This window comes from Ixodes scapularis, unplaced genomic scaffold (genome assembly GCF_016920785.2).
Source record: "Ixodes scapularis isolate PalLabHiFi unplaced genomic scaffold, ASM1692078v2 ptg001164l_1__unscaffolded, whole genome shotgun sequence".
Taxonomy (NCBI): Eukaryota; Metazoa; Arthropoda; class Arachnida; order Ixodida; family Ixodidae; genus Ixodes; species Ixodes scapularis.
In genome coordinates, this window is record NW_024610111.1 from 1,043,502 (window position 1) to 1,115,590 (window position 72,089).

The window sequence follows — 72,089 nt, forward strand, 5'->3', positions numbered from 1 at the left end:
TCAGCCAGCGTGCAAACAGTCGGAAAGATGGCTGCTCCGGCGTGCTGCACACAGAAGTTTGCGACACATGGTTTGGATCTTGCATACGTCGGGTCGTTCGGGTGGCTCCGCCCAGTTCAGGCAGATACGAAGAAAACTAAAATTTTTTTACGTTTAAGCTCTTGCTGGAATACGAAGCTTTTGTAGCGTTCTCCGAAAGACGTCAAATACCTTGTGCTCAAATGCCGGAACCATGCATTGTGTCTAGCTTTTATAGATAATTATTTTGCTCTCAAGAGTCGTTACTTGTGGCTCCTTTGGGCGAAAACTGCGCTGCGGTTCAATGAGACGAGGGTTGCTTAGAGTCGTTGTAGATTTGTTTGTAATTTCCAAGTGCTTTTTGAGCAAAGATCTAGCTTCGAACACGAACAAAGCCTTCAGTGACAAACTGGATGAAGCTCGGGAGTGTGTTGTTTATTTGGTGAACAAACCCTTTATTCCGTAATGGGAGCAACCAAAGCTAAGAAAGCCGTGAATGAGCCGGTACAATTTTTTTTCAATCAGCATTTGACAGTTCTTAAGGTATCAATGTAATCGCAACATGGCTGAAATGATGGTATCCAAACATCGTAAATTAATCATGTTCGAGCACCGCGTACAAACCACCGATTGCACCACTGGTGGGCTCCCTCGACCTTGCTGTTCACAGGAGGAGAAATGGGAGGAAAGTGTCTCGGGGCTTTTTCCTCCCATTTCTGACCATTTGAAGCATGCAATCGTCGATTTATCTCGCGTTTCTTAGTATTTTCTGCCACAGCCACAGACGTGGCGAAATATGTTTGTTTGACGTAAATCTGTATGAGTGACTTTATACGTGGAACCGAAATATGCCGACGCCTTCAGGCTAAACTGTGCTTCTAATGTAGAAAGAAGTGCACAATGAGATTAGCTACTCATGCAGTGTGCTGGTACGGAGATTGCAGCTATGGATACTGTTTCACAGGAAAGTATGTTTTGTTTTGCTGCAGTTTGTGTCATCAGACATTGCAGCGCATCATACCTACGACAGACGATGGTGCCTGCCGTGTGTTGAGACCTTCCAAGGTGACCTGGGCAGTTACCGTACGTGTGAGCATGGGTGCTTCCACAACCTTGCCAAGGTAACCTCTAGACTTGGGCAAGTATCGCCTCATATGCAATGCCAAAACTTCCCTTTGCGAGGAAGGTCATAACCAAGCTGCACCAGAGCCTGCCTGGCTACCCCTAGCGTGACATATAGCAGCATCACTATAAGCGGCATTCCGTGTTTCCAGAATTAATCCTTTGTCGGTCATAATGTAGAAAACCCGAGACTGATAAAAGCAGGGAAACAATGTCGGAGAAGAAAGACAGGGGAAAAGAATGTAATCCTTTGTGGCATTCGAGGGTGTTTTCTGGAGTTTACCTTTGTGGAAAATTTGATGTTTCTCGAAGCTTGTTTTGATTAAATTCTCAGTTTTTCAGAATAATTTAGATATTAAATTTGCTTGCTGAGTTTCCCGATTCTCAGAAAGTCAAAAGAAACAAAAAATAACCAGACACAAGTGTATTAATTAATTTATAGTCTCAATGATTGCGGAAGGAGTTGCCTGTGCCTAGACGAGGTTTCTTGAGCTGAATATGGCGGTGTGACTCTAGATCCTCTACAACTCGCAGTGCACCCCAGTTAATACCAACTCTCCCACGACAAAACTTGCAAACCAGGGTTACTTATCCTACCTAGTTTGGCGCAGTATGGCCGTCGGAGCTCTTGCACCATAAAACCCGTAAACAACAACAACAACTGGGTTACTTATCCAGGTGTCGGTACATTAAGCTATCAGTCTCCTCGATTCGGTCACTGAAAAACTTTGTTTTACCCACCTTTTTAAAGGCTCCCTGACATACTTGCTACTAACAGCCGTAGGTGCCACGGGAACGTGCCGCGCTGCATGGCTGTGCGGGGTGAAGTGTGAAATCTAGTTCCGCCGCCTTCGCTCGTCCCATAAAATCTGCCGGCTAATGGCTTCCTTCATGATAGAAACTGTACCCCTCTTCACGTTACGAAGCCCAAATGGTTTGTTCGAAACTCTTGTTTGTTTGGAGCATGGCTAGCACAACCACATCAGAGAACAGAATGGAACATATTTCTTTCGTGCTGCTGAGCTATTGTTGGGGTTGCGCAGGCTTTATTTGTTGCCATCGAAATTCTTCTAATCAGTTGGAAACAAGTTCTGCTGCCAAAACCCAACCCCTCCCCACCTCGACGTCACAAATACTGATGTCACATAGACAAGGGGAACACGACTACAACATAAACAGAATCACTTCTCGACACTAAGGCATACATTGCCAAGATTGCAGATGTCAAGCAGAACTAAAATCATTGCCCCGTAATAAGTAAAAATAATAATCAACTAATTAGGGAAGTTATTGAAGCTGAAAAGATTTCAAGGTTAGAAGAAAACTGTGTCACTAAACCTTGTCCAGATTTATTACAAAAAATAATTAAATCATCTTGCATCCACATTAAACCAAAAATAACAAAAAAAAAAATCTTATTGTTTAAAAAGACAGGCGTAGGCAGAGAAGAAATAATACAAGTCTGAGTTGCAAGTCAGAGCTTCATGAATGTCTTTTCCTTTTGTGTGTGCCTGTGCTTGGTTGCGAATTTTTCGCGCTGTGGAAAAGTATGCAACAGCAGCTTGCCCGAGCCTCCATATTTTTAATACTGCCAGTAGAAACTTTCACTTTGAAAATATGATGAGGACCGAATTTGAAAATTCAATGTCGCCAAACAATTTTTTGCGGACGTAAGGTTTTGGTTACGAGGTCAGTCATAGCTACTGGTGTGTTTAGCCAATTTTGAGTCAAATTTGTGACCTTGAAAAAAATTACAGGTATACTGTTACATTCTCCTTAGCCTCCTGAAGATGTAAATCACTGGATTGAGCCCCTACCATATTGTTTTGTCTCATAACTGATGCAGGTATCTTCTTTTTTTCTTCAACTCAGTTCGACGTAGGAGCAGCCAAGGCGTCCTGTCCCTTTCACGTGAGCAGTGGCCAGCACTGGAAGAAGCAACCTTTGGACTGCTGTAATCCATTCTTTGGGCAAGTGAATAAATTTCTTTGAAGCAGAGACCTGGTGTTTGCACAGCAACTCCACAGAACAAACAACACAAACACAAATGTTTCTGTGCCCAAAGCCTTCGTAGCTGCTTGAACTTATTGATCTGAGCTTGCATGTTGCAATGTTAAGGCAAGATGCAGATATAGTTAACGTCTCTCTAAAAAAATTGGGGGCACCTTATGCTTGGATGTCTAGCTCGATCAACATGGAACGTCCAGCCGAATTGAAACAAGGATCTAGCCGAATTGAAGCATGCAGCCGAATTGAAACTTGTAGCCGAACTGAAGATTTAGCCAAACTGAAGCGTCCAGCCGAATTGAAACTTCTAGCCGAATTGGAGATGTAGCCGAACTGGAACGTCCAACCGAATTGAAACTTCTAGCCGAATTGAGGCAATAGCCGAATTGAGGCTTCAGCCGGATTGGGACGTAACCGGATATATACAGCGCCCAACGAACAGGGAACAAAAGGCCGCAGTTTTTTTGAGGCACATGTTTTTTTTTAAATATTTTTCTCGCTTTGGCGCGAACCTTAGAGCAAATTTGTCGTAATTTTTAGGGGGTGATAGTACTACGGACACACCGCACCTACTAGCTATACTGGCATATACTTGAGCATATACTATAGTATATGCTCAAGAAGTTTAGATGCGATTGAAGTTAAAGATATTGAACGATAGTTTGAAAGCAAACAGCAACTTCCCAGCTTGAAGACTGGGACGATCCTGCCAACCTTCCAGTCAGAAGGGAGGGAGCTTTCAGATAGCGATTGGTCAAATATTAATTTTGAGAACTCACTCGAGATACTGGTAATATTTTTTAGAATTTTTGAATTAATGCTGTCAGAACCGGCGGACGATGAGAGTTTTAATTTGTCAATGAGATCTTGAATACCGACTGCGCTTACACTGATTAGAGGAATGGTTTCGTAAGGTTGCTCGGGGAGGCTGGGAACAGTGTTCAAACACTCGTTAGTGAAAATGGAAGAAACATATTCGTTAAACACTGTAGGAATGTCTCTTTCTGGAATGGGATCGCCGTTGTCGGTACGTAGTTGGATGGCGGAGTTGTTGTTCTTTGGTGAAACCAGATTCCAAAACTTCCTCGGGTTACTCCTCAAAATGGACAGTAAGTCATTTAAAAATAATTTATTCTTGGCTTGTTTTATGCTCCTGGTGTAGTTTTTTAGTGCAGAATTGTAGACTTCCCAAGACCGGCTGGTATCTAACCGTTTGGCATTTGCAAAAAGTTTTTTTTTTTTCTTGTTTCGCAAAGAGAGCAAGGTTTTTGTAAAACACGGATTACCTAAATCGGTGCGTACACGAACTATAGGAACAAACAGTTTTACTAGATCATTCATTTTAGTTTCAAATAATGTCCAGTTTTCTTCTACAGATCAAAGATGGAAATGAACGACGTAGTTGTCAAAGAAGAGTGCCAAATCTAGGTTTATCGAGATATAATCAGCTCTGTTATAATCGTGAATAGTTTTGGAAATGGGATGCTTGGTGAGAGTGGGGAGTGACAAATCAACATGCAGCAGCCTGTGATCACTGAGCCCGTCGCAGTACTGGATACACTTGACAAGATCCGGTGACGTAGTTGGTATTAAATCGAGAATATTTCCCGAACAAGTTGGTTTATGAACAAGCTGTGTAATGTTCAAAGTAAGACACATGTCTAGAAAATGTGCGGATGTGGCCGAGCCTAGGGATGATAGGTTTGACCAATCGATTTGTGAAAAATTTAAATCACCAAATAACAACATATCAGCCTTTGGAAACCGATCTCGTATATCAAGTAAGAGAGAGCATAGATCAGTATGAAATGATGAAGCACAATTTGGTGGCCTATAACATACGCCCACAATGGCCTTATTTGATGGCGTTCAAACACATATGCAAGTAAATTCCAAGTCATGGTTGGAAAAAGTTATATATCAAAAGAAGATATATAACTTTTTATTGCGATAACCACACCGCCACCCCTCTGGCCATGCCGGTCGTGGCGGAAGACTTTGTAATCTAAGTTTCGCGGAAAAAGCTTCTTATCTTCGATTTCAGGGTTTAACCAAGTTTCTGTCAAAATGACTGAATCTGATGAGCTGTCCTCCAGTACACTGTGAAACTCGTCGCGTTTTGGCATAAAGCTGCGACTATTAGTGAAAACAAGAGAAAGGCTTTTGTTTTTATCGCGCAAGGCGGCATAAGGGGATGACGGTAACGCTTTATTTTTGCCAGAAGCATGTAGCTATGAAAATTCAACAACTGTTTGAGATTCCGAGTTAAAAATAAAACGCTTGTTTTCCGGGTGCAGTTTGTTAAAACGCACTTTAAACGGTACGTTCATACTCCTACCGTACTCAAAAAGTTTGGCACAGGCAACTAGCACAGACGCAGAAAAATCTTCGCGTACAACGTAATGGGTGCCTTTCAGTTTGAACCCAGAGGCCAGGATGCTCTCTTTGTCTTTAAATCGGGCACTTGACTATTATTGGCCTAGCCTTCTGGGGCTCGAATTTCCCTAGGCGGTGGGATCTTTCTAGATTTGCGGGATCAAGCTGGATTCCCAGCTTGCTCGAACAAAACTCGATAATTTTTTGTTCCGATTGCCCCCATGTTTCGGTGCTGTTATCTAGGCAGCCAAAGAACAACAGATTTGACCTCCGAAGCCTATTTTCATTGTCATCGCACTGCTTCTGAATATTCGCTAGGTCATCAGGAAGATTTTCATCATGGGGGGTTAGAGATGCAAAGTTCCTATAAGCCAACTTCGTTTCAACAGCACTCATCTTTGAAAACAATTGTTGGACAGATATCTCGGTGCCTTTTGTCCGCTCTCTAATGACGAGACTGTTGCCAGCAAATTTGTCTGAGCAGCCTCTATACTCTGGACAGCTGCAAGAATACTTGTGATTTGCTCACTATCGGTTAGTGGTCCCCGGTTTGCCGCCACGTCTCCAGACATTAACGAAAGGAGCCGAGAAACATAACAAATGTACGAGTACTGCAAGCAGTAAAAACACAGCCACTTTCGCCAGAAAAGGTCGTTGGGGCACGACATCGCAATAAAATTCGGATTTCTACTTCGAGAACAAACTGCATTCGGAAGGTAACCAACCTGAAGAAGGGAGAGGTTTTGCATCAGCTGTTCGTCTGGCGACGTCGTGCCTAAACTGACCATCCATCCCTTTCCACCAACCCCTTCCCCCCTGCTCCTCAAGGGCTCTGCTTTAATTTTGCATTACAGATAATTGTAAACGTCTTTTATTTTTATGCATACCGGCTGTGTTATTTTCCTTCGAAATGTTATTTCTAAAGGAGGTGAAAGTTAGACGAGTGCCGTTTTCACCTCATATTTATCAGGCTCGGCGGACATTAGATGTGGGAATAATTGTTATGGTACTTTGACTAATTAACTAAAACTTGTTAATTAACGTTTTGATGATTGGCGCTGGAGTCATGTTGCCATTGCAGTATTGATGGCACATAAATTTAAAAACCAGACGAATCGAAGAAATTCGCTATAGTGTATAGGTTTTTGAAACATTCTTTGCTAAATTATCTCGTTTTCTTGACCGATTTAAAAATTGCGTGCGAAAAGCCCTCCGCAACCCCTGCCCACAATGACGCTTAGGCAAGTGACGTATGGTCGTTCCAATCTTACTGTCACTTGTCTTGTCTACGTACGCACCAGAGACACGCTGTTGAGATACTGACTAGATTATTGAAGCACCTACTTCAGTTTTCTAAGCGTCATGGTGGGCAGGGCATCAACTACCGATTTTCAAGTGCTCATTTAACAAATTAAAAAAAAAAAACCTATGATGATTTTTTTTTTCTTTTTGCTGTTCAAAGATTTTACGATTTTCAATTTTTATGGAAATATTTTTGGTTCAATGCCAGAAATACGAACAATAGCAGAACCCTATTTTTTGTAAAGTGGAGAGAGCGTTTCATTCTCTGCTAAAATGTTTAAACTGAAAACGTGATATTAAAATGCGTTAAAAATTTGCAGATAATGCGCTCATATAAAAGAGTTGCGCAAAAAGCCAAGTTTGTCATTTTATTTTTCTTGAAACATATGCTTCAATAAAAGTAATTTAGCTAATTCTAGAACCCAACTTTGCGTGCTTTATACATAAAAATGTCTACGGCGTACAAAAATGTATTTTTATTCGTATTGCATCAAAGTTGGCGCATTTAAGGAAGTCGTTGGTCAGCTTCCTCTCAAACGCGATTTTGTCTCCCCAAAACAAAAAAAGTATCTAAAAAAAAAAAGGTTCGTCCCGTTGTGTGGGCACGTTTTGCTTCCTTTATAACAATTTAATTGGAAACAAGAAAATCGACATGACACCCCTTTGACTATCCTTTTCTGAACAATCTTTTAAGACGATGTACAACAAGTGTTTAATTCGTTTATACCCTTTTCTCGCTATTCATGAGCTAATATCTGACACATTCTGAAATATCTGCTTCACTGAGATCCACGACCGCCTCGCAACTAAATAGTGCAAACAGCACACGTTTGGTGTCGGTGGTGACTGGGGCGATCCACCGACCTGCCGCGCCGCCAATAAAAGACGACGGTCACGGTACTCGTTTATACGAGCGCGGCGGCAATAGAGAACAAACAGAACGTTCTCCCTAAGCTCGGAGTGGGTCGCACCATAGCTTCCGTCCTCAACATCGAACGCTATACAGTGACAAAGGACACCAGGGGCTTCAATCACAGTTTGGTAGAAATAAGTAACACGTTCTGCCAATCAAATACATACCCCTGAAGGGATAAGAAAGATCAGATTGATTTTGGCGTCTTCCCAACAGCCTGCATGTCTTGACACATTGAATTTATCTTTTTCATTACGCATCTGTGTTTACTATGTCATGTGCTAAGAAATGGAGTAGAATAGCCAAGAAAAATAACGTGTGCCTTTTGGTTTAGAATACTAGATTTCATCCGAAAAAACATCCATCTTGCGTTGAACACGCAAAATGGGTGGGCTTTTTTTTTACTGTTACACGATTTTCTACGTATATTGTAATTTAAAATGGTTTCGTGTGTCTATTTGTGCACAAATCAATGCCAAGTCGATTGAGCTTTGTTTCCTAACATAGATTATTAAGCAGCATTCTTGAAGGGCAAATAAAATATAATACTGCTTTCAAGCCCTGCAAATATATATACTCAATAGTCTTAAAGTGTCACATGTTACATTAAGGTGTCATATTTGTGAGATGCAACACTCTTGACTTCGAGATAGGGATGAAAAACAAACGAAACGAAACTGCATTTGATTTCTAGCTTGATGTGCATATAGATAACGGCTCAGAATGTTGGCACGTGTGTGAGGTTTATAGCACTGCGTATATTGTCACTTATTTTTAATTAGTGCAATTTTGTTTTATTAAAATATATCATATAGTTGCGAAAACTAATATTCGTTAACATGTAACGTAGCTATTATCTGGGTAAAACACAAAACAAAATAAAACGTTCAAATAAAAATGTAGAGCGCTTCTTTGTGTATTTAGAAAGGTGACTTCTATATAAAAAAAAAAAAATAACAGAGCAGTCCACGGAGACACACAATAGAATGGCAGCAACTGAATACCACACTCCGAAGGTTTTTTTTGTATTGACGTGTTTACAAACTTGTTCTCCGTCTGCGTTTTATAACTGTCATAACACATCTTTGTGGCGATTTAATTTCTTAACTGGAGCTCCTGTGTGTGCTTTTTTTAGTTATCTGAAATAACTACATTTTTAAAATACCCAGAATTTACTCTTTCGGGCATACTATATATTATCTCAAAATTTCAATTAGCTATTAAGAAAACAGCAAATGAAGATTATGCCAAAACCAACATCAAAATCTTCCCGCTTTTTCAAGTATAGGTGACGTCCCCTATGAAACCTGAAGGTTCAGCAGGCACTCCAGAAAACAGTACGTCGCGCATTCGACTGTTTTCGTTCTGCTGAAGGAACCTGCCTCAGCATTCATTTCACAAAATCAACATTTTTTTACAGCGACAGCTTTTAGTTATGGCTAATTCGTCTCGGCCCACATCGCACCGGTGCAGTGCGGTTCGTGGTACACGGAAGTCTAGAGGGGAGAAGGAAGCTTCCTTCTCTCTCCGCCAGCCTTTCGTGTACTAAAGTGGAAAGTGTCTACTGCACTGGACGGGTGCGGTGTGCCGCAGACCAGTAGGCCATTAGAATATCTTAGGAAAATGGCATGGTAGTCCTTCGAGAAATGCCCATGTTGCATCATTATTCACACGCTCGCTCCGCTGATCTTATACGAAAACAAAAATTTCGGACTCTCGGGACGAATTTGAACCAGCGACCTATAAATTACAGCTATTGTTTGACATCAAGGGGAGCGAACCTTGAATCCCCATAGAGCAGGGGTCTCAACCCCACTGCCCGAGAAGCGCGCGCGGCTCGCGACTCTTTGGATAGCGGCCCGCAAGCATCCCGCTGCTGCGATCCCCCATTCCCAAGCCTCGAGCGCTCCATGCGCCATAAAAATTAATAATAATAATAATAATAGGTTTATTTACTATGTATAAGCATGGTCGGGGCTGAGGAAAAAAAGTGAAAGCCGTTTACAACTCCCTGCAACGCCGAATTGGAGCGCAGCTCTTGAGGAGGAGCAGGGAAGGGTACTGAGGGGAGGGTAGACCCCTCCTCCTACTCCTTCTCCTCCTCCTCCCCTCATTCTTTAATATGCTCCGGGGGGTCACCTGACCTCGGGGGAGAAGGTCACGTGACCTCGGGGGGTGCTCACGTGACTTCGGGGGGGGGGGTCACGTGACCTCGGGGAGGGGGTCACGTGACCTGGGGATCACGTGACCTTGGGGTGACCTTGGGGGATCACGTGGCGGTCACCTTAGAGGTCACGTGACCTTGAGGTGACCTTGTGAGGGGTCACGTGACCTCGGGGAGGGGGTCACGTGACCTGGAGAATCACGTGACCGGGGTCATGTGGTAGTCACCTTGGGGGTCGCGTGACCTTGAGGTGACCTTGGGAGGGGTCACGTGATCTTGGGGTGACCTTGGGGGGTCACGTGACCTCGGGGATCACATGACCTTGGGGGGGGTCACGTGACATCAGGGGTCACGTGACCTGGGGGATCACGTGACCTTAGGGTGACCTTGAAGGTCACGTGACCTTGGGGTGACCTTGGTTACGCCGACGGCGACGGCGACGCCGCTCAAGCCGGAAACGGGCGCCTAAGAGCTGCGCTCTAAAAAGCTGTCCAAGCAGCTTGACTGGTCCTCAGCCCCCTTCAGGTACATACAGTGGCGAGAAAGACATTTAAAAGAACACAAGAAATTATATAATACTACAAGGTACTTTCATCATAACAATGAACAACAGACAACTATCAGCAATATATCAAAAGAGAATACCACTGGCCTATAAAAGAAATCGAGAAGTTGTACACAAGAAAGAGAAAACTATCCAAAATAATCTAAGATGGTTCAACGCAATATATATATATATATATTTATATATATATTAATATATACATATACACATACACATACACACACATATACATACATACACATACATGCATACATACACATATATAAACACAGATATATATATATATGCGCATACACATGCATATACATAAAAACACACACACATATTATACACACGTACATACACATAACCATAGGCGCACATATATACACACATACACATAGACATACATATGTGTGTTTTTATGTTTCGTACATTGCGCGAAGTTCACTATATCTGCAAGTGTACAGATCAAAATGAACGTGGTGATAGTTGTTTAAAAGGTATGAGAAAAGATAACGGAGACATTCTTTTCCGGAGTTTAGTCGAGTTGTAGGGACTTCCCAGCTCTCTTTGTGTCTTGTACAGTAACTAGAGGTTTTTATTTGCAGTTGGGAAAGATTGCGTATATTACTTATATTTCTCTGTCTTTCTATTTTATAGCGAGCACTCAAACGATATCTGTATAGGTTGTGTGCACTGATAACGCGAGAACGACGAAAGAAAATTGAACTTGGTGTTCCATAAGGAGCGTTATAGATGTGGCGAACATATTTTTTTTTTTGTAATAAATGAATACACTGTAGGTTTGAAGTTGTAGTTGTCCCCCACACTAGTTGACAATAGTTTAAGTGTGAGTAAAACAGTGAATTATAAAGAAGCAATTTAACTTGTGCGGGAAGTAGCTATGGAATGCGTCCAATTCTGCCAGTAATTTGCGCTATTTTTTTAGCAAGTAGTTTACATGAGCGTCCTATAGCATGTCGGTGGAAAATACGATACCGAGACACCTGAAATTATCTACCTCTTCTATACGACGTGAATTAAGGAAGATTTCTGGATGTGTAGGATCGGGCTTGTTTTTGGGTCTGAATATAAGCGCCTTTGTTTTTCTTTCATTTACTTGCATATCATCAGCTGCCGACCAGTTTTCGGGTGTTTTCATTGTATTATTACATCGATCTTTAAGTTCATGAATGTCGTGGCCAGAGAAAAATATGCTGATGTCATCCGCATATACTATAAATTTGGCTGTGGGGCTAATATTTACAATATCGTTAAGATAAACGTTGAAGAGTAGTGGCCCTAATATGCTGCCCTGTGGCACACCACAAAGTACTGGTTGCGCCTTTGAGCGCATATTGTTTATCTGGACAACCTGTTTTCGATTAGATAAATAAGATTTTAGAAGCAATAAAACCCGTCCTCGGATACTGTAGCAGTTCAGCTTTTCAAGCAAAATGTCATGATTTACTAAGTCAAAAGCCTTTGAAAAATCTAGAAATACACCAAAAACGATGGCTTTGTTTTCAAATTGTGTGAGTATATATTATTTTTGTTCAAGTAATGCTAGTTCACTTGATTTGTTTTTACAAAAGCCGAATTGGTGTGGCGTCAACAAGTTATACTTATCAATAAATGCCGAAAGTCTCGAGTGCAAAAGTTTTTCAAAAACACCTTTGAAAAAACTGACAGGATGGAAATTGGCCTATATAATTTCCCAGATCATTTCTATCTCCCTTTTTGTAAAGTACTGTAATCTTTGCTTTTTGCATATTTGATGGGAAGACAGCTGTCTCTAAACAGGTGTTAAATATATCAGTGAGGATAGGCGCGATTATATCAGCTACATGCTTTACAGGCCGTGTCTGGAGTCCATCAATATCACAGCTACTGCTATTATTTAGACTTTTGATTGCTGATATCACCTCACGCGCGGTGACCGGTTGATTTGTCATTGATTTGTCATTTCGAATGCTCACATATTCGAGAGCAGCCGACGAGTTACCACGTGTAGTCAGGTTTGCGAAGAAATCATTAAAAGCGTCAGCTAATTCGGCTCCACAATTCCCTTCCATTCACTCGTAGTTTCGAGATAGGAGCATGCGGAGAACCACGATTTAATAGTTCGTTTAGTCAGGACCATAACACGTAATGGGGCGATCGTTTTTATCGCTTAAAGCAGAGGAGTGGTAATCTGTCCGCGCAGATCGCAGCTTCTTTGTCAATTTATTTCGGTACTGTTTAAACGCCTTCAAATCATCAGGTGCACGAGTATTCAGGAAGCATCTGTTTAGCTTGTCTCTAATTTTCATTTCCTTACGCAGCTCTGGCGTAATCCACGGCTTCCTTATTTTTGGACTGTGTTTACGATCTTTAATAGGGAAGTGGTTGGTATATAGCTTTTTGAAAATGTCAATAAACTTATCGTAAGCATCATTCGCCTCACTGAATGTATCTCTTCTGTTCCAATTTTCCCGCAGCAATGCAACGCGGAAAGAATCAAGGGCTTTCTACGTAATTGATTGGTATAGAATTTTAGGGCCTTTGTTAGCTGCTAGTTGAGTTCTTTTCAGACAAAGGAACACAGGGAGATGGTCACTAACGCTGCAGTTATAACTCCAGCCTTAGCGTACGAGTGCAATGAATTTGTAATAAACAGATCAAGGACGGATTGACATTCGGCTGTGACTCTAGTCGAAACATTAATCATGTTAACAAAACCATTAGATGTAATTGCAGTGTTAAAATTCCTGGCAGATTGGCTATTGTCACTCATGTCGATGTTAAAATCTCCTCCAGCAATTAAAGTCTTTTTTGTTTTCACCAACGAAGGCCAGAAATTTATCGTAGAATTTTAAAAATATCGAGATGTCTCCATTTGGTGGCCGGTAACAAACAGAGTATTCTGTCTTATTTGAAAACAAAGAGAGTATCTCATAGTCGGGCGTAATCAAATTGTAACAATCAAGTAACTGACATTCAGCATTCTCGCAGAGCAGTAACGCAATTCCACCACCTCGTCCATTGGATCGGTTTAAGTAGTAAGTCGTATAGTTTGGTAATCCGAGCACATCATGTTCACTCGTGCTCCAAGTCTCAGTTAACATAATGGCAGAAAGTTTAAATGGAAATTCAGTAAAGAATTCTTCCAAACAAATTACCTTGTTCGTTACAGACCTCGTATTTAAATGAATACATTTGAGAAAAGCAGGTGGGAGCCCAGACACAAGCTGGTCAACGTCACTTTGCAAATAATAGCACCGATCGTCGTTCATGGCACATTATTTCATAAAAAGTTCATCTGCAGCGTACTTGCGTTTTCTCCCCCCTACCACCCCCCCCCCCCCTCAAAAAAAAAAAAAGCGTTGCACACCTGAAAGGTTTGAGAGGTCGCATTGAGAGAAGATTACTACCTCAAAAAAACGGCGGCGCTAATCAGTCAAGGGCGCGCTGAAACGGCTCCCGGGATGCTCTCCTAATCCCGGTGCAGGGGGACGGCGTTCTCCGATGATTCAGCCCTTCCCCCGGGATGTGCATCTAGCGGGGGAAACTGCTCGGCCGCTTTCGGCTTTTGCCGCGCACTTTGGCGTGTGACCTTGCTTGTCCCCTTGGAGCTTGCCCCTTGTTCTGGTGGGCGTGTTTTCCCCGGAGCGGCTGCCAGCGCTGGCGGGTTGGTCAGCCGCTGCGGTGGGGCTGCGTCCTTTGGGGCGCGTGCAACGTCCATGGCCTGTTCTTCCTCTACGGGCTCCGATCCCTCTTCACTGCTTTCTTTTGGGTGTTGCCGCCTCCGTTTGGTTAGAGACGGGTGCATCCGCCTGACCCGCCTCGTCCGTGTCGTTCGATCCGCTTCCAGTACATTCCCCGTCATCCAGGAGGTCGCTTTCTAGCGGCATGCTCGCCTGGCACTTGTTCTTGGCGGCGTACGTGGGCACACACTCCGATTCCAAGTGGCCGTAACTTCTGCAATGACGGCACCAGGACGCCCGGCATTGCCTTCGCATGTGCCCCAGTTGGCCGCAGCGGAGACACATCGGCGGTCGGCCTGGGACATATAAAAGGACAGGATACCCAGCCACTTTCCACTGATGTGGTAGGTCTTCCTTTCCTTTTCCCTCATTCATCGTGACTGTGACAAACCTTGTCGACGTTTCGACTTCGTATTTTCCACTTGGAGACTTTCATTTTTCCCTGCAAATTTTCGTCACGTTTTCATATTCCACCAGGGCCTTGCACACCTCTTCATCGGTTACGAACGTGGGGAGCCAGTTGACTCGTACCACGGCTTCTTTTAAGTAGGGGTCAATGACAATGCATCGTTTTCCTTTCACCGTAATCTCCTTCAGAGCGACGAGGCGTTCCTTATTGTCAGTAGAGTCCTGCGTGCAGACCCACACGTGGTTGAACTGGAAAGCTCCCAGTCCAACCACGTGCTTCATGCCGACAGTTTCCTCAAGCGCTTCGGCGAAGTCCTGCGTGCGATAAGGCCTACCTTGAGGGTCCCCGTGTGGAAACACCGTCTCCGCCAGCCCCTTTCCACTCGATAGCATAAGCATGATCATACGGTAGTCCGCGGAGGCCTGGTCGGCCGCCGTGGCGAGGGCAGCCGCTCTGTCGAACATCGCTCCTGTCCCGGGGAAGACGGAAGGGCGCGTCCGTTCCCCGCACGCGCTGTAGGGCGTGTCAGTTTCATATCGTTTCGCATTTAGTTGTTTTTTTTTAGTTTCATATCATCGATATATTTCCGCACCAAATGGAACTCTTCTCATATAACCTGTTCATGCATTTTGCACTATTATAATTTTCCTTTGGATGGAGTATTGCTTCGCCTAAATATTGCCTTCTTATTATTTTCGCATATAAATATACGAAATGACAATACCACTGCTAAACTACAAGCGCGAGCTCTTTGTACAATGAGACACCTCGCCTGCTCGAACTCTTGCTCAGCAGGAGAAACTGCCAAAGACAAAGCTATATGAGCTCGGGCTTCTAGCTGTGAGACAACACATTTAAAATAAAGTATTTTCTTATTACTGCTGTTACGATAACAAAATATTGTCAGGAAAAACATTTTGGTGGAGGGGGGGGTATAACTGAGTGAGTTGGGCGTTTGGTGGGGCGAACTTGTGCCCGAAAGAAAATTAAAAAAAAAAAAAAGATTATCTCACGCGGTACGCCGAAACCAAAGCCCTGCCTTCATGGACTGCTGTGGAAGTCTCATCGAGTCCATCGTCCTCCGGCACGACGCTCCCGAAGTTCTGATTACAGATCGCGGATCATCGTTCATGGCACAGATGACCCAAGAAATCCTCCGGCTCAGTCAAACCAGACATCATCGTACCACTGCGTACTACCCGCAGACCAACGGTCTGACGGAGCGACTCAACAAGACAATCACCAACATGATCTCTGTGTACGTCGACGTAGAGCACACGACGTGGGACGAGGTATTGCCCTACGTCACGTTCGCCTACAATACGGCGGTTCAAGAGACCACTGGATTCACACCTTTCCAGCTAGTACATGATCGGAGTGGTAATGACCATGCTGGACGCCATGCCGCCCCATGAGCCATCTGACAATGAGAGCGACGACGCCCAGGTGCTTTCTCAACGGGCCGAAGAAGTCCGCCAGCTTGCCGGACCCCTGATTCAAGACCAGCAACGCGTCGACGCGGGCCGCTACAACCTTCGTCGTCTGGACGTCCACTTCCAGCCCGGAGACAGGGTGTGGGTCTGCACACCGATTCGCCGCCGGGGTCTCAGCGAGAAACTCGTGAAGTGCTACTCTGGACCCTACAAAGTGCTTAGTTGACTCGGGAATCTGAACCACGAGTTGATGCCCGACGGAAAACGGACTTCATTACGCCGCCCTTAACGATAGGAAGTCGTTCACGTCTTGCGCCTCAAGCCGTACTACGATCGATAGGACTGTGAATTGTGTCTTGTAATACGCTCGATAGGACTGTGAATTGTGTCTTGTAATACGCTCGATAGGATTATGTTCCAAAAGTCTACGTAGTTTGCCATCATTTTTTTTGTTTTCCGGCACGTCGCATCAAGACGATGCGCTTTTAAAGGGGGGGGGGGGGGGGGGCAAGTAATGCCACACGCGTTGGCGAGCAAGCGCGTGCGGGCCCGAGTGGTTACCGCGCTTGACTGTCGCGCGGAAGGTGTATAGGTTCGATTCCAGTAAGCGGGCTGTCCTTTTATTTCTTATTTCAGCTTGGCCTTCTCGTAAGTTCGAGAACATTTTCGTCTGATCGAGTTCCGAATGTTCTACGCACCGAAAGTTCTACGCCGAACGATCCAGAAACCCACAAGGGTACATGAGGGATTCCGCAAGGCGAGCGGAGTCAGTCTCGCCCCAGCCTTCGAGTCTGTTCTTACGCCGATTTCGACGCTCGCGACGCTCTACTGTTATCTTCTGTTTCCTTTTTTTTATTTTCTTTTGGGCGCGGGTTCGCCCCATTGAGCGTTCGGTTTGCTCAGTTATTCGCCGCCTCATCACTTGTCATTCGTGATAATATGGTTTATAGCTCGCCGCAACAGCAGCACTTCCAAGCCCCTCGTAGCCCCGTCGTCCTTCTTTTCGCTCTACACCAGCTAGTCCTTTCACGTGCGGCTACCGCCCTGTCACCCGCAGCCCCCTTGTTACAACTGTCACAGCTGCCATGAAACATTGTCAGGAACTGAACATCTGCCATATGAAGGTGTATTTTTATATAGTTCTTGATTCTACTGATTTATGCGACAGGGCAAAGTCAGTCTGCTTGCTCTTGTTTTATTAAAAACTGCCAGTATTGTATTGTACTAGTTCATTTATTTACACCTTAAGGGCCCGTCAAGGGCATTACATAAGGGGGGGCGGGGGGGGGGGGGGCGGGGAGGGGAGGGGGTATTCAAAATTTATACTATAAAAAAACGCAAATACATAAAAATGCACAAAAGAAAACTAAAACAGTATACAACACACACAGGACTGCTCATAATTACATAAATCATAAAACTAGTAAGACACAAAATGAAGCTTAGTGCAAGCTAAACATTTATTCGAGTCCACAGCGGTGACAATGGATGATAGGAGGTTGTTCCATTTGCTGATGGTCCGAGGAAGGAATGATCGATTGAAGGCATTCGTAAAGCATGAAATACGTTTGATGGCACGTGCTTTGTGAAGACGCGAAGATGTTCCGTGGTGGTTTAAATGTTCTTAAAACGTCAAGTGTGGACCAAAAGTAGATACGTGAACGCAAATGAAAGTTAGAGGTGGCAAAATGATGAGCTTCCAAAATACACGAATGTCAAAGTTCCTTGTATATACTTTGTTCACCCTTAAAGTGCAACCCCACCCATAATTAGTGTAATTCTCTAAATTAACAAATGGCGGTGGGATCACCTTCCAGGCCTGTACATCAATACGAAAAATCGTGTGTTGTTGCGCTTCGATACAGTGGGGTATTTTTCTAAGTCCTGAATTCGACATCCCTGGTCCTTCGCTTGTTTGCTTGATCGCGGTGGTACGAAGAGGAGGAGGAGGGGTACACCCTCCCTTCAGTACGCTTCCATCCTTCTTCTCAAGAGCTGCGCTCTAATTCGGCGTTACAGAGAGTTGTAAACGGCTTTTACTTTTTTTAAATCTGAAAGTTTGCAACTGTTGCGGATTCTGAGGTTGCCGCGCTCGATATATTTGACCGAAATTTACGAAACAAGGCTTAACTTATCAAAGTCGATTAGTGGCTTTTCGCTAATTAGATCTTATAATTAGAATATCGCACTTTACCTTAAAGTCCGCCGTGGTTGTCAATGTTATATTACCAATTATTGTAACGGTTAACTCCCTTAATGTAAATTCTATCTCGAAGAAAAGGCGCCTCTTGTTTTACAGTGGTCACATTACGATGTCCATTGATACGTGTGTCTTCAGAAGAAAATGACGAACAATTTAAGATGATACCTCGTGTTCCCACATGGAGAGATTTAAAGTTAAACTTAACCTTTTCTATACTCTAGGTGCAAAATGTGTGCGGCCCGCAGCATGTCGGCGAGGTGTTTAGCGCCGCGTGTCACGAAGCCTAAATGCTTGAAACTGAAGAGGAAGTACCGGCGTCCTGGTTTAAGGTAGACAGATATGCAGGTACAACATGTTCACCAAAGAAATGTAGTACTTTTTTAGAGCGCAGCTCTTAGGGGCCCGTTCCCGGCTTGAGCGGCGTCGCCGTCGCCGTCGGCGTAACCAAGGTCATCCCAAGGTCACGTGACCCCCAAGGTCACGTGACCCCTCCCAGGGTCATCTCAAGGTCACGTGACCCCACGTGACTCCCAAGGTCACGTGACCCTCGAGGTCACGTGACCCCTCCTAAGGTCATCTCAAGGTCACGTGACCCCAAGACCCCACGTGACCCTTTGAAGGTCACGTGACCCCTCTGAGGTCACGTGACCCCCGAGGTCACGTGGTCTCCTCCCCAAGGTCACGTGACCCCCAAGGTCACGTGACCCCTCCCAAGGTCATCTCAAGGTCACGTGACCCCAAGGTGACCCCCACGTGACCCCCAAATCACGTGACCCCCTTGAGGTCACGTGACCCCCTCCCCGAAGTCACGTGACACCCCCCCCCCCCCCCCCCCGAGGTCACGTGACCGCCCCCCCGGAGCATATTAAAGAATGAGGGGAGGAGGAGGGGTCTACCCTCCCCTCAGTACCCTTCACTCCTCCTCCTCAAGAGCTGCGCTCCAATTCGGCGTTACAGGGATTTGTAAACGGCTTTCACTTTTTTTTTCACCGCAATTCTAATCTACGTGTCGTCGGACGCTAATTTGCAGCCCAAAATATTCGCTTGGCAAGTGGGCTCCTTTTCGTGTTCAGCGCCTGGGAAAGGAGGCGCGAAGGCGAATGGATGGATAGATGGATGTTAATGGCTATAGCCTTTGTAACAGGTGCCAGCTTGCGCCCCTTAGCCTCTGTCTAAAAGGACAAACATACTATTCCTCTCGTCTTTCTATGCCAATTTTCTCCCCCATCTATTACCAGGCAGTGCGGGATACCCAGGGAAGACCTTTAAAAAAATGGGGGAAAAATCGGGGAAAAAAAGGTTGATGTCGATTCCGACTAAGCTCCACCCTCGCTCATGTCGGGAGGGATGTTTGGGTAGAGTGTACTAGAAAGCACAAGTGGGACGTTCTACTCGCTTCGCTCATGCTTTCAGTTGCACCTCAAAATGTGAAAAGCGACCAGGTAAAACCAAGCCCCTTCGATCGCAGCGTCACCTTCGCTGCGTGCGATCGAGCAACGACACAGGTCAAGGTCTAATGGACAATTTAGCCCCTCAGGGGCTATATTGCATTTTTTATGATTTTGAAGTCAGAGGTAACGTCAAAGCACCGCGACACGACGACGTGACGTTACGCGACGCCAGGATGCTGTCGCAGGGCTGTCGTAACATCCCGTCGCGTCCAGGACGACGCCGGTTCGCGACATCAAGTCGCCGTTGTGAAGCGGTCGTGACATTACGTCGCGTTGAGGACGACACCTTTACGCGACATCAAGCCGCCGTTTGAACGCGGTCGTGACGTCGGGCGCCGCGTCGAGGACGACATGGACGTGGTCATCGATTCCGACGTTGACGTTGACGCCCCACGCAACGCCAGACATCGCTCTGACGTCACGTTAACGTCGTCCTGACGTCATCGTTAACGTCAACGTCACTACGAAGCCTTGACGGCGTGTAACATCGTCGCCTTCGACAGCATCAAAGTCGACGCGCAGTCACGACGAAGTCTTGACGTCGTGTAACGTCGTCGACGATGAAGTCAACATCGACGTCCTGAACTTGTTGTGACGTCTTCGTGACGTCGAGTTTGCTTCATGTAGACAACGACGTCGACCAACTGACACCAAGCGTCCTTATGACATCGCATCGACAAGGACGCCGTCATCTTGACGTCCCGTGACATTATCGTCGTCGTCATCAACGTCAACATCGTCGTCGTTGTCAACGCAATATGACGTCAATACGCAGTCTTGATGTCGTGTAACGCACGTTGTTAACGTCGATGACGACGTTGAAGTCGAGACGTCGTCCTGATGTCGCATGGTGTTGTGACAACAATTCAGGTCGCCGTGACTTTATGTACATGACGACCGACGTCTAGGTTGTATAAAAAATGTAGTATGGTGTTCTATTGCTTGTATGACCTTGACCAGTCTGCCGGTCGAGCTTGGGTTTGGTACGAAACGCGTTTTTCATAAATAACGGCTAATCCAAACCACTTCGCTTGTAGCGCCCGAGAGGACGCTACGAGCAAAGTGGCTTGGATTAGCCGGTTTCTTCCACATGCGGAGATACCTAAATATCACTCCGGTGGCCGCACTCGTCCCTTGTATACCTTGTCTCTTCCTATGATGGACTAAAGGCCAAAGTCACTGGCTGCCACGTCCAATCGCGTTCCACTCTATACTATATGACACGCTTAACATTGATTAGCAGTGGACGAAAAATGCTGGAATCCAAAAACGCCGCATCATAAGTATACTTTCGACACTGCAAAGAGCCTATATATCGTGGATTTCTTTGCGATGTAAAATTGTTGAGTCATTCAGTGCTCTTCGATTCGAACCACCGCCCACCCGTCGCCTTATCAGTGATCCCAGACGCGGGCACCGATACGTGCATAGAAGCGAAATAGCGCACAATTTGTTAGTAGCTCGTGATTGGATCTGGCGGTCCGTAGCTATTGCCTTTAGTCCATCGTATGGTGAGACGAAGTATATTACACTCTAGCTTAGGGTAAACATCGGCACTGGTAATACACATCGGCGCCGGTAACAAATATCGGCGCCGCTTCGGCGCCGTGCCGAAGCGACGACCGTGAGTCTTTGTTTATTGTTGCCCTGCTACAACTTGTCCAGTTTGAAGAGATCAAGCAGCTGTGCACATTTTACGATTCCTCCGTCGTCTCCTCAAGGCATTTCGAAGGTTCTAACATAAAAACGAAGAAGGTAATAAAAAGAAGGCACTTTCCCATCCTCGCGATCCAAACGCTGGTTGAGCCTGTTACTACGAGAACGCCGTTTGATTGTGCCGGTAAGTTGATTTTATCTTGTGCTACCTTTACATACACAGCGCGTTTTGCGTTGCAGCAGGCCCTGTTAAATCTTGCGTCGCGGAGTCGATAGGCTATTATTTGAAAAACAGCAGTGAAGGAAGCATTTTCGCTATCCTCCAATCCCCATCTTCGCAAGTGATATCTAAGAATGGCATCCGGAAGGTGTGCATTTGATGCCAGATACCGCTTCGAGAAAATCAGGTGAAGTAGCTAAAGAATGCTGCCGCTTTAAAATTTCGGAGCCTCGCGCCTATGTCACGAGGGCCCTCCAAGAGGCTACCGTCTGCGAGGCGGACAAGGCCCGTCCTCACCGGAACGTGCTGCGCGGAGGCGGCAGGGCACCTCTAGGCAGGGTGTCGAACCGGAACCGAAGCGAACCGAAAACCGGAACCGAACCGTTATTTTAGCCGAACCGGAACTGCACCGAACCGAAATCTTTGCCGCCATCTTGGAACTGAACCGGAACCGAACCGAAAAAAAAAATAACGGTAACCGGTTCAAAACGGTTCAAGGCATTTTTTTTCTTCTCTTTCGTTAGCATCACAAAATGAATATATGGCAATGAAAAATCGGCAGCTGGATTTCGATTTATTGATCAAATCGTCAGTCAGAATTCCAATGTATGTTAAATTGTGGGTTTTTGTGGCACACTTGTTTTGCCACTATGATTAACCATGTGCCACGTTGTCACGCGACGTCATGGTGTCAATACATGCGGTCAAGTAATGTCACGTGACCCCGTGACATCACGTGGCTCACTGCGTCAAGTCGATTTAACTTGAAAAATTCACTACATGTATTAACCTTGTTAACAGCGTGACGTAACATGACATCACGATTTCGCACCGGGAGTCACGTGTCACCCAAACGTAAGCGATTTTCATAACCCAGAGTCCAGTGCTCGGGTTCATGACAATCAACATCGTCAAACATTCGGGTAATGGCTCATGTTCAATTAGTTTGAGAGGAAACATATTCGGCAGAAATCTGCCTGGATGGGTAAGAGTTAAAGTTCGAAAATGTAGCTGTTCATGCACCTGTTCATGTTCAACTAAATATGATAATAACATGAACATGTTCATGTTCAAATAAATATAATAGCCCAACTCTAACAATATCTGAAGCTCAGCCAAAACTTTTGGTTTCCAAACCCTTGCGCATGACTATGATGAACACTGACGCTATATAATCAGCGTCAAATCACGTGACCCCTTGTTCAAATTGCGAGCTGAGGAGGGATCGACAGCTGTCTCTTTTCTTTATTTTTTTTCAGCATCTTCTATCGCGCGAAAAAGAAAACTAATGGATGTTTTTGCAAACTATCAACGTCGGGGGTTACTTCTTGACAGTATTTACTGGAAGTACAAGAACATTTTCACGACCAATTTTACATCAGTGAGGCACCCAAACATTTTTTCGTTGTTGCTGAACTGCCCCGGAATGATGTCCCCGAGAATAGAAGTATTGAAATGAGTAAATGCGACTTATTAATATGACGTTACATAGTACCACATTTGTGTACCAAAGGGATACTTGAAGAAGCAAAGAGTATCCCATACTGGCCTCAGAGGAACAGCCGAACGTTGGCAGTTGCTCTAAAGGCCCGTTCACACAGTTGCGTTCGGATCGACCACTACGCTTACGAACGAATGCAACCGGAAGCGCAAGGAAGCGCAAAACGGTTGTTTCGTTCGGGTTCGTTCGCAACGCAAGGAGTTGAGCCGGGCTGAACTTTTTCTTGCATTTGGGAACGACGAGAGCGACAGACCAATCACAGGTCGAGAAGAGCTGGGTCGCGCGCGCTGCATTGCCGGTCGTACCGGCTTTCACTCTGCAAACACGGCGTCGGTGGTGATCGTCGGCGTGGACGGCGTGGGGGAAACTTCTCATCGTTCCCCGTAAAAGCGCTATCCTTGACTGTGAATTCTCGTCGTGTGTCGCTATGATAACCCACCACGTACTTGAAGGGAAGATCCACCTACCCGTGCGGCGATCTCGTGGCGGCACTCTCAAGACAGCAGCAACGCCCCTGCCGTCGTGTTTGTTTACTTCGATAACAGTGGTGGGTGATTTCAGATAAGATCGACCAAAGGATGGCTAGTCGACATTTTAAAATCAACTGATGTTTTTATATGTTATTGTCTAGTGTCTGGTATGAACGAATCCAAACTTAGTTTTGACTAGAAAAAATACCTGGGGACAGGAAAAATCGTAAGGCATGAGGTGGTGGACAGTTGCATTAACGCGCACTGATGGAGGGGGCCCGTTTGAGAGTGAATAACTAACGCGATAACATTAGGAGAACTCTAATACGTTTTAGGCGCAAACTATGGGTATAGCTTGCTTGTAATATTAAGTAATCATATTTATTTAAAATTTATTTATTTTTCTAAAAATTGACAAACATGCCTGCTCGAACGACAAATGGCAAATTTGGAGGTCTGTATCTCATGAAATAATTTAATCATTATGATATAATTTGCAGATATTATTCTACTAATATATAGCTAATATTTAAAAAATAACTAAGGTATCTGTGTGATACAATAGTTAGGATATATTTAGTCAAACATGAAACAAAAATCAAACAAAGAAAAATTCCGATGCGAATAAAAAAAAAAAACACCACCCTCGATTTTTTTTTAAATTTAGGTAACCTGTTATACTCTATTTCGGCATTCATTTCCATTAAAAACATGTTGCATCATTTTATTGAGAAAGAAGATACAACTCCCCAAAGTAGGGTCCTTCTTCAAAGCCTACACTTAGCAGTGTTTTATACAAGAACTGACTCTGAGTTCCAGTTTCATGAAACCAACACACATCTTTTATATATTTTTATTCAGATGAGGCCAATGATAACTAAAGAAATCGTTCACACACTTAAATTAAGGAGAAACTACTGTGTACAAAGAGGTATCATATTACGGACTAGTGATCCGAGAAAAGATCATGCAGCCAACGGCCACTAAGAACTTTGTTTACTTTATTCTCCTGCGACACTATATGCTATTCCCTCTTCCGCTCTACCTTCATCTCTCTCTCTCTCTCTCATATATATCCCTGATATATATCCAGAACAAAAACATGTTCAAGCATTCCCTTTCTGCGTGGTAGTGATCTGTGGCTAGCAAAAATCATTTCCTCGCTAAGCTCACGATTATGGCAAAATAGTTGCCGGAAACCGCAGACGACACTCGTCGCTAGTTCTGGCAAAACGGCCGATAGAATCTTTTTTTCGCATTTCCCCGCTCGCTGTCAAGGACAAGGAGGTTCGCTTCAACCAGCAAAACATGGCCGCCGACGCCTGTTTACTGAGCAGTCATGCCTGTCGCCATCTCACTCGCTGGCGTCACGGGCGATAATATCAGGCACAAAGGGGCACACCAACCGGCAGCATTATACCCAAATACTCGAGCCTCGCGTAAATACATAGAGTGTAAACGCTGTCGCCATGTTATCGTAGTAAGACCGCCCCCCCCCCCCCCCCTCCCCCAACGGGGGACTGCAGTACGCGACGGCATAATAACACAACGGCGACGATATCGACATCGCGGGCTCCGAATTTACCCATAGTTCTACTCCACGGGCATTTCTCGAAACGCTTGATATTGTGTACGCCCGCCTGGAAGGATTTCAGGCGCGTAGTTAAGATAAGGCGGTTCTCCGCGGCAAAAGAAAGCAATTTCACAAAAGCTTAAAAGCGGCGGCGACGCGTGTGCGGTGAACGCTTGTAGTTTTGGTGTAGACAGGGTGTGTGTGTTCTCGTTGTTGACACCAGCCGGCGATAAGGCACTGCAGGCGGTAGCTCATTACAGCAAGGGCTAATCCGAGTGACCATCAACGTAACCCCACCGCCAACCCCTCGCGAACCGGTCGCCGACATAGCTCAGGCTGTGTCATGAACCACGTGGTAGAAGCTCGGGTGCTTTCATATCAGCGCGTGGAGGGACGACAGTGCCATTCCGGAAAGTCTTTTTCGAAGGCCGCTGACCACAATTTTTTGTCTGGAGACTTTCCCTCTTTCTTCCTTTGAGGTGGATCAAGCTTTGCCGACAGCCTCAGTTGTGACCTCTCTTTTCCAATGTACGTTTGCAGTGAGTGAGCTCCTCAGCCTCGGACTTGTCACTTGTGCACCCAGTAGTTCTTTCACTTGGCAATTATATGCCATCAGTTGGGGTTTAATTTCTATTATTTATGTATACATTATGAAGACGTCCTGGAGCTCCGAACGAGTGTTTTGTGCAGATTACTTTTGCAAACACAAAAAGACTATACCAAAGCAGCGGAATTTTCGAAGTGTTGGCGAGTTGGACCTAAACTCGGTTAAGCAAATTCTTCCGCCTGACTGTTCCACCAAAGTGAGTGCGACGGACTACCTGTGCTACCATTGCTTCATGCACATCACTAAGGAGATCTCGATGCGAAGCTCAGAGCAGTGCCCTGACATATTTGTGCCAGCTGAAGAAGCAATTAAAGATCTAAATCGCAGCATACTACCTACAGATGTGTCGCCGCTGAGACAACCAAGCGTCGTAAGAAGTCGGGACAGGCCTGCCTATGTCAAGAGAAAGCAGACAGAACTGGAGCAGGTTGCTGTCAAGAATATACGCTCAAGGCTACGTATTGCGTACGACAGGGACGCACCATCGGGGTCGTCCAAACCAACATGCTCCACATGCACTGAGTGGGTGGAGAACTTTTGGCAGGCCTTTGAAACCGCCACCTCTCTCCGGGAACGTTGTCAACTGCTTACACTCCTGCCGTCAACACTGACGAAGAATGAGGTTCAAAAGATGATTCCACAGGCCTCAATGTACCTCATCAGTAAATCCCGAAAACTCAAGGAAAAGCATGGCGTGTGGTATGAGCCGGATCCTTACACGAGGTGCAAGGTGAGCCCTGAGAACCTGTCTGCTGCCCTAGAGTACTTGACGAAAGACGAGCTACAATGTTCGCGCCAAAGTCCCAACCAGAAGGACGTCATCTCTGTCATGCTCAACGGAGAGAAAACGTTCGTGCCAAAGCGCTTCATGACGCGCTCAATACGAGAGGCCTTCCGTATATACAAAGACAAGCATCCCGATTCCGGCGTTGGGCTAACGAAATTTTATTCGTTGCGCCCTAGATGGGTCCAATGTATTCCACACCAGGAAGTGTGCGTTTGTGTGCGCTGCGCCAATTATTATCTTTGTATTGCCGCTCTAGAGAACGTTACAGGCTCAACATTCAACACTGGTGAAATGAACTCGGCATTTCTGTGCGACCCAGCAACAGAACTGTGCCTTCAAGGAGACTGTGATCACTGCCCAAAAGGCCAGTTTCTTACACTCCAGGAACTTGATATCCCGGAGGATGAAGAGATTGTGCTTGCAACATGGGAGTCCGGCGACCTTGTGAAAAAAACTTTGGAACCTGAGACTTACCTAAAAGTCATCCAAGTGACGGTTGGAAGTTGGGTACTTCACAACCATATCCGTCAAACGCAAGGTAAAGCGATCTACGATGAAAAACAGTGCATGCAACGCGGGAGCATTGTCTTTCATTTTGACTTTGCTGAAAACGGGACCATCGTGCTTCCTGACGAAGTGCAAGCATATCACTGGAAAAAAAAACAAGTTTCGATATTTACATGTGTAGTGACGACAAGAAAATCTACAAACAGCTTTGCCATCATCAGTGAGGACCTGTGTCACGACGCCGCTCACGCTTGCTTGGCTCTAGAAAAAGTGAAGGAGTGGGTTGAAGACAACGTTGCGGTATACTCGTACGTGACGTACGTAAGTGACGGCGCCGCCAGTCATTTCAAGAATCGCTACCAGCTTCACGAATTTGCAAAGGACGATTGCCCACAAGCCCAGTGGTTATTTTCTGCATCTGGACATGGGAAAAATGCATGTGACGGAGTTGGCGGACTCGTGAAGCACCAGGCCACGCTGAACAACCTGAGAGAACGTTCAGTAAGCGCAATTCAGACGGCCAGGACAATGGTGAGCGTTCTATCAAAGACACTGAAAGGCGTGCATCTTGTATATCTGGACGAAAATGAGGTTGTTCGGTATCGTGAACAAAAAAAAGAAGAGTGGCTGACGGTGCGCGCCTTCCCTGGCATTCAGTCTTGGCACGCGTGGCGGCTCAGCAAGTCATCAACAGAAGGGACCTGTGACGTATATGTAGCACGGACAGTCGGATCTGCTTGGAAGCAACTTTATTAAATGGGTACAGCGAGGAAAACCTTAGCGTAAAGTGCCGAATTCAATTTCCCAAGGACTGCTCATTTTGAATGCAGGGACATCTTATTTATCACATTTTTCATCACGGGGTATTTAACCTACTGTTTTTGCTGGTGGTTACTAATAATTTCTATCTGATCACTGTAAAAAAAATCTCAAAATGTTATCCTCGAGCAGGATAAAATATATCGGCTTGCCACGATTCATTCATACACCGAGACCATCGAAGCTGCTCCAGTTAGGCACTATGGCATCCGTCACCTGAAATTGTTTGTAATCGTAAATACACAGCCAACCTAAATATCTTACTATTATATCTTTGTTTTTGTGTGTGTAAGTAAAGTTATTTATTTTACTCTAGATGTAAAATATACCGGAAGGTACAACTTCACACTGCATCATCTTTTCTCAAATCATTAGTCTCTAATATGATACCACTTTGTACGCTTATGTAAAATGCTGTATATAGTTTCTCCTCCCTTTTACTGTGTGACCGATCGCTCTTTTTATCAATGACCTCATCCGAATAAATGTATATAAAAGATTTGTGCAAGTTTCATGAAACTGGAACTCAGAGTCACTTCTTGTCATACATGGGTAAATTACTTTCAAAATGCAATTTAATTACAATTACAATTACTTAGCTCCAAAAGTAGTTTAACTACAATTACAATTACTACTACGCGAAAGTAGTTCATTGCAATTACAAATTACTTTTCAAAAGTAATGCAATTACTTTACAATTACTTATTTCTGAGAGTTACCCCCCACATTGTGCCATATATCTGTAAACGACTTATATGGCCGCTGTATAAATGTCACGCATTGTACTTTCCTTTTATGAAATTTGTTAAATGGATTATAGAACTTAATAGTTTGGAGTAATGAACTCCTGCGTTCATATATTCTCAAAACATAAAAAATGGCGACAAAATTCACAGGTGCGAGGCGAATCTCCTTAGAGCTTATGCAAATGGTATCCAAGTCAAACCTAGAAAAAATAAACTTAAAAATAATACAAGGAAACAAATATGCAACAGTACTGGTATCATAAAACTCACGTAAAAATGGCTAATAAGAGAAACTTGTAAACAACGTCAAACATTTAAAGGATACGACAACTTACGAAAACATTTCAGCCACGATGATTCGCTTCCTCTCCCTGTCTGTGCACTTGAAACATGCCGGATTTCGGTAACCGTAGCACACGAACTGTGGTCGTTTTCACAAAACTAGTGTCACAATAGCAGCAACTCTATTGCCAGGGATTCTGGGTTAATTCAGTGCACGGTAACACCCAAAAAGCTCCCGAGATAAATAATAAATTTAGGATCGTCATGTAGCTAATCATTAGGATAGCAATGATTGTATCGATGTTATGCGTCTCATAAAGAAGATCGATTTGAATTTAGCATGGCAAGAACAACCTCGAAAAATTAATGATACACTGCAAACGACTTGATTTTCGCGAATTTCGCGAATCGCCTACAATTCGCGAAAAAAAAAAAGTCAACACATTGGAATCTATATCGCGACCGCACCGCGTCGCGAAAGTTTGAATCCGCGAATTATTCCAAAACTGCGGAATCCTTGGACGCCTCGATTTCACGATTTACTTGGGCGTGTTTCAGCTGGAAGATAAAGACGAGCTAATATTATTATTTCTTTTTATAACTGTAAGTATTATTCAAAGTAACAAGAAAGTTGCCTACCTGCAAGTGTTTCCGCAAATTGGAGGTCGCCTTTCGGTTTATTGAATTTTTTTTCAGAAACGGTGCGAAGAGTTTGCTCCTCACGATTATAGATTTTTACATTGGTGCTAATCTGTTTAGAGAATTTTTCGCAACAAGGCCCCGGCAGCCTTTCCTTTTCCATTGTAGATAACACTGTTGCAGCTTCTCAATGCAAAGCAGCACTGCGCGCCTCAAGACGGTTCCACAGGCCAAGACTAGAGGACAACGCGTGGAGGGTCACGATAGAGGTGTAAAAACAAAGTGCAAGCCAAGCCCTCTATAAAAAAAGAAGCCTTCAACGAACAACAAATGTAAAAACAAGCTCCCTACAGCTAAAGCCGCGGTTTGTAGGTTTTGGAATCTCGTCCAATCAGGCTGACAAACGGTTGAAAGGGTTAGGTAGAGCGAACACTAAATAATGAAGATTTATACAAAAAGGTAGACGAGGATTGGGAGAAGGAAGAGCAGTGTAGCAACAACAGTTGGAAGTAATGCAGGGTGAGTCGTATTAATGAGACCTGCTGCTTCTTTGCTTCTTCGCCTCGATGTTAGAGTAGCACGACTTACTGTTAGTGGTACCAACATACGAGATAGAGGAGAAGGACGTGAAAAACTCATAAAGAAAAGAGAATAATTTCATGAACAAAAAAGTTCCAAACTTGACTGAAATATGTAAGCGAATATGCTAGCGGCGAAGACGCGTAAGGAGAACCTCGAACCTCCCCGCCTCGACCGGATGATGTGATCGGAGCCAACCAGCTCGACTTCGACCTCTGATGCCCCCGTGTGGGAATGAGAAATAAGAAAGACCCCTAGAAGCAGGAGCAACAGGAAACAAACGAGACGAAGAGTCAGATTTAACTACGACAGAAACGAAAACGGACGCGAATGTAGCCCTCATTTATCAAATTATTTTTCAAATTCTTCATTAAATCGTTTTACAGTCTACAAAATCCTTCATTCCGTTCTATCCCAGCCTCTCTTTCCCACCCCTCTTTTCCATTTTTTTTAGCAGGTTGGGAGACGCTCTCTCCCCTGTCGCTTTGGCTGTGCTGTCGTCTCCGTGGCCAGGGGGGAAAAGCGCCGCCGCCACAAAATCTTGCAAAAGTAATTGTAATTGTGCCTGAAATCTAGCAATTACTGACGCTAGAAAGTAATTAAATTACAATTACAATTACTTTTAGCCAAAAGTAATTATTACAATTACAAATTACCAGGAAAAGTAATTAAATTACAGTAATTTAATTACTGTAATTGAATTACTACCCAAGTATGCTTCTTGTATAGGACACTGCTAAGTGTAGGCTTTGAAAAAGGACCCTATTTTGGGGAGTTGTTTCTTCTTTCACAGTGCAATGATGCAACATGTTTTTAATAGAAATGAATGCCGAAATAGAGTATAACAGGGTACCCAAATTTAAAAAAAATCGAAGGTGGTGTTTTTTTTTTATTCGCATTGGAATTTTTCTTTGTTTGATTTTTTTCTCTTGTTTGCCTAAATATATTGTAACTATTGTGTCACTCAGATACCTTATTTATTTTTTCAATAATAGCCATATATTAGTAAAATAATGTCTGCAAGTTATGTAATAATGATTAAATTATTTCATGAGATACAGATTTCCAAATTTTGCCATTTGTCGTTCGAGCAGGCATGTTTGGCAATTTTTAGAAAATTAAATAAATTTTTAATAAATATATTACTTTATATTACAAGCAAGTTGTACCCATAGTTTGTTTGTAAAAAGTTTTAAAATTCTCCTAATTTTATTGTTTTAATTATTCACTTTCAAACTTGCCCCTCCATCAGTGCGCGTTATTGCAACTCTCCACCCCTCCCTGCCTTACGATTTTTCTTGTCTCCAAATTTTTTTTCTGGTCAAAACTAAGTGTGGATTCGTTTATACCAGACACTAGACAATGTCATATAAAAACATCAGTTGATTTAGAAATGTCGACCAGCCACCCTTTGGTCGATCTTATCTGAAATCACCCTGGTGCTTTCTTAGCATTTGCTGCGGATTACAGAACGCCATTTCCTTCCCGGCTGTCGTCCTCCAAAGCACGCACCGGGTGAAACCCGAGCCGACATCTCCAGCAGCCCGAGCGCGGCGATGGGGGCTGGGGTGAGGGCAAGACGGGAGGAGGAAAGCGCCGGACGCGCGAAGAGTCGAGACCGGAGAACGAGCGAGAACAATTCGGAGAAGCGGGGGAGATGAGTGCGAGTCAGTCGAACGAAAGAACTTGAACGAACAAGATCGCGGCGACGCCGACCTGAACAATGACTGCGTAGTGCATATTTCTGTAATCGAGTTGATGTAATATAGTTATTTTTGTTTATTTCTGAATGCCTTTAATTAGTATAGAACCGCGCGCAGCTTCTGCCACAGAATCTATGGTGCCGAAACCCGGGACAGAACATCGAACAAGGTGAGCGGATTTGATCTTTGTGACCGCCTCACTGGAACGCTGTGAAAGAGCTGAGTGTGTTCGTGAACGGCAAACGATGGAGCTGCTTAAAGAAAAACGTGGAGTCAAACGGGAGCAAACCACAAGGCTCATCAGCGAGGCGTCGGCGGGGCTGGAGACAGCGGATCTGGCAACGGTGACTGCCTGGCGAGAACGAATCAGCGCATGCAACCAGTCGCTTCGGTCTCTAAATTCGGAGATCGAGGACCAAGTGCCACTAGAGGAGCTCGTCGCGGAATACGCGACTGTATCCGAATAAGACGACGACGCCACCCGAGTTCTAGCGCTGCTGGGCAGCAAAATTGCATCGCTACGACAAAAGGAACTGTCAACGCCAGCGCCCTTGAACGAGACCACATCGGCGACAGCTTCAGTACCTCCTCCCAACAGGACAAGCGGAGTGAAGCTCCCGAAGTTGCGACTCCTGACATTCAACGGAGATGTCAGCGGTTGGCAGAGCTTTTGGGAACGATTCAGTGGTGCTGTTCACAACAACGACAGCATCACACGATCGGAAAAGTTCCACTACCTTCGCACACTCGTCACCGGACCAGCTGCTGCCGCAATCGCAGGACTACAGGCCACGGAGGCCTGCTACGACAATGCCATCCACATCCTGACGCAGCGGTTCGGCGACAGGCGAAGAATTGAACAAGACCACCTGGCGAAGCTCCGATCTCTGCCGCCGGTGGCGTCCGCGAATGACACAAGGGGACTGAGAAGAATCTACGACCATGTGCAGACCAACATCCGAGGGCTAAGAGGTTTCGGCGTGGGAACCTCGACTTACTGTACAATGGTGTCGGATATTCTTCTCAGGGCCCTGCCGAAGGAGATGGTGCTGGACTACCACAGGCGGCAGTCGGGCAACACCGCCTACAGCGCGTCCGGGACGTCGGAGAGAGATCCAACGTCGCCGAATGCAACAGGACAAGACGCCGGCCGCTCGATCGACTCGCTCTCCTCTGCACAGATCTGTCCCTCGCCGCTGCAATCCGAAGATGCCGAAGTTGAGCTCGCCGAGATTCTTGGGTTCCTTCGTGACGAGGTAGAGAGCAGGGAGAGAGCCGGAATTGCCGCAGAGACTCGCCACCCGAGGCAGACCCCAGCGCGTGAGGGCTACGTCGAACGGCGGGGACACACGACGTGGCCAACCGCAGCTGTATTGAACACAAACGCAGTCGGCTGCTTTTTCTGCCGATCTGCAAAACATCAAACTGAGTCCTGCTCCGGCGACCTCGTACTTGACCAGAAGAAAAGGAGGCTGGCAGAAGACATGAGGTGCTTCCGATGCACAACCAGAGGACACCGCGCCAAAGACGGCCGACGGAAGGTGAAGTGTGCGTCATGTGGAGGAAGGCATGCAAGCTCGATGTGTGACCCCAACTGGACCCCACCGAAAAGCGTTAACACCAATCTCAACACCACAGGCGTCGTTAACTCCAACGTTACGATGGACTCGGGGGTGCTTCTGTAGACTTTCCGAGCTTCCACCGTAGGAGATCGTGCAACCAGTCACTATCGGGGCGTCATCGGCGGAGGAAGCCAGCGGACATTCGTACACACGGACGTCTCAAGAAAGCTAAATCTCCGAGTGATCGGTACTACGAACCTTCAGTTGAACACCTTCGGGGAAACATCGACACGCGCCCAACGACGCAGGCTGGTTGAGGTGCGCCTTCGTAGTCAGCATGACGGAAAAGAGTGTGTCCTCGAGGCTATCGAAGTACCTTTCATTTGCAACGACATCCTGGAAGGGCCGGTGGACCACGACTTCGTGAGAAGCATCGTGGCTGACGGAGGACTCATCGCGGACATGACACTGACCCAAGGTACGGAGCCCCGACGTGGCATCAGTTTTCTTCTTGGATCGGACCAGCTTCGGAAGGTCACCTGAGGTGAGGTTCGTCGGTTCAAAGAGAATGAGAGCATGGTTGCAATCGACACAATTTTCGGTTGGACCTTCCAGGGTCCGATTTTCTTGCACAGCACCCTGTCGGGTAGTACAAACACGATGGTTTGCATTCTTAAAATCAGCACGCGGGCGCACGACGAAAATGAGGCGAAACTCCGTCGCTTTTGGGAGTTCGATAGCCTCGGAATTACGGACGAGCCGAAAACCGACAGTGAGTAACTGGAGGCTGTAAAAAGCCAGTTTGAACGCACAATCACGAAGGTAGACGGACGTTATGAAGTTGCATTGCCGTGGAAGGAGACTGGACAAGACTTCCAAAACAATCGAGTCATGGCTCACAAACGACTGGAGGGGCTCCTCAAACGACTATCCCGCAACGAGCAGCTTCTTGATGAGTACGACCGATCCATCAGAAACTACATGACGGCAGGGCATGCGGAAAAGGTGCCCAAGCGGGCACCTCAAGCTGACAATCAACGAGTTTACTACATGCCGCACCAGGGAGTAGTACGCAGCTGCTCCAGCATCACGAGACTCCGGATCGTGTTCGATGCGTCATCACATATGCCGGGATGCAGCCCACTGAATGAACATCTGGAAAAAAGCCCCAAGCTTAACGACGACCTGGTGGGAATCTTGGTGCGATTCAGGCTATTTCAGGTCGCCATCACAGCTGACATTGAGTAGGCGTTCCTGCAGATAGGCGTTCGCACAGAGGACAGACATGCTCTCCGATTCTTGTGGTTCGAAACGAAGCCAACATCAGGAGCAGCAGCAAACATCGAAGAATGGAGAATGACCAGAGTGCCGTTCGGGACCACCTCAAGCCCCTTTCTATTGACCGCAACTCTAATGCACCACCTGGATAACGTGAAGGACCAATACAGGGAGATAGCTGATCGTTTGCGGAATGCGTTTTACGTGGACGACCTACTTATCGGAGCCTCCGACGTTGGTGAAGCCAGACAGATTCACGATGAGGCCAACGCAATTATGGCTGAAACCGGAATCTGACTCCGCAAGTGGACGTCCAATGCTGCGGAACTATAGTGTCGATTTGATGAGACCGAGGAACCACAAGCATCCCAAGAACCAAGGAAGGTTCTCGGACTCGTGTGGCAGCACTACCAACACAAATTGCTGATTCCCATGGAAGGAGTATTGCATTTCGTCAGCACTGCAGCAAACACCAAGCGTTTTGTGCTACAGGCATCGGCTCGAGTTTTTGACCCCCTGGGCCTTATCGCTCCGTACATGATTCGGGTCAAGATCATATTCCAGCAGCAGTGGGAACGTGAAATCGGCTGGGATGCGGAGCTGCCTGACGACCTTTCCGAGCTGTGGCAGCGGTGGTGCGTGGAACTGCCACTCTTGAAGGCTCTGCCCGTCGGCCGCTGCACCATGCGGTGCCCAGCAGAAGGCGCCAGGTCGGTTCAACTGCACGTGTTTTGCGACGCAAGCTTACTCGCCTACGGGTCGTGCGCCTAACTTCGAGTGGAGAACGAAGACGGAGACACGTCTACATGCCTCGTGCTCGCGAAGTCACGAGTGGCGCCGCTCAAGCGACTGACTCTCCCTCGTCTAGAACTAATGGGAACGGTGTTTGGGACACGTCTTGCCCGCTATCTGAACGACACAATGAACCTCCGGATGAAGACGTTCTATTGGATGGATTCCACTATTGCACTACACTGGATTAGAGGACGAGCCTCAAAGTGGAAGCCGTTTGTAGGAAACAGGGTGAATGAGATTCAGTCCGCAAGCGACCCCGCAAGCTGGAACCACTGTCCTGGAAGTCAGAACCCAGCGGACATGCTGACGAGGGGAATTAGCGCCGAGACATTGATCGAAAGCGAACAGTGGTGGCAAGGGCCTGAGTGGCTTTCAGCGGAACCTTGCAACTGGCCTAAGGGTCAGGTATTCTACGACAGCATCCCAGAGGTGCAAGAGGAACAAAAGAAAGAACACCACGTGCTGCACACTGCGGAGGTGAAGGGGCCGGAGCTCCTCAATCTGAGCAGTTCGAACATGGGTCCGGTGCGTGCAAAGTGGAGACGTTTGCACAGAGCTAAGCCACAGATTTCGTATAAATTTGTTAGAGAGCTTCGGGAAAGCGTTAATAGCCCGCTTTATGCTACGGGTTCTTGAAGTACCCGATGGCCACTGCACGCGCTCTTTGAAGAAATGCAAAGAAACAGGCGATAACAAAATACCGTCGCAGCTCTCTCAATGCCAATAGCTCGGACCGGGAGACGCGCATTCACGTGCTGCGGAACAGAGAATAAAAAAAAATCGGTCTGGAGAATATGATTATATGTCTATTTTCTTCGGAATGCCGAAGGAAAAAAAACAAATCACCAAACACAGGTAGGCGACTGGTGCGTGCTGAAAAAATCCTGCTTCTGGTATCGAACCGGGGACCTTCCCATTTTCAGTGAAGTGCTCTACCAAGTGAGCCAACCAGGAGTTTTTTTTTCTTTGTTGCATGAGCTGACCAGGAGTTAGACGTCAATAGACCAAACAAGATCTACCAGCTGCCACCAGTCGAATACCAGCAAGGGTGAACCGCCAGCATTTAAAGGCTACGTTATTAATGCAATTAATTCAATGTTGCAGGCGAGCTGTAGAGAATGAATGATCGTTTATTTTGTCCAGCTCGCCTGGAACTCGGCAATAATTGCATTAACACGTCACCTGACACCTGGCGTCAGCTGACACCATGCATGTCACAGAGTCATGTCAAGTCTTGTTTCGCAGTGATGTCACGCGGCTTAATGATGTCAGGTGCACACCGTGTATCACGTGATGTCATGACGCCACGTGACACTATGACGTCACGTACAATTCAAACGTCACGTGACAATACGTCGTCACGTGACATTACTTCGTCACGTGCCATTTTGACGGCACGCTGAAACAAGCATAAGGCTGCTGGGCTGGTAATGGAAACAATAAACACAAAGCGTTTTTGCTAATTCTGCCAGAAAGCTTCTCGGGCGATAAGTAAAAATAGGTGAAGCTACACGTTTTAAACTCTAGAGTGCGATGTTGGAAATGTTATTCAGTAACCACAAGGCGATGCTGATTTGTGTCCAATAATATTGCAGAAGAGCTTTAGGCAGCCCCACCAACGACGGGGAGCGGTCCGTGCATACACATCCAGTTTCGTCGTTACCTGGATTTTAAACCATCATCAACATTTTTTTTTTATTTTTTATAATCATCTATACAATACCATTTTTTATCGTTAGACACGGCGCAGCAGACGTTCACGGTATGAGGGCCTCGGCTTTCTGCGGCACCTAGGCTCTAATGAGTTCAAATAAATATCAAAAGTAGAATCAAACTTGGGAGCGTGATTTTAAAGTATACTTCAATTAGCACAAGGCAGTCCTAGTTTGTGTCCAATAAGACTGTTTAACAGGTACACAAAAGGCTCTGTATCTTGCACACCCTCATTGGTTCCAAAACGCAATGGAATTTTCGTCCGCTGTGTTTTACTCGGTTTAATACGAAACGGCTATGCCAACTCTACGGTGCGCGCTCGCACTTCTGCCGTTCATTCAGTCCATCTATTGTGCTTACAAGATATGATTATGCTATGCTTACAAGCGTTATGCTTACAAGCATGATTATGCATAAAAGCGAGATAAGGTGGAACCACCATACAGATTATATTACCAAGAAAGCATTTAATTAAGAAACTGGGATACTTAAGGCGATTTCTTAGAGACTGCCCATCTTTAGAAGACTTCTCACGTTTAAAACGTACATACGGCCCCTCCTTGAGTACGCGGCAATAGTCTGGGACCCTTACACTGCAAAAGCCAAATCTAAACTGGAGCGTATTTAGCGAAAGGCAGCGCGACTGTGTACAGTGCGTATAGCTGGTCGATGTCACCAACCGCCATAATGGCAGCGGCCAATCTTAAAATCCCCAGTTTGAGACATCAACGGGAACGACTTAAATTTTACACCTGAGACTGCGGCGGAAGAAATCGGAAGAACTTTCAGTAGAAGGAACAGACACAGAGAACGTCTCAGAGAACGTCTGTTCCTTCTGCTGAAAGTTCTTCCGATTTCTTCCACCGCAGTCTCAGGTGTAATACGACATGATTAGCTACCACCAGCTCGCCTGCACTCTCACCGTCTTTTGACTTAAATTTCTTTTCTTACTAGTAAATAACCAGTTAAAAATAAATAAAGTGACTACATTTAATTTTTTCAACCGCGCGTTCCAAGACGTTCTCACTCGCTTTCATTGAATGAACATTTTACACATAACGACGTCCTCGCGAAAGCATACTTTCCTAGTACAATTAGGGAATGGAACTGCCTCGGCCAAGAATTTGTAGGCAGTAATCCTCTGGCAACCTTCCTATCACAACTTAAAAAAAACAGACTAACAATAAAAAGATAACCATCACACTTATCTTCCCGAGCTGACAATAAAGCAAATAAGGGTTTTGAAGTTCTGTGTGTTGATGACGATCGAATTCTTACTTTCTGTCTTTCTTCTTTTTAGACATTGATAGGCGATCACGTCACTAAGGGCACAGATAAATATTGCGTTTATACCTATTTATTTTTATTTTTTGTTAGTGTGATGAAAATACGTATTTGTCAACTATTCAACAGCGTTTCGAAATGTTTTCTATAAGTGTATCACAGTGACTTGTGCTAACCGGCTTAGTGATCGGGATATAGTTTGCAGCGTGTCATTCTACTGTCATCTACTTTTGGTGTATTTTATTGTGCCACAGTGTCCACCCTGCAATGAGGTTGAAGTATTGAATAAATAAATAAATAAATAATTCTATACTGCGAAAGACACCTTAGTGGCTTCAACTGGTGGTGTTATGTTTTCACTTTTATTATGTATACATTGTAAAAGTTTACGATACCATACTTGGCCTGCCTTAACCATAATATATTTGGTGAAGTGGCTCCGTCAGAGTTAGCACGCGCATCAGGGTTAATGCACCAGGGAACGGCAAACAAGCTCGCACAAGAACGGGAAGGATAAATAAAGGCATGTCCTTCAACTGACTCTTCAGTTAATCTTGCGAGATACTTAATTCCTGACTTTGATCAAGTCACTCAAAGGGCATGTCGACCTCCCTCCCCCTCCCATTATTTCTTGAAGGAATGTGTTTTTACTGATGGTGACGTGTAACTACGCCCAGCAGCGTATTATACTTTGTCTTCTGCTGCTCCTCCTTTGTTTCGGTCTCAGCGTTTATGGTAGGAAGATTCCCAGCCATCTGGCGAGCAGAACCTTTCTTAGAATTCTCAACGAAGCGAGAGCATTATTTCCTAAAACTCTGACGCCTTCCCCGAGGAAGTGGAGAAGATTAGCATTGTCTCCCGAATCCCACTGGCTGTCTTGACGTGACTTTGCACACGGACGAACACAAAAAGAAAAGGAATGCGTAAAGCACGGTCTAGAGTCATTCAATATTCCCAGAGTACTGAAGCTCTCAAGCTTCGCTTTAGAGCCAAGTCGGGCTCAGTAGTCTTGATCCCCATTATGGTGCTGCCGTATGCAATCGAAGCGGAGCACGTACAGTGTAGCATTCCCTTTCGTGTGAGCTCTTCAATCCACGTTCTTGGCCTGTGGCGACACAGGTTTGTTTTTACCAAAGTTGTTTATTTCGTTCCGAGTGGTGCGTGACTTGTACCTCGTTGTCTCGCCTTTCCCTCTCGCCTCAAAACACATTGAAGTCGAGTGTTGTGCTTTAGCGTCTGAGGCGTAGAGTTCGAAACGCAGCACCAGCGCAACTGGAGCGAGCAAACGAGCTGGCATTCTTTTTCGGCGAACCACATTAGCGGCTATTTGATGTAAAAAATATCTAGAGAAAATCAATGCCCCTTCCAGATGGTCCTAGCTCATCGATGCCTAGAGCACGCGTGCCTGCCCGCCATAGCTGTGGTAAAGCGGAAACCGTTCTATATACGTTTTTGTTTTTCGGGGACAATCAACAAAATGACCGACTGATAACTTCCGTCATGGGCTAAAGCAGCCAATCAGAACTGGCTTCTGCGGCATTGACTTCTGGTAAGCGGATTGAATGGAATTCGGTACTTTGGCGACATTCAGTGGCTCCCCCAGCATGGTCTATAGACGCTTTACACACGCGCCAAATTACAGGCGCCATTGCTGACTTTCTCTTGTCTTATCAAGATGCCGAGCAACTGAAACGGTAGTTGACGATCTTCTACAAAGGCCGATGCTTTAGAAAAGGACCCAGTTGAATCTAATATGGCAATAAAGTGGCCTGCTATGGTAATGAGGAATTGAAATAAACGAAATAGGAGGAAACAAAAACTGAAGGTCAGTTATGGCGGCGTCCATGCACAGCTGCTGCAAAGCGTCTATACTCTTTTCACCCTTAAGCTGAGACCACACCCAAACCTACAAGAGCGATCTAGCCCGCGCTCCCGGCTTTGAAACGTGCATTTCTAGCACGAGCGCTCGACCTGCGGAAGAACTGTTGAAATCAATGACCCCGAGCTCTTGTGCTTGTGTTTGCGGCATTGGCTGCAGGCTCAGCTTAAGGATGAACAAAGACGTTTTCTGTTTCCTGTCGTTCTCAGTCACGTTCGTTCCGTATCTGGTATGCTGGACAAAAAACAAAAAAAAAAAAATAACAACACATTTCAACCTGGAATATGCGAAAATATATATGTGAAGCAAAACAGGAATGTGTGACAATCACGCGGTTTTCGTAAAGACTTTCCAGCGGTGTGGAGAGATCAAAACAATGTTTTACCCTATACCAGAAGTGAGGACATTCAAGATGGCTGCGCCCTTGATGAAAAGGTGTATAGCAATTCTCTCAAAAGGTTACAAGGAAAAGATTTGACTCGAGGCTCGTGCTCGAATACCGCACGTCTGAATGTTTGTGCATTCTACAATGTGTCTGATGTACAAAAAGCGAGCTACAAGAGAGACGGAGAAAAGTCTCCCGTGAAAAAGATAAAGACGAAATTGTATTGATTTGGAGTTTTATTAAAACAATTATTGATTGCTCATCAATAGGTAAATGTGGTTTTAAATTACAAATTATATCTCTGACGCTTGCACAAGTGTTTCTCAAGCGCAAATATAATAGATGTCTATATTTTTCAGTTTATTGATTTCGCGTGTTAACCATATTGGCGCTGCAAGCGAGAAAAGCAAGCATGTCATGCTGGGCCCACAGCGCGAGTGTCGCTGACCTCGTGTCCCCCTATGACTTAGGTGCCCCCTAGCGTAGGAGCCAATACTCTAAAACTACCTATTCTTAAAGTTTGTGCTGTTAATTTGCCAACACCTTCTCGTGTTGGCAAATGTGGACGCTTGCAACAACTGCGGTTCCCACAAGCTTCTATATTTTTCGAAATATCCAAGATTTCAAAGAATGCGCTCCCATCTTCCTATTCCAGTCATAGTTAGAGTAAAATCTTTTTTCAAATATTGAAATGTATGCCGAAAAATCATGGAGTGGCTGATGTAGTTTCGACATCTACTACAGTACGGTGCTTTTTACCCTTTGGGATGGCGCGCGAGCGACTGATATTGGCGGAGGGACGCTCTTAATGTGATATTAGAAGGCATCGTGATGAGATTGCAACTGGAGATCAAAACGCGTCACTTATACTAGGCTACGAGAGACAACTCAAATCAATATATGCAAAAGCAGCCTACAAATTAATCTGCTAGGCTCCCTTTATAGTGCTCGTTTTTTCTTGCGCTTTGTCACTTATTTAGATTGTTTAGTGTATAGTGTACGAGTATTGCTTTTGTATTTGACATCTGTGATCCCTTGCCGCTCTAGCTAAACTAGAGTAAAATAATTTAAAAACTGGTTTAACAGCCAGATCAGCAGTGTGGTGTCCTGCGCTAACGACTGCGCTGCTGGGGACGTTTTTAGGTTTTATTGTGCATTATAAGGCTTTTTTCAGCATTGCTCAGCAAGACTACAATAACAGGCCCGTGCACAATCTCTTAGAACCTTTCGTGTTAGTGTGTTACAAAACTTGCTCCTAGGAAAGGTTCTTTCAACTGATGCCGTTTACTCACCTGACTAAATATCTCACCTATAGCCCAGGAATTCTTAATCAACACTTACATTTTTCCAGGAGTTATCTGAGAGTAAAACAAGACAAAAAAGCACGCCTAGTTCCTGTCTTTTCTTTTAGAAACTTATGGTGAATTCCACTCGTAGATCTGGAGCACTTTTCAAAATCCGGCAGGGAGGCAAAATTCCGCTCCGTGGGACCCGCTCCGAATCGACGAGGGGAAGATAAACTTGCATTTTTTGAACGACCTCCCCCCCCCCCCCCCTCCCCCCTTCTCCCTCCGCCGTTCAAAATGACCGCTGCTCGAACTTGACCAGCCCAGCAACGCCTCAGCCGGCTGATCTTTCCGACGACCAGTGACGACTTTCACTGCTTAGCTGCAGAAGTAACACGCGACACAGGCCGGGCGGAATTATACGTACCACGGCGCCCATGTCACAAATAACGAAGACGTCCGCGTTCGGCACCGTCATATACCTTTCGGCCGCCTCGAAGCGGCGGGGCATGGACAGCGATTGCCAGCGGTGGAGTTCAGATTTCTAGTAAGACTTTAATAAACACAGAGGTAACAAACCATCACTTGCACGGCCGTTGCCTAACCACTTCTTGCTTTATTTCACGGGAAAACGCCGACGGAATGCAGTGTAAAAAGGTAAACAATCACTGGCTGCAGAATGAATAGGCCTAACCTTGCGTCTGCCTCCGGCTTTTCTATAGTTCTTTTTCTCGTTCTTCCGCGGCGATCACAGATGTCAGTGCTTACGATTTGCCACGCTCCACATTCCCGGCTTTTTTTCCCTGATCTACGCGAGGTATAAGCGTTCGAGCCGTCACAGTCCAGAGTAAACAACCGACGCACCCGAACAGATGCAACTTCACGACCCGACCGTGGCCCGACCGGCCCGCCGATCTCTCCAACCTCGCCGCGCATGAGCACCGCCGATTTAGACGGAAATCACGTGGGCCGCTCTGTCAACTTCCGGAGAGATCTGTGAAATCCCACAGAGCAAGTTCGGCGGAGTTTGGGGCGCTCCGTGGAGCGGGCGCTGCCAGAGATCTACGAGCGGAAGATGACCAACTTGAGCCAGATCTGCGAGCGGAATGTGCGCGCTCCAAATGGAGCGCTTTTGGAGCGCTCGAGACCTGCGAGCGGAATTCACCATTAGACGGATTCAAATCGGATCTGAAAAAAGAAAAACTTCTTTCTTTTTACTTCCTTTTCTTTTTTTGTTGCACGAATACTGTTTAAGTGACCATAAAGAGTTCATATTGGAATTCGCTTTCATAGCGGTAACGTAATCTTTTATTTATTACTAAAAAAATAAAATAATTTTATTTTATTTTCTGGAGTACTACAGAGAGATCGCGCAATTAGACATAGGCCGTAAATGTAGGGATTGATAGCCCCACAAAAAAAAACGTCCTGGTAAGCTATCGAGCAGCTAATAGATTGATCTCACCACGCGTTCGGGGCATGGGTGTCGCCGCCTTAACTTTAGTTCACGGGAGGCAAACGGCAGTACACGAGAGGGGTCGTGGAGTCTTGTGCTCCACACGCGCAGAGCTCCAGCGAAATTGTCGCACGTTCAGAACGACTAAAGTTCCCTCGATGCATAGCGGCAGCGGTGGCGTAGTTAAATTGGCTCGTGAGATAGGTCTATTGCCGAAGATTCCTGGGCCGGTTTGCTGATGTTGCGGCTGCGGCTGCGGCCAAGAGGGATTTTTCTGTCTCGTGACCAGCTCCATGGGGACACGGAAGTACCCAGCGTCCCTGCCTAATGGCGGAGAAATCCGGATCGCTTCATTATTTTATTTATGTACACTGCGACCTCAGTTGAGGTCATTGCAGGAGTGGATTACACAACTAAAAACATGAGTAGAGAGAACAATAAACGAGAACTTATTCAACGACATAATGATTCGCCAAAAACACCAAACATCAAAGGAAGTCAACTTTCGCGAGTTTTCTAACAAAGTCGTCGTACTGGAGCATACGCGTAGAACCGTCAATACTATTCCACAGCTCAACAGTGCGCGGAAAAAAAGGAATTTTTGAAACAGTTTACGTGAGAACGAAAGGGTACAATATTTAAGGGATGGTAGCGCCTAGTGCGCGAAATATATGAGAAGGAAATATACTTCATACATTCAATGCCACTTTCATTATTAACAATTCTATATAACAACTTCAATCGCTCGATAGTTCGCCTTAACGATAAAGATTCTAGCCCTAATGTTGGCAAAGCGGATGAAGGTGAAAAGTGTCGATCATATCGATTGGAAATAAATCGTATAGCCTTAGCCTGAACAGAGTCAATGAGATTAATGTCCTTTTTTAAATGAACGTCCCAGACCACTGAACCGTACTCCAAAATCGGCCTCACGAGAGTTTTAAAAGCGGTTAATTTTACCTCTTTAGACGATTTTTTTAACGTGCGTTTAACATAGCCGAATTTTCTGAGGGCGCGGGAGCAAATATAGTCGACGTGCCTATCCCATTTAAGCTTGGAAGTAAAAATATTACCTAAATATTTGAAGTCGCTTACCTCCCTTAGTACTATTTCATCAATGCCATAGCTTCAAGCACAAAAGCCTAATTTCGCTCGCAGAAACTGACTGCAGGGACTTTCAACTGGAGTCCAATCGACCGCCTCCTTATACTGAGGAGTGACAGATAAAATTACGGCCAGGAAGGGTGAAAATGAGCCAATACAAAGAAAAAACCACTCGAGATGAAAACGGTGGCAGAATATTTGTATACCTCCGCCAGCGTCGGCGTTTCGCGTCTCTACTGTGGCCGAGAGGTTAGAGCGCCGGTACTTATGGTCACGGCGTGAAAGTTCAGGGTTCAAATCCCGCCAGGAACCTCTTTTTTGTATTTTGCGCGTGTCTTACTTCTTAACTGTGATCCTTTTTACGAACCATCCACTTGCACTACTGCGCCTTACACGGTGTTTACTGTTAGTTCCACCTGTTCAATCGAAACATCGGTAAGAAAAAAAAAAAAAAAGAAGATCGAGGCAAGTTAACGCGCTAATACAATCATTTCATAGTGTTCATTAAACGGAAACCAAGGTAACAACATCGATGTGGCTTTCATACAAGCGGAGCCGAAACAAGCATCCTCTCCCCAGCAACTACAATTTTATGTGTTCTTAAATATACAACACTCTTGCTACGACTCCTTTTAATAACATGAGACGTCCGTTTAGTACTAATAAAAACTGCAGTTGTGACAATTAAAAAAAAAAGAAACTTTCACAAAATAAGCAAAAAGAAAAAAAAAAAGAATAGCAGCTGTGGATGCATTGATTGAGCGAAATCCTACAGGCGAGGCGGCAAGTCAAACGTCTGAGAAAGTGGTAAAACCAAAATAAAAGAAATCAAACTTTTACTTGCATGGAATGTGATAAAAGGTATATTTTTACCCTTTACATTTTGTTGTTGCAGTCGTTTTGTAGAATTAGCACATTACTTGTTGAATTTTAGTTAGAATAGCAGACGATCGCAACCGAATGCAAAAATGAATCAGGCGTCGACATCGCAGTCTCTCTCTCTAACGCAAACACCTAAAATGACTTTGGATCAACAAATGGAAATAATTAGAGCAGTTGGAAAACGGAACCAACAAATTCTAAAGAAATTCAGCAGCACAGTTACCTGGCGAACGAAGAGACTGGCATGGGAAGATATTTTCAACTTTCCGCGGAGTGTACGGCAGATGCAGAAGGCGTGGCGGAAGTTGGTAAAGGAAGCCAGGGACATGTATGCGCTCTTCCGAGGTCATGAACAACGAACTAGTGAGTCAGAACTACCCGCCCAATGATTTTATAGAGCTCATATGGCCTTGTCTACATTCTTAGTGGGAGTGCAGTCAAGTAGAAAAAAAAGAGGGTTACTGACGCGATTTGAACCCGGGACTTTCACGCCGCGACGGAAAGTACCGGCGCTCTAACCTCTCGACCACAGTAGAAGGCACGAGACACCGGCGCTGGCGGAGGTATATAAATATTCTGCCACCACTTTCATCTCGAGTGTTTTTTTCTTTATTTTGGCTCATTTTCACCCTTCCTGGCCGTAACTTTATCTGCCGCTCCTACAGTATAAGAGGGCGGTCAATTGGACTCCATTTGAAAGTCCCGCCAATCAGTTTCTGCGAGCGAAATTAGGCTTTTGTGCTTGAAGCGATACGGATTTGTCCGCCATTAGGCAGGGACGCTAGGTACTTCCTTGTCCCCATGGAGCTGGTCACGTGACAGAAAAATCCCTCTTGGCCGCATCCGCAGCCGCGGCCGCAAGATCAGCAAACCGGCCCTGGAGGATGACACGAGCCCATCAGCTTTTTTGTGACTTAATATACTCACGTGACTTGGAAACCAACAAAATGCAATGCAGCATCCGTTTCGCAACGTTCTATTAATCTTGACACGCACAAGCGCTATGAGCGTATTTTTGGTGTCTTTCAGGGAGATAATTGCAGTAATTACACAGTGCAAGTCTACAAATATATTCTACCTTTTCATTTTCTTCAGTCTAATGCAATCGTCTGCTAACGATGCTGCAAACAACTCTCCAGCAAAGATACTTGCAATTAACATAATGCGTTCACTATGGAAAAAAAATTGGGAGAGCATGGCGCGTTAATGGCCACACGGTGCTGGATTAGAAAAGCCGGAAGAAACTTGGATGTATTCCGGCAAAATATATATGGGACGATGAATGTTAGCTAAAACCAATAGAAATATTCTCGGAGTGCATGAAACATCCGGTAAATTATAGATACTTAGCACCCTAAATATAAAACTGGAAACTATCAGCATCCTTCACGTCTAGTTTTTAAAATGCGTGAACGATGACCATAGGAGCGTCAGTGTCCTCACTACATTTTGTAAGATATCTGTAGCAACAGACTGATTGTCTCTCTCAGCGAACAAAACAGTCAAGTGGCTAAAGGAGCGTTAATTCCTACAAATTTGGTGCCTTTGCGCATAAGAACAAGCATTTCGTTGTGGCCTAGGAGGTTTTGGTTGATTTTACCCGATTTCAAGTTTTATCAATATCAGTTCCCTTTGTGTAGGGTTCCTCGTCGTTTGGTTTTCGCGTCCTTCCTTTTGTAGAGTTCCGGCTTTCACCAGAAAAGTGTACGTTTTGAATGATCCTTGAAACATCTTTCTTTTTAGTTGTTTTGGAGGCACTGCCGGTGTAAACAGTGTCGAAAAATGTTTGTCTTTTTTGTGTGTTGTATAATAGACGTAACTGCTTCTCAGTTTTGTTGTAAAGGTATAGTTTTCTGTACTGCATTTGGCACAAGATTCCCTAGTTCTCTCTCTCTCGCTCTCTCTCCTCACTACTGTTTTTTGTAGGATATGATTCCTATTTAAGCCCTTTTGTTGTCAAATAAATTTCAGCTGTGTTGGACACCTTGTGTTTGTCCGTCCCATTTTGTCCCAGACGTGGGGGTTTAGTTATATAATTCAATCATAAGCTTGCTTTAGCTCGCACTTCCCAAAGGACGCATTATATGGCACCGAGTTTGTAGCCAACATTGGAATAGAGCTACTTCCTGTGCCAAATTTAAATTGTTATAAATATGCACTATGAATACTATCGCTGAATTCACCTTGGAAACGCTGAACGAGAACATTGGCAACATCTTTGACAAACCCCAGGGGGAAGTTTTATACAGGAACGGTAAAACATCGGTAGTCGCCTTTGATGTTTGCGTAGGCAATCCCAAGCATCTTTAACCGTACAAAAAAAGTAATTACAGAGGAGAGATATCAAATCCAAGATGTCTTGTTTGCCAGCTTTCCTGTCTAGCGGGCTTGCGCTTTGCGCCTTTTAAAGTTAACCTTGGTCTTCACATCTGTCTACCACCGGAAAACTTTCCCTGCTCGATTTTGTTTGGTAGTGGTGGTAGAACAGTCTTCGTTGCACCACGGCTTGCGTTTCTTTGGTAAATTACCGGAGGTATGGGAGATAGACTGATCGGCGGCATTAATTATCTGTTTAATACCAGACGTCCTAGCCTCCTCAGGGGACAGAATGGCAGATAGTGAAGCCTTGAATATAGCAACTTGACTAAAACTTTCCCAGACGGCTTTGTCTAGTTTCCAAGTAGGCATATGTTTCTGAACTCAGGGGAGGTCAACAAAGCTGTCATGCATGCGGCATGCATGAGGCAGCAGATTCAGCGCCGTCGCCGACGGGTTATCGGGTTGTGTGATTGTTATATTTGCGTTACCTGTGGTGTGCGCTGATTGGCGCGTTGAGGAAAGGCGACGTGATGACGGAAGGAAGAATCGATGAGACGGGCAGTTCTGGGCTGGAGCTGGGTCAAGCAACACTTGGAGCTCGAATGAAGCGCTTTTCCCCCAAAGGCTGGCTCCCTGCCTTCCCGGGTCTCGCGGCGCCCAAACCACAAGCCGTGACTGGAGCAGCCGACAGCGGGAGCTCAGCTACGGAACCTTGGGGTGAGCGACCAGCTCCAACACAACTCGGACGTCGCCGAGTTCAAGCAAGCCCGGATTTTTGCAGGCCATAAGCAACGGAGCGGTGGGTCCGACATACCGCACGGACGTTGCCATTTCGAGCAAGCCACGCTTTTCGTCTACCATTTGCGACGGAGCGGCGAGTCCGGAGCACAGCACGGACGGTGCTGACATCACGCAAACTCGGCTCTTCGGCGACCATGCAACCGGGCGCCAGACAAGCGCTTGATGTGACCGGTGGGATGAACGCTGCATGACGCAGCCTCGGCGCAAGAACCAGTGGCGGAAAACAAGACTTAACATTCTTCGGCAGAGACAGGAACTACTTCCAGAAAACGGTAGAATGTGGACTTCAGTGGTGCACGGAGCCTGAGACATTCCTGCTAGGCATTTCTGCTGCCAGTGCCTCCGACTGCCCATCGACGACGAAGAGCTGGTCAACCTGAATCGGTGAGCGCATATGCTTGTCTATTTGGGTTGAACGATCACTGGAGCAATGCCGAAGAACTTTGAGTCGGGCAAAGGGGAGGGTAAAATGCCTGATAAACTTAAGGAGCCTGACGACGCATCAGAAGATGAGGGGAGAACGTATTCTGAAGTGATGAACACTCGGTTGGAAATTGAAAAAATAAAGCTCGAACAAATACGGGCGCAAATTGAGCTCCAAAAATTGCAGAGAAAGAATGGCGGTGGTGCCAATGGGGGGCTGGCATTACAACCAGTATCTGGGGTCGCCCACTGTGCAGCACTCTTGAGTAATGTGCTCAGCCGGATGCCCGGGGACAAAACCTTAGTGCCTGGCTGGTTCGAGGCGGTAGAAGTCATATTTCGATACTTTCAGGTTCCTGACGAGATAAAAACGGTTCTGATAATGCCGTATATAGCTGACAGGGTAAGGTCAGTGATTATGTGCAGTGGCATAAAGGAACTGCCATCTTACGCTCAAATAAAAGAACGAATTTTACGTGAGCTAAGATTGTCTCCAAACGAATATAAACGACTGTTCAATACGGCAGGAAAATTGCGAGAAGTCGTGGAGCCAGTTCGCTGGTAGACTTAATAGCTACTTCAGTTATTATCTGAACAGTAGAAAAGTAGAAACTTGCGATGACTTGTTGCAACTAGTTGTCGCGAATAGGTTGAAGGAGTCTCTCCCCAATGAAACAAAAGCGTATGTTGCCCTGAACGAAACGGGGGAGTGGCTGCGTCCCGAAGCGATACCTAAGCTGGCTGAATGCCATCAGGAGAGTAATGCACAAAGGGTCCCAAAACCCTACAAGACAGACACTACTCGAGACTTTGGTGAGAGCGAGTCGGTGACGCATCCGAAAGAGAGAGGGCATACCGAGCATGTCGGCGACACTCGACGCTGTTTCGCTTGTGGGGAACAGGGCCACCTGGCAAGAAATTGCCCTGAGACCAATCCTAAGCTAAGGGCACGAGTAAAAACATTTTTAGAATGCGAACACGCTGAGCAAACATTCGAGGTGCATGATAAACTAGTACCGCTAGCTGAACAACACCAAGTGCTTGACGGAGAACGATTTGTGCAACTCCGCTCAGGAGACAAATACTTGAATGCCAGGATTCATTCGGGTGCAGACATTACAGTTGTTCGAAGGTCCATGGCCACCATTTTGGATGATAATCAAAAGAAAAAGGTTCGGTTGAAGGGCGCTTTCGGCCACGAGGTGGAAGCCGATCTCATGTATGTCCCGTTTCGACTTGGTAGCAATGCACTTGATACTGGAGTGGATACTTTACTGCTCTGTGCTGTAACCGAGCATCTTGCCGAAGAAGTTGACGCACTACTCACACCTGAGGATTTAGTAGCTTTAAGAGAAGTAGAACAGGAAATGCCCTTGGCAGATCAGGTAGATCTTCCTGGTGAAGCTGCAGTCTTGAAGGAAGGTCCTGTGATAGAGGCATGTCTGGTGAGCACACAGTCGCAGGGAGAAAACGGGACTGTAGAGTCTGAGGACGAGCGAAGTGACGTACACAAAATAAAATCAGAAAGTTGCCTTCAGTTTCGAACAGAACAGAAGAACGAGTCGCTGAAGCCACTCTGGCTACAGGCGAAAAAAGGGACTCATGGAATGCAAGTGGTTGATGGAATGCTGTTCCATAAAGAAAATATAAATGGCAGAACTGTGAAGCAGTTAGTTTTACCGGAAAACAGGCTGACGACAGTGTTAGAATTAGCCCATGACAAACCAGCTGGCGGGCATTTTGCTGGAAAGAAAACGCAACAGCTAATTAAGAATTCGTTTTACTGGCCGAATGTTCCAGTTATGAGAGCGCCAGATGCCAGCCAGCTCTTCGTTCCGTCCACTGACGCATCTGATAGAGCGATAGGGGCATGTCATTGCCCAAAGTGCAGATAATGGGAAAAAGTACCCGGTGGCATTTCTCAGTAAAAAACGTACTGCTCCCCCAACCCGGTTTTGTTGGAAACGTGGCTATTTGGGGCGGAGGTCGAAATTCGCGCCGATCATAACCCTTTGCAGTATTTGGCGTCAGCAGCACCAAATAGTGCGAGGCTCACTCGTTGGGCGCTTGCGTTGCAAAAATTTAACTTGAATGTACGGTATGTAAAAGGGACGAGAAACATCCCTGCTGATGCGTTGTCAAGGCTGTAGTGGGGAGGAGTTTTGTTTGTGGTTAAGATACTTTAGCCGTTCTTAAGCAGTAAGTTTGTCAGTCTTTCTTGTGATCATTCACGACGAATGGACGGGAATGTGCGCACAGTTCGCTTGTTGTTCTAAATGCTACGATTGTAAAGTTATACACAAATTATGATTTTCTTTTAATTGAAAGAAAAAAAAAAGGGGGGAAGGAGGGGCGTGTAATGCATGCGGCATGCACGAGGCAGCAGATTTAGCGCCGTCGCCGACGGTTTATCGGGTTGTGTGATTGTTATATTAGCGTTACCCGTGGTGTGCGCTGATTGGCGCGTTGAGGAAAGGCGACGTGATGACGGAAGGAAGAATCGACGAGACGGGAAGTTCTGGGCTGGAGCTGGGTCATGCAACACTTGGAGCTCGAATAAAGCGCTTTCCCCACAAAGGCCCGCTCCCTGCCTTCCCGGGTCCCACGGCGCCCAAACCACAAGCCGTGGCTAAAGCTCTCTAAAATATATGGGAAGTTGTAACTCTCAAATGGATAATCTGAAACCTTCTAATAAAAGCAAAGAAGCCATGATGGTGATGAAATGGAAAAATTAATGCAGCTGAAAGAGCTGTGTCCGGCACTAAGAAATGTTGGGGATTTGTTATTTAAAGAAAAATTTAAAAACAATAGCGATCGCTCAATAACCCCTCGTGCATTGTCCCAGATGGTGTTATCAGCATTAGATTTACTTAAAATTATAAACGGCTGTGAGAGTTGATTTAAGATTTACTGTATGTCACGCACGTGTTTGGGAATGTGTGCTGGGACGTACAGAAAGACAACCATAATGAGACGGTCAGTAAGAATATTTGTGTTGCCACAGCCTGGAAAGGAGTGTCATGAGGGACTTCGGTACAACCTGCACTTCAATTACAACACCGCCAGATGAATGTGAAGATGGGCGGCCCTTGCGGAAAATATGATAGTTTCTGAAACTTCCGTATGATTGGACGTGAAATGAGTCTTCCATTATGCTAGAGCTATTTGGGCGTGGCTCGCTAAGAAGAAAGTGAATATTGTCAATGTTTTGAAGAGACCCTAATATTTCCGATGCACGAAGCTAAGATGGGCCATAAGAAAATTTAGTTAAATATGTATAGAAAAATATAGTTTTAGATATTGTTAAACTCTAGGAGGACATCAATCTGGACGCCATTTTCTGCCGCCAAGTCACCAGATTCTAGTTTTTTTTTTGGCTTTGATGTTTTTGCCTATAACGATTTCAAAAGTCTTGGAGACTAGGAACGGTGAAGGCTTTCCTAGAGATTTAGCATCGTGCTCAGAGTGCATCCCTAGAAAACAAGTGACGCCTTTATGATCCCAGGATGTTGAAGAAGGTATAATTGCTTCGGTGTGACCCCTTTCAGAGGCGGATTAGGCATTTTTGTTTTCTTGGGACTTCAGTGGCATTGGTGCGCCACCCACCATTCCGCCCCACAAAGGAAGAGGAACACCTCATAACAAAAAGGCCTTTGCTAAGATCGCTACTCTACCAGCGCTTGCCCAAACACTACGCCCAAGTGTGGTTCTAAATAAGAAAATCCATGGCCACCCAAGTTTGGTCCTTGTCCCAAAGGAAGGTAAAAATTGAAAGAAGCGAAGAGGAGGAAAGTGAAAGACAACAGGGGATATCAGAAGAAAGGCGACTGACTGGATCATCGTGGTCGGGCCTTACCAGGACACCATTCCGCAAGAAGCGGAGGCCAAGGTGGTGTATTGCATTTCCGGGGGGAGGGGGGGGGGAGGGGGGGGGGCGGAGGGTTTGAACTTTCCTTGGGCCCAGCGCAACCATCAGGATGTCCTTTTTCTCGGAAATAGGTAGGCCATGCAGACCCAGACAAGGGTGGGTGCACCTACAGTGGCTGAATGCTCCCAGAGTACTGAAACTCCAAGCTTCACTTCTAGCTCTTGTCCTTGTCGTACGTGTGTCTTTTGTCGCCCTCTTTTAGTTCGCGCCTTTTAACATTTTAATTTGTTTCAGACCCGAGTCTCGGCGCAGCCGTGGCGCCCCAACCCATCGCCAATATGGCGTTGCCATGTGCTGTCGACTTTCCTCGACTGTAGCGAGACTGGATTTTCTTTCTTTTCTGAAGTTATTTCCTTCAAGTGTTGCGCGTCTTTCTCCTCGCTGTCTCGTCTCGTCTCTGTTTTTGCCTGTCTCTCTTTCTCCCCTTGAAACACGTCGAAGTAAATCTTAGGCTTTGCGCCTGAAGTGTAGAATTTGAGACACAGCACCAGCGCAACCGCAGCGAGCAAACGAGCCGGCACTCTTCTTTGGCGAACTAGGTGAACGGCTACATGATATAAAGCAGAAAAAACAGAGGAAATCAAAGCACCTTCCGTTCAGTTCTAACTCATCGATGCTCAGAGCTCACACTTGTGCTTACCCGTGGTAACACGAAATGTTTATATAAGCTTTTTGCTATTTTGGCCAAATCCTCACAATGCCCGGCTGATAACTTCCGCCACGGGCTAAACCAGCCAATCAGATCTGGATTCTGCAGAATTGACTTCCTGCAAGCGGACTGATGCAACTAGGTACTCTGGGAACATTCAGTGACTATTGGTGAACCCACGATGCTCGGGGTCAGTAGTGACGACACTCACCAAACACCCACTAAAGAAGGTTCCCCCTGCAGGTTTTCAATTTTTTTTTCTTTGATCACGTTGACAAGTCATAGAGAAATTGAACTGTACAAGTACATATCTATATTATTTTTTCTTATATTTACATAATTTTGAAATTGCTAAAAAACAGACTTTCTTTGACACTTGCTTTTGGAAACAACTTACAATGTTCTCTTAAAGGGTAACTGCGAAGAAAAAAATATTTTTTTCTTTAACAGCCTACTTGGCTGTTACACCGGTGGTTTCTGAGAAAACCTGTTTTCTCTACTGACGTCTAACCCCTGGTTAGCTCAGTTGGTAGAACGCTCCAGTGAAAATGGAGAGATGTACCAGGTTCAATACCCGGACCAGGCAGAGTTTTTCGGTCGCGTACCAGTCACCTCGATGTGTTCGGACATTTGTGTTTGTCCTTTGTCCCTCTTGTTCCCCTTCTCCAGGGATTATTTTCGTAATTCTTGTCTAGCTCGCTTGCACCTCTGCATTTAATTGCACTAGAAGCACAAAGTAATAGTTCTCGATAAGCGGATTTGGTCCGTTCATAACTCGAACTTCAATCCAAACGCATTCGTTTATCTCAAGGTCAAACCGCCGAAAGTACGATAATGATTTCCGTACAGCCGTAAGTACGCCTCCCCCGAGGGTCGAAAAGGAACCTGTCGAATCCCGGTTACATCTAAAAACGTGGTAATCGGAACTGAAGTACTCAGAACTAGATATAGAACTGGTTAGCCAAGTTTCAGTGGCACATAAAATTTCAAAATTCGAGGCCAAAACCGGTGTAAAAGATATCAGACTTTGTTCGCAAACCACGCACATTCTCATACTAAATTTGTGTGCTATTCATTGTGTTATGGCGCGTTTTTGCAAGTCTCGGAAGATCCAGTATCTACGAGCGGACCCCAAAAAGGCCTAAACAAGCACTCCTCGTGCCACACGCACGCAAGCCTCGTTGATAAGACTAAAGTTATGAACGGTAGTGCCTATATGAAACGAAGCATACGTCTCATATTTGCTAAGGAGCTTCTTCCAAGTGAAAGAGCCCAGCTCCAAAGTGTAGGACACAAGTATATTCCACTAATTGCAAAGTAAATTTACCTATATCAGGACGATAGCTGTAATTTTATCAAAGCCATGCCGCTTCTGTTGAGCAATCTTTTAGGATCCAAGAATAGGAATAATGCGTATACCTCGCTTACTTTATTCTTATATTTTACTTACTATAGAACATACAATTTCCCGACTGTTAGGAAGGAATTTTCATAAACTTCGGCTGTCAGGGCATCTAACAATACAAAAAACAAAACAAAAGAAAAACATTGATCTATGACGGTTATGAGTGGGTGACCTCCGCCCACAGCAGAAGCATGCACTTGTTAAAAATTCTTGATGAATGTGCACAATAAAAATTGCAACGAACCTTTCGAGCATGTAGTTTTTGGGTGGTTGTTTCCGTCAGCACTATATAAATTTTTTCAAAACCCCTAAGGCTTATAATCGAAGTCTAAAACATCTGGCACCTGCAAAACCCAGAGCTTCGAAGATAACATTTTATTGGTAAGTTACTGTACACTCTATTTCGGGCAAATTTTATGAACTAACCTGGATAGGAAAATGCTTGATTTTTCTTTATTTATACAGAAAACGTCGGTATACACGGAACGTGTTACAAAAGTCATTGCAGATTGTGTGTCTCTGTGTTTTTTTTGTTTTTTTTTCAGTAGTCTGTGATATTATTTTAAGCTCTGTTATTTTTAAATATACTGGTGGGCACGTGCTGTGTTTCTTGGTTCTTCTCACATAACTGTTCGAACGCAAACGACGAACGCCGTAACGTTTGTGATCGACGTTGGTATCTGTACAGTTAGTAAAGTTCACCGCAGTAAAGACAAGCCGAGCTAGCTTTGAGTCTACCCGCAAGCGGGTGCGACAGTGAAGGTTACGATATGTACATGGCACGGTGGTAGCTAATGTCGAGCTCACAATCGTAATGTCGTTGTGCGATTCCTGCTAAAGCCCGTTTAAAATTTTGATATTTCTTTACATTCACATGTTTTTTGTACATTTGGTCCTTTGAGTAGGACCTTAAACACTTCGTAAATTTTTCGTGGCTTTCCGTAACATTTTCCTTGAGGATCCCAGCCATGGACATAAAAATAAGGGGAGGCGACACACTGGCTCAAGTCAGCCTAGAGAGAAAAATCCAAGTGAAGCCGAAATTAAAGGTTGCGGTCGGCGGAACGCCCCCAAGGGTTACCAAAAATCACAACCAAATCAGCTTTAGGCGCCAAATCAGCTTTCGTTTTTTGCCTAATTCGTCCAATCGCACCTTTTGGTTTTGGTCCTCGTTGAAGGAGTGTCCCTCCAAGCTAAACGTCTCTCCCCGGCTTAACCGCTGGTGGTGTTATGTCGCCTACAGAAGCTTCCCACCTCCATGATTTCATAACATCCGCCAAGAGCTAACATCTCTCTAACTAAATATAAATATATATATATATATATATATATATATATATATATATATATATATATATATATATATATATATATATATATTTAGGATAACTGAATGCAATTTTTTCACGAAATAGGGTTTAACCTTCGTTCTTTAATAATGTGGTGTTAGTTTTGATATAAAAAGTGTTCAGCGGTAAACAAAAACAAACATGGCCAAATTTCCGGAAAAGTATATAGCTTCCGGTTGGCCCTGGTTTTTGCATATTTTTAAGAACCCGCAATGAGTATCGCGTACTTTAAAAGTTTCAATGCCGAGGAAACACTTTGACACGTTCAGAATTTCACTTACACGGGATTTACACGGCTTCCTGATCCCCTTGATGAAAATAATTACCAATTGCTCTTCATAGAAATAACGAAACTTCCCAGGCATCGTGGGCGCATCTTAAATTTCTACCTATTCGAGTCGCCTGGCCAATAAACATGTAAACGACTTAGGACATAAAAGTCGTTCAACTACTTCGTGAACGGAAAGCCTCCTCAATGGGCACTTACCTCCCCCAAGTGCTGAAGATACGCACCAAGCTGCCCTACGGGGGCGACGAGTCGGGTCTTGGCACCAGCAAACAGTCTAACGAAAGTGCTATTACGCTTTCCTCAAAGCGACGCGAGTTTCTGTAATGTAATATTTTCTGATGCTTTGACTTGCTTGCTTTAATATTTAAGTTTTATTTCCCAGCGTTTTGTGTTACCTTGCTTTCTACGTGCTCCAGTGGCCAGGCTGCCACCTGTCGCTATACGGGGATTTAGTCGGTCGAGTTGAATCAACCTCTCGGTTCTCACGTTGCGCCATCTGTCGGTAGCATATCGAAGTAGTCGAGCACCGTCTTTTTAGCTGCGATCATCTAAGCTCGGCGACGCTGGTGGTGTCACTCTTTTCATGGAAATTATGTAACTTCACTTTTTAATTTTTTTTTTTTTCGCGCTGGTGCGCATCGGCCACTCAAAAGCAAGGTACTGGCATTATCAGAGCGTAGGTCTCAAATATTTGCTCGCTAGCGATCCAAAAGCCGTCGAGCAATTATATATTGCGGGTCGCATGACTGGTTCTTGTTGGACCAGTCATGCGCCCCTCTTTCCCTGCGTCAACACGCTCCCGCCCATACCCACGCGGAGAGAGAGCCGGGGCATGTGACTAAGGGGAGGTGGCTGATTGGTCCGACGTTCACGTAGCTTCCACCGTAGTCTCAGCTTATTGGTGAACAGAGTGTAGTTCAGCCAATGAGTGTGTGCTGCCACCCGGGAGGGAGCCCTGTTGTAGCCGGAACATTTGACTATATTTTTTATTCAACCGTAATATGTTTGCATCTCGATTTTGCGTCTAATGTTTTACGTTTTACGTCTTCCCCCAAAATCATGTTCTATCCTAAAAATAGTGTTCCACTCCCGAAATTGCGCTCTAAGTTAACAATACGTTAATCCGGTTTCACCACACAATGAAAGTATTAAAATATAGCGTCATCGCCATTGCGGATGCGCCGAACGCTATGTGCGATTTGCACGTTGCGTGTGCTATATTAGCGTATGCTATTTTCAGTTATTGCGTGCGAACTCAAAGTCTTTGCGCTCCTCCAAGAAGGATTCGTGATGAAGAACTTGGTTAAAGTCAAGAACAGCAGAGCTACAAAATGGCGGCTCTGTGCCTAACGCGGCTGCGGCCGCTTTGGCGGCGTCGAGAGCGCGACATAGGTGGCATCCTCGTGACTGCGCTTCAATGCAGGACGACATTGCACTGTACGCGAGGTGCACGTCACAGAGGGTTCGCAAGACTCGGCTAGGTGAGCAACGATCGCCGGCAAGTTGCTGCTTGCGACACGAGAACGTTTCTCGGCGAAGGCGGCGAAAGTTAGCACACGGGAGCTCTCTTTCCCAAGCAACCCAAGCGGGCACGATCGGTCGACCGATCCCGTCGCATTCTTATATTTAAACATATATTACGCTACTCTGAACCAAAAAGCTTGTATTTTTTAAATAATATGATTTAGTGTATCTTGGTGGCGTTGCGACCGCGAGACACTTGGTCTTTTGCGTCGCGGCGGAGAAACTCTATTCTAAAACACTCTTGCGTCGCGTGTGCTAACCCAAGCGCTAATATAGCTCTAGCCTGCGCTAAAATTGCGTACGTTATTCTAAAACTCCTTAATAAACAGTCGTCTCGGACTAAACGTTATATTGTTAGGAAAGTGAAGGATAGGGAAAAAGGGAAGGGGAAGGGAGGAGAGGAATGAGGAGAGGAAATCGGTGTGTCACGTGATGTATATTTAGCCACCAAATTCAGCGGAAAAACTAAATTTTTCTATGGATTACATGACATCAGGTCCATTACATCGATTTCCCTCCTAAAACAAGCTAGAAAACTGGGTTGGTGTTTAGGTCTCGTGACGTCAATTTGTTCGCATTTTTTAGCGGAGAAAGTCGACTGAATTTTCCGGCTAAATTTAGCGGAGGAATTGAATTCACGTATAGGTCACGTGACGTTGGTTTCTTCACTTGATGCAAATGTCACGTGACATCAATTTCCGCGCTAAATTTAGCGAGCAAACTAATTGACGTATGGGTGACGTGACGTCGATTTCTCCACTTGGACTATATGTCACGTTAGGTCACGTGACGTGAATGTTTCCGCTAAATTTAACTACAAATGCACCGATGGACAAACTTTTGGGACTGTGGGGGTTCCGTTAAGAAGTGTTTCACGCCTTATTCAAATGATATGAAATAAATATGGTGGGTTGACGCGAAGACTAGCTGTATCGGCCTCTACATATTCTCTCCCTCCGATAAGAGCGAGCAAGAACGTTGTCTGCCCCTCGCGGGGGAGAAGAAGTGGCGTCAGGGTCTGGTGTTCGAACGCTGCACCCCGCCGTCGTCTGCTACTCGTAGAAACTGCCGCCTTACTTGCTTTTAGCCTTCGGAAATCCACCAGTTCTTTTGCGAAGAAAAGCTTAGCTTTCAAGGAAAAGGACAGGGAATACCTCAAGGGGTGCGTTATTATTATTCCTTTTTCTTTTCCTTTGACAACAACCAGACGTGTTCCGAGCAGTGGCGTCACGGGAGAGGGGGGGGGGGGGGGGGGGACTGCCCCGGGTGCAGCACTCAGGGGAGGCATCGAGCGCGGGGGAGGGGGGGGGGGGGGGGAGGGGTCGCGGTGGGCTACCGCCGCGGGTGCCGCGGACCCTAGTAACGGCACTGGTTCCAAGTTGCAACTACTGAAGAAATTACGGCCCATGCATCGTCCACTTCGGTCCACAAAACTGCTGCGAGTGCGGAGTTCCTTTACAAACGGGATTACTCACTCGCCCCAACGCGTTTTTTCTCCTCTCTTTGACTTACACATCGCATAAGACAGTTTCGGCAAAACCTTCGAACTTGGTGTTGGCGCACATTAAAACAACGTGCTGAGTGCCGCTAACAACGGCTATGAGAAACAAAAATGAGTTGATTTTAATGCGTGCCCGGTTCTGGCATTAACAAGAAAGTTTATTTCGGCCGCAAAGATTTCATTAAAAGTTGAAGTAATTTAAAATGAAATGCTTTCCGGAATGAACCAATATAATTATGCACAAATTTGGCTGAAGCCAAGCGGAGAGGGCAATATTTTTTTTCTGGATCACGTGTACGCGCCTCTCTATTTTGGGCCAACAAGAGAGAGGAACGAAAAACGCGAAGACACCTTCGATGTTACCATAAACTGTTCAACGTGAAGCGATTGTACTGGAAACACTGATGCAACAGCCTACCCAATGGTGCTAACTTTGCAATTTGTTACACAGGTTCACGCATAGACACACACGCACACACACCCACACAAAACAATACCACCTGTACCAATGCTACCAATACTTTAAATGAAAATGGTAAATTAATGACGCAATATTTGTTTTTCTATTGATTTCCTTACTGACTGTTGATATCGTTTTTTCCTCTCTAGAACGAGATACAGAGGATATGGCTCGACTCGCTTGCGTATTTCTGGTCTTTGTGCTGGCCTATCAGTGTGGTAAATACTCGATTTTTCCTTCTTTGATTGGGTGTTCTTGGAAACATGTCAGCGAAGACGAAATTTATCTCGATTTTCACTTCGCACATTCCTTAAACACAAGTACGCGAGTCTTCGCTTTTAGGGAGAAATACACTTCGTGTCCCTGTTTAAAAAAAGATATTTGTAGAAATGTGTTCTTATGTTACGAAACGTTGCGTGAAAAATCGTCAAATTATGCATGATAGTATTGGCTCCTCGTGCGCAGTGTTACGCTTAGCCGGGAGGGAAGCGACAGTTGAATCTCCTGCCCATAGTCTGAACAGAAACGGCAACACAATGAGTACGCCGGAGGGAAGAGAACGACGTTTGGCTGGGGTTATATAAAGAATCCTTCATAGAGGGCAAGCAGTGCTACTGCATTTCGACGTAGTCTAAAGGCCTGTCCAAACGGGACATATCAAATGGCATAAAGGAACACTTCACCGTCATATCAAATGAAAGTTACTGTTCGGCTGTCCGTTTTATAGTGCAGCTCGTAGGCGCCCGTTTCCTGCTTGAGCGGCGTCGTCGGCGTCGGTGTGGGTGTAACCGCGCGTTGCATTATAGGACGTTTCCAATAATCACGTCACACGTGACGTCACGTGTAACGTCACGACGGTTACCCTCGTGAGGTTTGTAAGGGTTACCCTCACGAGGGTTACGAGGCTTACCACTGATCCCTATGTCTATATGCTGGATCGCGCTTGACCAGCTCCGCCTCTAGATGGGAATACGGCTTAGGTCGGCCATCTTTTTATACAGTTATATTATCTCTAGCCATCATAGTAATATGGCGGACAACGCAATGGCGGCTGCGGCGGCAGGCTGCCACAAAATAGCCGTGGATCTGGTACACTGTACCGTGGGTGATATTTCGTGCCTGATTGAAGTTGTTCGACGAAGCAGATTCTAAACACGGCGTGAACGGTAGCCTCATCTTTGAGGACCCGGCAAAAGTTCTACGAAAGGGCAGCACCGGGGGAAAGCAGCGCAGCTCGCATCGAAAGCAGACTCCGTACCGGCGTCTGCTTTCGATGCTTCTTTCGATGCGACTTTCGATGCGCGCTGTGCTGCTTTTCCTCGTTGCCGCGATTCTGTAAAACTTTCACCGGGTCCTCGAAAATCGGGCTACCGTTGATGCCGGGTTTCAAAAATATGTTTTCTCAAACAATTTTAATCAAGCACGAAATATCCCCCGCGCTATTCTGATATCAGCCTGCCACCACAACTGTCACAACGCTGTATGCAATGGATGAATGATAGTGGCTGCAGCAGCTGTACCTTGGCTAGAGGTAATATAACTTTACCAAAAAGATGGCCGCCAGTGGGCCGTATTCGAGGAGCGGGTGGACGCGATCCAGCAATTCTTATAGAGATCAGCGAGGCTTAACCTCACTAGGGTCACAAGGGTCACCAGGGTTACCCTTACGAGGGTTACGAGGATTACCCTCATGAGGGTCACGAGGGTTACCCTCACGAAAGTCACGTGGGTTACCTTCACGAGGATCACGCGGGTTACCATCGTGACCCTCGTGAGGGTCACGAAGGTAACGCTGCGACGTTACCATCACGTGTGAAGTCACGTGTGACATCATTATAGGAAACGCGTAATGTATGACATCACGTGACGTTATGTGTGACGTCGCATTACGCTACGTGTGATGTCATGCGCAACATTAATATTGCCGCTAAATTCAGCGGGGAAATTTTTTCGCTAATCCTGGCGGAAAATATTTCCGCTAAATTTACCCTTGTGACGTCACGTATGATAACACTTGTGACGTCGCACGCGACCAGGTGCTTGGCGACCTGTGTCCTGCCGGGGAGACTCCCTCTTTTTATTATGTTTCTGTGGTCGTCGGTTGACTGAAAAGTGTCCCACTGTATACGTTCAGGAGAGTCCCGCGTCGCGAATGTGAGAAACACTTTGTGCGGCTGACGTATCTGTCCGACACCAAACAAGAAGTTCCCACGTAATTAGGGATCGCATGTTTACCTCAGACGCACCAGCCGACGCTGCCGACACTGGCTGGACGTATGGGTAAGGAATGTTGCCCAGCAGGGATAGGTAGTAACATTGGGGAGTTACCGGGACAGACATCTTCCCCCACTGTACTTGCCCAGAGGAAAATGAGCATGTCTTCACCACTTGTGTAGTTCCGTGTACGTTCTTCACTCTTCTGTCTGGACTGTTTGGGATGTGCACCCATTTCCAAAGGCGTGTACAATCGTTTTGAGAAACTGGTTGTGATACTAGTACGCTGAGTCCTGTGGAAGTACAGATGTAGGGCCAAGAGTCGGCATCGCCGTTTTAGGCCCATGTTCCCAATGCTTCCCACGTTGCGCGAGTAGATAGTGGACTACTGTTAGAGTGAACTGTAGACGCTTAGAGAGCAGGAATTCCTTCAACGATGGCAATATAGGTTTTTCATAGCGAGTAGAGCAGGGTCATACTGCGCCCCACATCCGTGTTTAGATAAGCATAATGTAGGGTCTCTCAGTGTGGCCTGCGCGCACTCAATTTGTAACTTAGTAAATAAACTTTTCTTACAGTAACCAAAAGGAAGATTGAGTGCGTTCTGAATGTCGCCGCGACGACGCAGTCACGCGCGTTTCCCTTTCAGTTACGAAGAGTCGCGAATTTTACTCTGGCGTGCCTAATTAAAATACTTGAATACATCCTTAGCTGGAAATTGTGACTGGAGGGTATTTGTTAAGCTCATTGTCTCCACGAAGAGAATATTTGTGGTTTGTGGTTGGTCACAAAAGCTTTCAATCATCACGCCCAAGGTCACTGAAACCATTTCAGCCAAAGACGTGCCCTTATTTTCGCCCCATTCTCACCACATAATGACCAAGCTCTACATAAACAGCTCTGGTTTCGGATTGCGTTAAAAAATATATTCAGACTGCCGGCGAATACCGTAGTCTACTGAAATAAACATAATCTCTTTGTAATGCACCTTTGATTTTAAAATAAATGCGAGCAATGATCCGAAAGCTTCAAGTAACAAAAATAAAACATGATTGCATAACGACGGCAAACTGGTGTCGACGGATGTCGTCTGCATGTCGTCGGCTTTCTTTAGCTGGTCGGCTGCATCTTACACGCTGCTTTCGACGCATCCATCAATTCGTGCGCCAAACGCACCCCGCCACTCGACTCAGTCGTTTGCTTCGCCGTCCGCCGTTGACCCTGGCAAGTTTTTTGGCTCTATCCTTTACAGAAAGGGATATACGCCCTGCAATTTTACGAGGTCAAATCCACCTGTGAAATAGGCCTTTGATGAAAGGTCTAAATTGCTACGCGCAGTCGCCAATTTTTACGGCTGTCTTTAGAACGAGGATAGAGTGAGTAGGCAGGTGAGCTAATTGATGTTACACTTTTTTTTTTTAAACCGGAGACAACGGATGAACAAGTGGATAGCACACAAGACGTCTCGGCGTTTCAACACCCTATATTTGCTACCGTCGTCAAATGTCCATGCAGATTCAGCCGATAATGTTCTCATTCACTGATTCTGATTGGCTACCGCGGTTTTGAGGCGTAATTCTTATTAATTGCACATGACAGCACTACCATTGTGTTTCCAGCTGACGTGGTAAACGGTGATGTGAAAGAGGAAGACCTTCCAAGATTCGTGTTGAATAAAGGAGAATTCCTTCAAACGTTGAAGGAGCTTTGTTACCAGCATTATAACACGAGGGTTGTTGTGAGTATAAAAACAACAAATTAATAAGCACTAAACAAGCGATTTCATATATTATGTCTTTTGTAAGCTGTAGAACATTTTTCTCTGTAGGCTGCACTTGACTTATTTCACTGCCACGTTTTCTGCGATATCCATGATTATTTGTCTTTGGCTGGACAACGTCATGAACTACTGCTAATAAGCCGAGAACCATGCAGGAAAGATGGCAGGGTAAGTTAAAACAACAAACTTTATTTTTTTATGCCCTACCATTAAATTCGAGATTTTAATCACGGCCCTGAAATTTTGCGGTTCCATCTGGCCACCGTGAAGCGAAGTTCGGGTAGATGTCTATATGGTGTGCGACGGAAAGTTTGATTTTAATTGAAAAGAAAATAAACTCGGCGTCTTCATATCTTAGCTGAGACATGCACCTTCATTTTTGTCAAGTACTTCACGAAGCATGCCCCTCTTGCAATGGCGCATTTGTCGCTGCAGGCAAACGCCTAAATACCTAACAGAAACGTATATGCTTGATTTACCTTGATCCTACGGGTGAAGTCGGTATCCCAGAAGGTGTTGGATTTGCTAGCTTCCCCACACTTCTGCGGTTTTTTCGAAACCTTTCCGTGACATCAATTCACGCGAGTCTGTCATGCGATATTGTCACGCGGTTACTCACACTTTTCCAACCCTTGTCGTGCTGCCCTGCGAGAACCTGCAGTGCATTTCTATTGTAAATTGCCCTTTGCGGTCTGTCCTTTGCAATAATAACAAACAACGGCTCAAATAGCGCGTGGCAATGTCGCCGGGCGGGAAGCCAGACGCTGAAGAAGGAACTGAGCTCCAATGTTCTTTCTTCCCAGCGCGTGAGCCACGAGGAGCCTTTCTTCACGTAGCACTTTTTATGAGTCTATATTGTTGTGGCGACATCAATAAACAAGAAAAAAAGTTGTAGCGACATGACAGATTCGCTTTCAGAAGTCTCTCCCTCGGCGCAATGGTAGAGTGCAAATGGTTTGAAATGTTCGTGTTTTAGGTTCGATTCTCGTCAGGGGATGTTAGGGATTGCTTTCTGTCCTATCAGCATTTCTTTGCATCTTCGTTTTATATTCAGAAGATCTTAATTCAAACGCAAAAATAGGTATTTTAATTTCAGGAGAAAATTATTTTCTCCTGAATTTCGTCCCACATTTTTTGTGGTGGTTTTAATAGCTTTTGTTCACGCTTTCTACGGAGATCCAAGCCCTTAAACAGATTTCCTGTAAACGTTTTAAAGCATATGCTTAAAAGATCAATTACTCTCTTGCTGGGTCTGCCAAGCATTTAAAGCTACAGTTCGTCTAGCAGAGTTTATACAAACATGAATTGCTTATATCCACATCCGTCGGATGTTAGCGAGTGTACTTGGTAAGTTTAAATTTCAGCTATTGGTATTTTCGTAAAAACACGATAAAGAGTCAAATGATTGACTGCAGTGGCCAATCGGAACGCCGGAGGGAAGTACGTAAAATGCAACGTCCGAGAGCCCTTTTGCCGTCACATGCCTTTCGACCCTTTACCAAAATAGCTCACGGAGTCATAGCATACGTAAATTTTTAAGTAATGTCGAAAGTTACGCTAGAAGTAGAGCCAAAGCAAGCGATAGAAAGACTGAAATGTGGGCACATCGATTATTCAGCCCCACGTAGCGGTTGAAAATATTTTTTTTTTCCAAATTGCAAGATAAAGACACGTCGTTTTTGTTGTTGTTGTTGTTGTTTTCGTGTTTTTTTTTTTCGTGTGTAAAACTGGTTAAGATATTAAGGCTAAAAAAATCAGTCATCTGCGTTAAGTCATTTTTTAACTATTTTTGTTCACGTTGCGCCCTTGAAAATCTCGGCGGAAGACCCTGCACGCACCTCACCTCGCCACCCCACTGTGTCCTTCCCGTCATTAAGTCCGTCTGCTATGGTCAGCGTAACCATGGTAACGAAGTGTCAGCTGAGTGAATTCACACATTAACGTACAGTCTGAAGCCAGAAACAGCTGACACCATATTCCGAATACCGACTGCTGAATTTAACCTGGCAACGCTAGTTAAGTTGGGACTTAATTAAAACTTGTTGTTGGCCTAGTTGGTTCATGACGCTGTATAGAGGTTTTTGCGCGACACAGGGGACAATTAAAAGTGAGTAGACACGGACAAGCGCAATGTCCGTGTCTACTCGCTTGTAATTGTCCCCTGTGCCGCGCAAAAAACCTCTATATTGAATTGGGGCGCGTCGGTGCGGCGGCGGGCGCTGGGAGCGGGAAGGGGTCGACTGAATTAACCCTGACGGTTTCGACGAGGCTTTCGGAAGCTCGAACCTGAGATTGGGTACTTTTTAGAAGACTCTATTCTATACTCAGTTCGCAATTAAGCTGCGACTGCAGCGAAAGGTATACGTCAGAGATAGCCCGCGCTCCTGGCTTTGATACATGCATTTAAAGCGCGAGCGCTCCATCTCCGGAAAAAGGCTTCAAAACAGCGACCTTGAGCTCTCGTTGTTGTGGTGCCATTGCCTGCCGTCTCAGCTTAAGGATGTACGGAGTATGGAGGTAGTACACTCTTATAGCGGGAGCTTACGCCTTTACTTCGAAGCATACCCGCTTTCAACAGCGTTCGATCTACTAAACCTCCATTTTACGGACTTTTGTATTCCGTTCACCCTTAAGTTGACACTAAAAGGTCCGACTTCAGCGTGAGCTTTATGACCTTGCTAACGCAAGTTTCAACGCGCAGGCCCGTGCAACCAGAGAACTGCGAAAGCCAGCGAGCTCATGCTGAAGGCGGAGCTTTTGTCTCAGCTTAAAGAGGCAATGCAACAATTTTTGTACTTTGCGCAAATACCGCTTAGAACGGATCCCTGGCGTTAATGACCCATGAAACACGCGTTCGTTTTTCACCCCACGCTATAGAAGTCCGAGAAGAAAAATGAAGAAAAACAAGCAGCGTTCACCCCCTCAACTCGCAGAACAACAAGCGGCCATGTGATCTAAACCCGATTATATGCCGCCAATGTTGATCACAGTCACGCGCTGGGGTTGGCAAAACGCAGGACACGCGCTGAGTTCCAGACATTGTTATGGCTCGGCTATTGTCGTCGTTGCAGCGATTGGACGCGGGCGACCACCCGAATGCTTCTCGAGCTCGTAATTATCACGAGCCCAAATTGAGTGCCCACGCAGGGCTCGGGTCCAATCTATGAACCGCATTCAAATATCGTCACTTGGGTGTTCTGCGATCCCAATGTTACGTCATCAAATCAACATTCCAACTGAATATCGTTGCACAGCTCCTTTAAAAGAGCTGTGCAACGATATTCAGTTGGAATGTTTTTGACTATACACGAGCTTACTGGCACTAGAGGGGCTCAAGGATACTCGCACGCAACACAACTGGCCAAGAAAATCCTTTGTTGCGGTGAAATTTCATGGCCAAAAGCAATTATTTTCGTTCAATCTCTCCTTTGCGAAATTTGATGATGTAACGTTGGGATCGCAGAACACCCAAGTGACGATATTTGAATGCCGTTCATAGATTGGACCCGAGCCCTGCGTGGGCACTCGATTTGAGCTCGTGATAGTTACTAGCTCGAGAAGCATTCGGGTAGTCGAACGCGTCCATTCGCTGCAACGACGACAATAGCCGAGCCATAACAATGTCTGGAACTCAGCGCGTGTCCTGCGCTTTGCCAACCCCAGCGCGTGGCTATGATCAACACTGGCGGCATATAATGGGCTCCAGATCACGTGGCCGCTTGTTCTGCCTGCGAGTTGAGGGGGTGAAGGCTGCTCGTTTTTCTTAAATTTTTTTCTGGGACTTCTATTGCGTGGGGTGAAGAACGAAGGCGTGTTTGATAAGTCATCAACGTTAGGGATCCGTTTTAAGCTGCATTTTCGCAAAGTACAAAAATTGTTGCATCGCTCTTTTAAGGGCAAACAAATGATAGTTGATCGAGCGCTAGAGCTCTGCTGGACCCGCTCTCGACTGCGCACGATCTGCTAAAACTCTCTAAAAAGAACGTACACCGGGGAAAGCGCGTCCAGCGTGCGTGGGCTTAATCCGTGCTATGAAGTGACGGCACGAGCTTCATCTAGCGAATCGGAGCTCTAGAATACGGTCTCATAAAGGCTCTGTTATACTCCGACGTCGAGCGTAGCAAGCACTGCGTACCGCTGAGCACACAGCTACTGATTGGTCACAGATATCGAGTTCCAGCTCGCCGTCCAATCAAAGATCTACGTTCTGCGCTACGCTGCGTTCGCTGCGCTCAACGTCGGAGAATAACAGAGCCTTGAAATCCCTCATTTTTAATTTCTTTTTTTTTCCTTTTTTTTGCGGAGTGGACCAAAACGAAACGAGTGGTGAACGTGCGTAAGGCGGTCTGCATGGAGGTCTAGTTTGAGACCGTAGGCTTTGCTTGAGCATCTGTTTATAGCGCAACGCACTCTAAAAAAAAGCCGGTGCGTTTGCTTTCCCGTACAACACTCGGAGTACCAATCAGCGCAACTTACGGAGGGAGCTCAGCGAATGACGATGCCGAAACATATTTTTAGACCAAACAACGCAGTCTAAGTTATGACATTAAGCAATGCAAAACGTCCCTCCTGCATTGCTTAATGTCACAACTCAGACTGCGTTTTTTGGTCCAAACATATGTTTCGGCGTCGTCATTCGCTCAGCTCCCTCCGTAAGTTGCGCTGATTGGCTCTCAGGCTGTTGTGCGTGAAAGTAGACGCACAATTTTTTTAGAGCTCGGACAGAACTTCATAGTATCGTGATACCAGGAGAACATCCGAATATGTATTTTAATGGAGACATACAAAATAGAGGTGGACACATTGTACCGCGATGCAGAAATACAAATATAAAACTTAGTGAAAAAATACTCTCCAAATAGATATGTATCACAAAACTGTCCAACCCTAAATTGACGAGTTGCTAGCCCGCAAAAATTAGGAGTCGACGGCCTATAGTACGGATTCGGTGACGTCACACAAATCTTAACTTCCCCCGCATTGAAATAAATTTAGCATAAAAAAGGTGCATTCGCGTCATGGGTAAGCAATTAACCTATGGGCGACTGCTCGAATTAGCAGATTAGAGCTTCTTTTCTAAACAATGTATGCTGAGAACGGTTCCAAGCCATAACACGATAATTGCCAAAAAGGAAGTAGGATTTTCCGGAAGAACGACGGTAGGTTAGACTGAGAAGAAGACTTGGGCGATGTTAATAGTAGGAGTAAATTTAACTTATTATTAATATTTTGGCAGGAAAAGGATTTGGACCACGCAATCGGCGTAAAGCCAACGATGCCCGCGGTGTCTTAGTATGCCAAAAACATCAATATTATATTAAAGGTGTGCTTGTTCTGCATCGAATAATTCAGCAAAAATTAAACATGGAATACAAAGATCGAACCCCCCATGAGAGGATATAATTTACACTCACGCAAAAATAAAAAGTAAGAAGCTAACCATTACCTTTCACTCCCCTTCTTAGAATTAAAGCCTGTCTTTGTGAATATAGATGTCAATAATTAGGTTTTGCAAGTTAAATCGATGCAATTTTCTTTTTTTTTTTTCCCAGATATGCGTCCGAGGAGTATGCACCTACGCGTCATGAAACGGTCAAGTATCCTGGCCGGTGCAGAAGACTTCAAAGAAAAACTGAGGTTTTAGTAATATGATTAAAAAAAACGAATTGTAGTCAATAAAGACGTTCTTACAATTCCTTACAAAACGTGGTTATAATTGTCATGTCATGTACCCTTTTTAATGCGATAGCATTCTTTAGCTACTTCACCCGGTTTTCGCGATACGCTCTTTGATCTTGAAAGCGCCGTGCCTATGAGCGGCGCGCGTATGCGCCTCCCATATGCGGAGGCGCCTCGTGGCGCCGCGGTTCCTCCGCATAGGCAGCAAATCCATATTCGCAGGCGCTGCGCGTCGTCCTATAGGTCGTCCTAGAGGTCGTCCTTGAGGGCGTCCGAGAGGTCGTTCTAGACGTCGTCTTGAGGCCGTCCTTGAGGTCGTCCTCAAGACCGCCCCAAAGGACGTCCTAGACGTCATCCTTCAGGTATTCCGAGAGGTCGTCCTCGGGGTTGTCCTTGAGTTCGGCCCAGAGGTCATCCTAGAGGTTGTTCCAGTCGTCGTCCTTGACATCGCCCGAGAGGTTGTCCTAGAGGTCATACTAGACGTCGTCCTTGACGTCGTGCTAGACGTCTTCCTTGATGTCGTCCTAGACGGCGTGCTTCAGGTCGTCTTGGAGGTCACCCTTGAGATCGCCCTACACGTTCTCCACGACGTCGTCCTTGATGTCGTCGTACTGGACAACGTCGAGGACGACAAGCATGACGGGGCGGCAGTACGCACAAATTCACATTTTCACCCAAGCTAAGAGGCAATCATCGGTTTAGTTGAGCTAGTTGGCGCATGGTCAACGATGGTGGTGAAACAGCTTTAACTATACCCACTAAATGAGCTGCGCTTAGAGTATCGGCGCTCCGTTGCCCAACCACTCTACCCCGACATTGATGATGCCGCCACCATATTGGTGCTCGTGCAGAGCAGTCGCAACCGACGATTTTCTTGATTGAAGCGAGCGGCTTCCTTAGCATTAGATTCGGTGTTAGGAAGCTAATGTAATATTGCTTTGCTCTGTAACGAGCTGTGGTGAGGTCGGAAACATTGTCATTTTGTATATAGAGCTTCCACATCGCGGTAGAGATCAGATTTTCGGGTTCAAAACTCGCGGTGTACGCATCTCTTCTTCGTGTTCGCTATACCGGCGACCAGGGCTGCAGTCTAACATTGGCGACGAGGAGAAAACCTTAAAAAGCCATCATGAACTTCGGGCTTACGCCGCCGCTGCCGTTTCTGCAAACGCCGGGCCAGCTTCCGGTTCCATGGCCACAATGGGAACAAACGTTCCTCAGGTTTCTTGAGGCTTCCGGCGCGTACGACTTCAAGACGTCGCGGCGTGCCGCCATCCTGCTGCACTGTCTTGGAGTGGAGGGAAAACGACAGCACAACGTCGTGCCCACGTCGACACCACCTCAGCAGCAGCCGACCACAGAGGCTGAAGGCAAGTCTGCGACTGCAGGTGCAACGGAAGAAGGCAAGCCTGCTAGTGGAGATACCACGGAGGAGTTCGCTACTACGCTGAAGCTCGTAAGGAGGATTTTTGCAGCCACAACTAACATATTTGTTGAGCGACATCGATTCAAGCAGAGATTACAGCAGCCAGGCGAGCCAATGGAAGGATACATCACGAGCTTGCGCGAGAAAGCCGCCAAATCCGAGTGCGATAGCACCACCGACGTGATGATTCGGGACCAGCTCGTTTCAGGCATTTCATCTGACAGACTTTGGGAACGTCTCCTGTTTAAAGGGGCACCGCTGACACCACAAAAGGCCGTATTAATGGCAACGCATTACGAGGACACCCAGCGCAACCTGCAAGAATTTGCATCTGAGGGGGCGGTGCATCGCGTTACTGAAAATATAAAAATAAGAAAGAACGAAGAGGAGGTGACTAAAGTCGTTATTACCGTTGTGGGTCGGCATGTCCGTGGCAAGTTCAGTGAGCTGCAAAGCGCGACGAGCTCTGTGCCTTAAATGAAGAAAGACCGGGCACTTCGAGAAGGTTTGTAAAAGCACCACGACGCAGGGCCTGGACGTGAAAGAAATTAGCGAGACTACGAATTGTGACGTCGTACTTCTTCAAGTGAATTCGGACAGCGGACAACGTGGCATCTACGCCGATCTGGAAGTAGAGACAGTGAGTCTGCGCTTTCTGGTAGACACAGGCTCTTCAGTGTCAATCATCACCGATGACATTTATCCGCAATGGTTCCGCGAGCGACTGGCTCTGGCACCACGTCTGTCAACCTGATGGACTATTCCGGCTTCAAGATCGAAGTGAAGGGATGATTTTTCGCCAGCGTTCGCTACAAGGAGCGTTCGACTTGCGTACTATTTTACGTGGTGTCGAAGGGGACGCCCCTCATCGGACTAAATACAATCTGCAATTTACAACTCCTAATTGAAGGAGGAACCTTGGAATGTTTGCACACGCG